The sequence below is a fragment of the Salvelinus namaycush genome, chromosome 1 (assembly GCF_016432855.1).
Source record: "Salvelinus namaycush isolate Seneca chromosome 1, SaNama_1.0, whole genome shotgun sequence".
Taxonomy (NCBI): domain Eukaryota; kingdom Metazoa; phylum Chordata; class Actinopteri; order Salmoniformes; family Salmonidae; genus Salvelinus; species Salvelinus namaycush.
The window spans coordinates 19,696,987-19,769,075 of NC_052307.1; the positions used below are offsets into that span (position 1 = coordinate 19,696,987).

General features: G+C 43.8%; 1 protein-coding gene across 1 annotated transcript; it reads right to left on the bottom strand.

Annotated features, from left to right (window-relative positions):
• Positions 1 to 2,883: 2,883 nt before the first annotated feature.
• On the bottom strand, positions 2,884 to 33,313 carry LOC120058282 (nuclear receptor subfamily 6 group A member 1-like). The gene is made up of 9 exons (XM_039006871.1): positions 32,997 to 33,313; positions 11,546 to 11,776; positions 11,077 to 11,132; positions 8,567 to 8,736; positions 7,866 to 8,099; positions 7,354 to 7,608; positions 5,891 to 6,012; positions 5,590 to 5,742; positions 2,884 to 5,456 (listed from the first exon to the last, which is right to left on the bottom strand). Exons 1-9 carry the CDS (start codon positions 33,046 to 33,048, stop codon positions 5,317 to 5,319), a joined length of 1,413 nt encoding a protein of 470 aa, XP_038862799.1. The 5' UTR covers positions 33,049 to 33,313; the 3' UTR covers positions 2,884 to 5,316.
• Between the last annotated feature and the right edge of the window lie 38,776 nt (positions 33,314 to 72,089).

Below are 72,089 nucleotides of genomic sequence, written 5' to 3' on the forward strand. Positions count from 1 at the left end.
AAACTAACTCCCACCCACTAAGGCCTAGAAGACAGTTTGTCCTGAGGTAGCACGGAATAGCATATGAGGCAACATTTACATGCACAATAAGTAACAGTGAGAGGTAACTGGATAAAATAAGAGACACAAAATAACAGAACATTGGTGCAATAACCACATTTCCATTCAAATGTTTTATGTGAGTAAAGTCATACGGTATAAAAACAAATCCTGACAGCTGTGATGGAAACAGGACGTTTCGCTACAATGTTATAAATGCCGACAGATGATTTGTTAGTTCGACATGGTGGGATCTTTTCATGTCAGTAAAATTCATTATGCAAGAAATGGTGGTGGAAACGCATTTATGCACAAATATTGATATAATAAGCATCATATCGAAGTAAACTTGGAGTCACACAATGATATGGTGTATGGTCCTCCCGCTACGACTCGGGAAATCATGCAGTTTATTAGGCTACAGATTAAATAATGTATGATGGAATGTTAAAGGTGATGAGCTTTACGCTCCTTTCCAATAAATATTGAGGGTCTGACATGATGATCGATGCTTGACTGCCGTTTGACAAATAGAAATATTCTCGCTCTTATCCATAATAATATCATAATCCGCACAGCCTAACTGCTATGTGCGAGCTGTTGGCTAGAGCACAGGTGCCAAAACCAGAATAGTCACATGTGCCATTTAGCACAACAGTTTTTGTGACAAAACTATCCGTAGAGCTGAAAATGCGATAGAAACACTTTGAAATGTAGATTTTTATTTGGTAAATGAAAATTGAAGCAAAGAAGTACATTTTCTGTGCACTACCGCAAGTCTGTTTGGTGGAAACACCACTGGTGGGAAATGCGCATATTTTCTTTATGCGGATTTTAGAATATCTGCAAGAAAATCTGTCACCAATTGGATGGAAACCTAGCTATTGAAAACAATGAATATGATTTTTTTTAAAGCATTACCTGTGTGAAAGTAAGATACGTGATGACACAAAAAGAGGTAGTTTCAGTATAGAAATTGCAAATGACATATCCATTATCGGTGAAAACACATTCTAGAAAATAATAGAATACTAATGAGAATGTAATACATGTATTTCAAAACATGAAAGTGGCGAACAGTCGTGGAGGTGGCTGTAAGGTAGGTAACAATGTGACGTTAGATTTTAAAAGCGACTGCTAGGAATGATCTGCCACTAAGGGTCTATATTTACGTATGATGGCCATAGTGACACTGTATGGGGACAGCAGCACTGGGCTAGGGTCTCACACACATGTCCCCTAAGAAGTTCTGATCCCTGAGTTTAGGCGTGCCATGTGTACTAAGCCCCCCAGACCAGTGGCTGGCTGCTCCCCACCATGACTGGAACATTTAAATGTTCTCGGGCTTTGTTTACTGATGGTAAACTCAAAGAAAAGTAGAAAGCCACAATGTGTGACTCCCTTCTAATATCTGAGGTGAAACCTTATCACTTCTGTTCCAAAGGATACTGGGGAATACAATAAAGGCTTTGCATATGGAAAGATCATGCATAAATATGCATATACAGTGCATTCAGAAAGTATTCAGACACCTTGACTATTTTCGCATTTTGTTATATTACGGCCTTATTCTAAAATGGATTAAATAAAAAAAATCTCATCATTCTACACACAATACCCCATAATAACAAAGCAAAAAAAATGTACATAAGAATTCAGACCCTTTGCTATGAGACCTGAAATTGAGCTCAGATGCATCCTGTTTCCATTGGTCATCCTTGGTCATCCCTTGGTCATCCTTGAGATGTTTCTACAACTTGATTGGTGTCCACCTGTAGTAAATTCAATTGATTCCAAATTCAATTGATTTGGAAAGGTACACATATAATGTCCCACAGCTGACAGTGCATGTCAGAGCAAAATCCAAACCATGAGGTCGAAGGAATTGTCCGTAGAGCTCCAAGACAGGATTGTGTTGAGGCACAGATCTGGGGAAGGGTACCAAAACATTTCTGCAGCATTGAAGGTCCTCAGGAACACAGTGGCCTCCATCATTATTAAATGGAACAAGTTTGGAACCACCAAAACTCTTCCTAGAGCTGTCCGCAAACTGAGCAATCGGGGGATAAATGTCTTGGTCATGGAGGTGCCCAAGAACCCGATGGTCACTCTGACAGAGCTCCAGAGTTCCTCTATGGAAATGGGATAAACTTCCAGAAGGACATCCATCTCTGCAGCACTCCACCAATCAGGCCTTTATGGTAGAGTAGCCAGACGGAAGTCACTCCTCAGTAAAAGGCACATGACAGCCCACTTGGAGTTTGCCAAAAGGTACCTAAAGGACTCTAAGACCATTAGAAACAAGATTTTCTGGTCTGATGAAACTAAGATTGAACTCTTTGGTCTGAATGCCAAGCCTCACGTCTGGAGAAAACCGGTCACCATCCCTACGGGGAAGCATGGTAGTGGCAGCATCATGCTGTGGGGATGTTTTTCAGCGGCAGTGACTGGGAGATTAGTCAGGATCGAGGGAAAGATGAACGGATCAAAGTACAGAGAGATCCTTGATGAAAACCTGCTAAAGAGTGGTCAGGACCTCAGACTGGGGCGAAGGTTCACCTTCCAACAGGACAACAAACCTAAGGACACAGCCAAGACAACGCAGGAGTGGCTTCAGGACAAGTCTCTGAATGTCCGGACTTGAACCCGATCTGACATCTCAAATACAGACTCGAGGCTGTAATCACTGCCGAAGGCGCTTCAACAAAGTACTGAGTAAAGGACTGAGTAAAGGGTCTGAATAATTACTTAAATGTGATATCTGTTTTTTCTTTTTAATAAATTTGCTTTGTCATTATGGGGTATTGTGTGTAGATTGATGAGTAAAAAAAACATTCGAATCCATTTTAGAATAAGGCTGTAAAGTAACAACATTTTGAAAAAGTCAAGATGTCTGAATACTTTCCGAATGCACTGTATATTTACCGGTTTCACAGGTGCCTGCCATTGGTTAATTCACTCTCTGCATATATCATTCTATTCATCAAATCAGTTTTTTTGGTAATAGTAAAAGTTATCAATTCGTAAACACTTTAGAATTGTAAAATCAATACCATAAACATTATTTCCTTTGGAACTGCGACGTCAAGGTGATAGAATCACATCCAACATCCATCAGAAAGAATTAAAAATAAAACAAATGATAGGGGTCTTTTTCACTCCAAAAAACTAAATACATGAAATGTATCACAACAAAACATGGAAAGGTGGCTAATTGAAACTACTGAAACAAAGAACACTGCATTGGTGAAAGTATTCAAAGCGTGGTTCAGGACATTAGATGGTACAGTGTAGTACAGTGTTAAGGCTACGAAGATATAGACAGACTAGTCTAGACCCAGTGATGGAGGCAGCAATCGTAAGCCCACCTGTTGATTGAGGTTAGCTTGGTTATACTCAGAGTGGAAAAGGGACCTCTCTGACCTTACTGATGTTAAGTCCTGTCTCCGACCATCTTCAGACAAATAAGCTAAACACTGAACTGGGAGCAACAGTTAAAGTCTTAAAACATGCCCTTAAACAACAGCCACTTTCATAAAACAGAAAAAACAGAAAAATAAAACACTTTCTAAAAGGACCTACAATGTCCAGAATTCTACAATTAAGAATCCTACAAGTACATCAGCATAGTGATCACTGAGTAACTCATGAATGCAATACATAACACTCACTTTACCCTGTTTAAATACCGGTCCACAAGGACCTGAGAGAGAGGAGAATACGGGGTGGGCACTTTGCCATTGTAATGGTCAAAGAATGTCTCCTGCCTCACCACAGCATGCATAAAAGAGAGTCATTGCAAGGACTGCATTGCTTCAAAGTTTTAAACAATGGTTGTTATGAAACGGCTAACGGCTGGTTGAAATGATCATCTCATACTTCATAAATAAAGAACCTATTTCTTTATATAGCTTTTTTAAACAATGTGTGCAAGCCAGAAGTAACCTCTAGTCTGTCAACCCAGACCAGATTAATAGACCCTAATGCACCTAATGTCTCTTCCATCTCTCCTCTGTTGCAGCCAAAATGTAGTCACCTGAGCATTCTAAACCCAACACTGTCTACAAATGTAGTAGTACAAATGAACAAGCCAGCATTTCCTTGTAGCCTAACTGTGCGGATCGGACCACCAACCCAGTGAGCATGTGCAGAGGCTCAGGTTTGGGCAAGGAAGTACCAGTGGAGGGCTGAAAGCCAAGATGGGTTGTATGTCTGGAGGAATAGATGTGTGCAACATGGACTAGGAGAGAAGAGAGTGGAACCCTTGTTTGTGGTGTCTCAGCCTAGGGGTTAGGATAAGAACAAGCTACACGGTCTGTCTGAGGGTCTCCCCTCTGGCTCTTACACAGATTGATTCATTTCTTATCCTGGTCCTTCATTGATAAGAAATCATTACACTGAGCTATCGACTAATCACCAATCTATGGGTGCTGCTTAAAAAACTTTGCATATCACTTTGGTCAAAACAAAATCTCATTCAAGCTAATAACAAATTTCCCCTACCCCTGCAACTAAATTTGCTCTGCAGTCTATGATTGTAGAAAATACCCGTATGCTTGTTTTCTATGAAGATCCCACAATCCAACAAAATTTCATCTCACTGAAAGACAAGGAATGTTACATTGACCAGGCCATCCCTGCAGGATGTCTGTTTGTGGATTGTATGAAAGAGTGTACAAAAATACTACAAGAAGTGAGAAAATACACCAGTACTAGTGGGGAATTCAGGACATTCATTTGTTGTTTGCGGGGTTGAATGCTTTTCTATCTTTGGTTCAATTGAATATGCAGCAATGCCTTTGGTCAACGTCATGATAAAGGCCGACTTATCATCTATGATTCAGGAGTTTATAGCATTTACAGGGATTTGATTTAGACTGGGCAACCTCTTCATTTCAAAACAGCGAGAAAAAGGTACCTGAAAATAGCAACATCATCTTCCTGAGGTAGTCTCAAAACACTTGTCAACTCATTTATACCCGTCCCCATTCCGAATAAAATAAATCTTAAAAATCTAGTTCTAACAATGGCAACACCGACACGTTGAGCAATCGGATACATATTTGTAAACTCCAAAGACCAATGCATCTATGTGCATTTAGTTTGTACAGAAGCATGTGCACAGCGTAAATCAGCATACATTCAGCTCTGTCGTGTAATAAATATATAGAGAACAAAAATTGCTTGTCACATTCACAGGAAGAGGGACCAGTCCCTTGCCCCACCCCCCAGGCAAGATTCATGTCAAGGAGCGGTCCTGGGGCCGGGGTGCGGGGCTCAGTTCCCGGGGGAGGTACCAATAGTAGTCGTACAGGGAGAACTTCCTGTCCTGTTGCTGATGAAGCTGGATTTGCAGGAGTGCAAAACTGCTTTAAACAAGAGGGGGAGCTGTTTCAGAGGAACGTTCACCAGCTTCCCTGGAAAGAAACACGTTTTTTACAGGGTGTGAGTACAGAACAATTATCCTATCGCCTACCTTGCTATGGACCTTTATATTAGCATGTCATAAAATACAAGGCCCTCCATGCCAATCCCCATGCCCCAACTTACCTGCCATGAAACGGATCTCTGGCAGACACATCATGATCTCAGGGAAGCGTTTGGGCTGGTGAGGGTACTTGTACTCAGTGTAGTCCTGACACACGTACCAGTAGCGCTTGTTCAGTTGCTCCAACTGGGAGACGTTAGTCAGACCGCGGATATCTGTACAAACAAGAACACATTGAGGACAGCTTTATGTACAGTGTGTGTGAGGTTTTCATCCTTTATATTTCATCAAGCAGCAGAGCACTTTTTGAAGTCCTGTTGGAACAGTGCTGTGTCTGGCTGGCAGTGCATGTGTGTGTGTTACCTTGGTTCAAGAAGTTGATGGCTTTCATGCAGGCGTACTCCTCGTTGCTGACCTTCAACTGGTGGAACTTGCGGAACAGATAGATCAGCCTCTCCATCAACTCCATGCTATCCTCACTGAACCTTGGGGGGGGACGCATACAAAAACATGGTGAGATTGTGAAATGTGACACACACACAAACAAAACATACACAAAAAACACAAAATCAACAAGACTTCCAGCTCTCATACACACTCGCACACGCTGCAGAAGTGGATGACTTCAAGGAAGAAAAAGTCAAAAGAGAGTAGAATCATGATAATGTGAGAGTTGATTCATAATAAGAAGATGAGGGGAAATTAAAGGGGGAGAAGTGGATTATGTCTGATCCCCTACAAGTGATTAGGGACATTCATCTCACTAACTAAACATTTCCTTTAGCTTTAAGCAGGGGTGCAACTTTGGTTCTAGAAGCGGGGGGACATAATGTTGTTGTTTTTTCTCCAGTCAGATAAACACTCCAAACAGCCTACCTGACCGCTCAGAGACGTCCGCATGGTCCTAAAGCCAACTGTTGCCTCGTTTTGTATCACATTCCAATGATAAAACAGGGGGGGACAAAAATGTGTGGGGGGGGGGGCATGTCCCCCCATCCCCAGTGAAAATTGTGGCCGTAGCTTTAAGGAGCAGATACTAAAACATGTCAAAATGAAAAACTGATCTCATCAATCTCCATGCCTGTCTCTACACTACAGCTCCCCTTAGATCTGGGTCTCTTTAACTAATATCTTTAGCACATGTGCCTACACAGCGTTTAGCACTTCCATAGTTAGTCAGACACCTTCTCCTTGAATGGGAAAACTGCAGAAAAATGGGCTATTGCAACACAACCCAGCCGTAAATTCAATAGAAAATTAGGAGCAAGTGTGCCATAAGGTCAGATAACTCTGGTCTGATTTACACACGACTAAGCCCCCACAGTATTATGGCCAATCTAGGACGGACCTGTATTTCATAATGGCCCAGACTGTGCTAGCCACAGTCCTGAGGAGTTGTCTGCTTCACGGGCCAGTTCATTTGGCACACGTCCAATGCCAATATACCCATGTGTAATGGTAGAGACATCATAGCCTTTAAAGATAGTGAACTGACAGTGTGGAATGATGGTCACTATAGGAGTTTGTTGTTGCAGAAGGAAACACAACTCAACTTTTGACATGATCCCCTCTCTTCAGAGCCCTGTTCAACTACCACACCTCCAAAAATATTACAATAAAATAAGCCTAGGTGAGCGAACAATATTGCATTGTAACCTCTGATGCATGAACACCAACACCAAATAAGAGTAGGGGCTCTCAGATAAATGGTCTCTTTCCATACATTGATAGCAAAATAAACCTATGAACGCATGGCCGGCGGGTATGGTCACCCCCAGTATCATTGTTTAATACTGACAGTGATCCTACTGCCTGGCAGTACTTGCCCCTGCAGCTCCTCATCAGAGGGAGTGTACTTGGCGGTGACGTCGGCCAGGTCTCCAAAGATCTGTGCACTGTAGATGGTGAGGCAGGACAGCAGGATCAGCTCCTGCCAGGTGGAGCTGAGTAAACAGGTGTAGTCCTCGATAGACAGCTCACAGAAGAACGGCAGCTTCTTGATCCACGAGATCTGACGAAACAGCAGCTCGTCGGCCAGACGACACAGCAGCGCAAACAACTCCACCTGAGTCACCTTGTACCTGACACCCATAACAGGGAGACAGAGAGACGCGGATGTGAATATCAACAGGATTCATAACAGCATGCTGTTCATATTATTGTATTGGGCCAGGAGCTTTGGCTGACCTGGTCACATGGTCAGAAAATTCATATTGTAAAATGGAACACACATTTCCAGAACACATTTCCGAATAGATGTCTGCTAAAATTGTTATGTGAAATACATGCCACACTTCCATTGCTCAGCAGAAATGTCAGGTTAAGCAGGCCTACTCACCCGTCCTCTATCAGCATGGGGGTGGCCAGTGGAGTCAGGTCCTCTGCAGCCACAAGCTGCATCACCAGGGGGTGTGACTGGGGGTAGAGGCTGCGGGGCTGGGGGGCCAGCAGGCCTGACTGGGCAGCGTAGCTAAAGAGGTGAGGTAGCAGCTGGTAGGGGGTGTTCATGGGGGCGTTGATGTACTGGTCCCTGACAGCAGCCGTGTAGCCACCACCCATCTCTAAAGAACGACTGGACAGAGAAAACACAATGGTCAGATACTCATTCAAATAAATACTGTACTTACACTAAATGCCATGAATTATGTTTTGGTATCTCATAAGTGTGCCTCTGTTGTTGAGATTTTATGAGTAACTGTTTCTATGCTCATCTAACATAATCAGAGTACATGGTTGATTTAGATAAATTGATGGTTACACAGAGAGATGTAAATACCAGTATGTTTGGCCTTGCTGCTTGCAGATAGACACTATGCATGTCTCCAAGAACAGCAGATAATGGGCTGATATCTACAGATATCGCTGCTAAATCTCGAAAGATTGCATTCAGGCATTCTTTCGGTAGCAAACTTGGCAAAAACGAGGCAAAAACGAGGCAATGAGGTGTTACAATGTCAGGGGCAGTTAATTATCTCATACATGGACTAACTGCTGACAATGTTTACGATGCTCCCTCATGTAGACGAGTTGCTAACTCACTTGGATGATAGAGTGGAAGCAGGTGATGGCTGGTTGCCCTCGGAGGCGCCGTTGCTAGGAGAACTGTGGTCACTACTGTCACCGTTGTTGCTCCAGGTGTGCTCCGGCAGACTGGCTTCCTCCTTGAACTCCTGTCCCGACATGATCCGCTCAATCTCTTCATCTGTGATCTGAGAGAGAGAGAATGAGAGTGAGAGAGAGGCAGAACAGAGAGAGCAAGAGAAGGAGAGAGAAAGAGCAGAGAGAGAGGGGTAGATTGAGAGTGAGAGTAAGTGACATCTGAATTGATTAACATAACACTGTTATCCAGGGTATAATTATCCTAGGAAAACGTTTTCCACAGAGGCACAAAGAAACACAGACACACACACACACACACACACACACACACACATACACACACACACACACACACACACACCACAAACACACACATGTTTGTTTGACTATTCTTGTGGGGGCCAAACAATTGATTGATTTGATTCCCATTCAATATCCTATTTTCCCTAACCCCTAACCCTTAACCTAACCCTAACCTTAACCCTAACCCCAAACCCTAACCCTAATTGTAACCCTAACCCCTAAGCCTGAAATAGCATTTCCCCTTGTGGGGAGTGGCAAAATGTCCCCACTTCGAATGTTCCTCCGAATATTCCTTGATTTACTATCCTTGTGAGGACTTCTCGTAGCATAGTAAAACCAAAAACACACACACACAAGGATAAAGTACCAACAATAGAGGACCATGGCTGTCCTTACCACTTCATAAACACTATACAGAGAACATAATCTACAAAGCCATTTGCAGAGCATTAGCATATCAAGACTTAGAGCCTCTTCACACTTACTACACATTCTTTAAAAATACCATCGGCTACTCCTATTACTCAAATGTAAACTTGTGTACTTGCTACGTCTCAACCGCTACCTCTGGAGGTAGCTCACAACACTCGCCCAACAGTTGCCCTCCTTAAAGCAGGGCAGTGTAAACAGAATTGTCTCGTTGAGCCAACACTCCTACAGCATAAATGGTAATAGTAGAGCAATGTTTTTGAAACAGCTGAAATGTATAGACATTTTCCTAATGTTTCAAACTTGTTTCATTGAGTTTTTACCTGAAATTGCAGTAACATCCTGCTACATTCTGAAATTGTCGCAGTAGCTTCCGTCTGCACTGAGCCATGTAAAACTATGGAAGCCCATCCCCACCACCAAAAACATGTCAAATGTAGATCATACAAATAGGATCTGTTTTGTGTTTTTCATTTGTAACATTGTGTGGTGATTTCAGAGGTGGAACCACAGGTCCCAGAGTAGGGGGAACATGTTTTCCCGGGGCCCAGAGTTTTTCCTGATCTGGTAGTAGGCTAACCTAACCAACTCCGGACCATAGTTGTAGCGTATTAAAAAGGTATGTCATCACTATTGTGTGGATTGATTAATTCCAGTCAATAATTTTGAATTATAAAGGCCTAAGTAGCCTTGCCACCCGAAGTCTGAAAATAAACAAATTTGATCACATTCACATTTTCTCAGAACACAAATAAATGGGCTTATTTTAGGCTATAAATACATAGCTTAAGCTATAAAAACAGGATAAAAAATTAAACCTGGTTTGTTGTAATGTTGTAAGATAGGCCTACTGTACTTTTATATTCGTATGAGAGGGTTAATTGTTCATTTCTGATAGGCTAACGTGACTTGATGAAGACACAGCAACTCTGTGCTTATGTCTTGAAGCTAAAATGTAATGAGTGTAGCCTAGCAACGAGAAAATGAACCCTTTAATTGTCTGCATATTGTTGCCTTATTCAAGACTGTCATATGGTTTGGTTGCATTATTCAATAGTGTAACATGTTAAAGAAGAAAAGTATATGTCACTGTTGAATAGTTTGTGCTTACTGGATAGTGGCTACTGTGACTCTTACGGTGAATTTGAGCTGCGGAACAAAAATGTTGCGTTACCAGAAATGTAACGAACTGTAAGGCAAGGATGAAATGTGAATTGAAATGTAGTATTTTCTTTTAAAACCCCGCTCCTCATACTTTCCTTCATATCTCCTTCAAGGCATTTCCCCTGATATGAGATTTGATGATCAATCCACACCAATACGCATTCTTTCACACACTCACTACTTTACATGCATGCATTTCAAAGCAATATCATTTAGTCTTAAAGGCAATTACTCTATCTATCTTGGCTATGCCTAAATTACTATTGAAAAGCATGGCTAATTCTCCATCTAATATTAATGGCATAGATGGAACATTGTAAATAATGACTGGTGCTGCAAGCAATAAGGGATGCTGATTTGCCCAATTACCACATTCAAAGCCAGCTAATGAAATTATAAGTGAATATGAACATTAAAAAAATCACTGTCAACAATGGGTTCTAAGATAATTCAACTGAAATGGAACGGATTCAAATTCTGAAAAATTCTGAAATATCAAAGGCACTGTTGGAATCTAATAGTTAGCTGTAGTAGAGTGCACAGTGAATATTTACCTGGACAGGCCCAATACTTTTGTTTCTCCCTCCTGGCATCCCATCTTCCCTGATTGCTGGAAAACACAAAGAACAGCCATAAGCACCCCAACAAGATATATGGGGAAGAGGAGCAGGGCATACACAACACAAAGTACAATTAAAATAGTATGTTTGGGTTTCATAACACAAAGTCCAATTCCTAGGGGGTTGTGATGGCATGTTTGTACTATGGCTCTACCTGGTGGTGGCTGCTATGATTGTGCCACAGGACAAAATCAAGAAATTGTACAGTGAAACGAGAACATTCACTTACCCAGTCAATCCAGCAGAGGGCACTAGCTACATAACTACAGAGCTGGGGGGTCTGATTGAGAGCTGAAAGTTCTTGGAGCTCTTCTAATTTAATCTGTGGTTCTAGAACAATCTATGGTTCTAGTACAGTAAATTCTAATGTGTGGCTCTCATCTGCTCTTTGGTCTCCCCTTACCTTTACGGTTCATTCCCATCTGTAGACACTTGAGCAGACGGCAGTATTGGCAGCGGTTGCGTTGCTTGCGCGACATTTCGCAGTTTTTGTCTCGGCTGCATCGGTACACACGCTTGTTGCAGATGCTGCGCTTGAAGAAGCCCTTGCAGCCCTCACAGGAGATGATGCCATAGTGCAGTCCTGTGGCGCGGTCTCCACAGATAAGGCAAACACGTGGGTCAGCTGCATCATCTGACAAAAGAGACAGAATGACTGGTTAGAGCAGAAGACAGAACAGATATCTGACACATTCACTACATGACCAAAAGTATGTGGACACCTGCTCGTCGAACATCTCATTCCAAAATCATGGGCATTAACATGGAGTTGGTCCCCCCTTTGCTGCTATAACAGCCTCCACTCTTCTAGGAAGGCTTTCCACTTGATGTTGGAACATTGCTGCAGGGACTTGCTTCCATTCAGCCACAAGAGCATTAGTGAGGTCGGGCGTCTGCTAAATGACTAGAATGTAAATGTAAGATGTGTAATACAGCTCTTACCATCATACTGTAACTTAGGGTCGCCAACCCTAAGTGTAACCAGTTGAATGTGAGGAAGGTTGAGCACAGAGAGTGCAGACATCTTGAATGTTTTATTTAGTATGTCTGAGAAGAGAAAGGACCAGGCTAAAGTGACACATGCTGGCCTGCCTGGTGATTAGTTTACAGGCTCCCCTTTCTCTGAGATGGACACAGTGACAGCATCACGTAAACTCTTCAGAGTGTCTATAGTCTAACACCACTCAGTGAAACCTGACTAGATTAATTCCAATTTCAATAAATATAAATTACATTGAAATGCAAGCCCACATAAGGTCTACATATCATTGAACATGCTGGAATTTGAAAATGGAATTTATTTGTGTTTAAATATATCAGACCAACTGTTTATTGATTCTCCAACTGGTAGTTTCATATCACAGCTGTCTTAGAAGACAAACACAGTGCATACCATTAACAGAGCCTTCATGTTTCAGCCTTCAACTTGTTTCCTCGAAGGATACATGGAGCAGATTCTTTTGCTGAGCGTTTCAAAATGGGAAATGTTGTAAAGACAGGGCCAAGTGAGGGCAGTAATTTGGAACACATGTTGGGGGATATTTGGGGGCTTGGGTAGAGGCTAGAGGGAGGGGCTGCCTTCGAGGAAGTAGTGGAACAGGATGTCCCAAATGAAGCACATTCAAAAATAATAGGTTAAATTACACAGTGTTAGCAACTTAACAACATGTGGTGGCCATGAGAGACCCAGATGTGAAAACAGAATAAAGACAATATACCTACAATACATGACCAAAAGTATGTGGACACCTGCTCGTCAAACATCTCATTCCAAAACCATGGGCACTAATATGGAGTTGGTCCCCCCTTTGCTGCTATAACAGCCTCCACTCTTCTAGGAAGGCTTTCCACTAGATGTTGGAACATTGCTGCAGGGACTCGCTTCCATTCAGTCACATGAGCATTAGTGAGGTCAGACACTGATGTTGGGCGATTAGGCCTGGCTTGCAGTCGGCGTTCCAATTCATCCCAAAGGTGTTCAATGGGGATGAGGTCAGGGCACTGTGCTGGCCAACCAAGTTCTTCCACACCGATCTCGACAAACCATTTCTGTATGGACCTCGCTTTGTGCACGGAGGTGTTGTCATGCTGAAACAAGAAAGGGCCTTCGCCAAACTGTTGCCACAAAGTTGGAAGCACAGAATCGTCAGTCAGCAACGGGTGTGGCTGAAATAGCCGAATCCACTCATTTAAAGGGGTGTCCACATACTTCTGTATATATAGTGTAGCTTACTACAGTAGCCCCTAGTGCCAAATACCAATACCATTCATGCTAAATAGCTTTAGCTTCACATTCATCCCTATATAGTGACAATAGGTGTGTATGTGCATACATGCATGCATTCTTGCTTGTAGGTGTCTGTGTGTGCATATGTTCCAGTGGGTGTGTGTGTTGGAGTTTGGATCGTAGAGAGATATACTTAAATCTAGAATCCTTAGTTGCTAGATCTATTTTTGGACCTATATATCCATTGATTCTTTAATAATATAACTTAGAAATGCCTAATGAGCTTAGTTTAACTGCTGTACCCCATCAGAACCCAGAATATTAGCTTGTTTTACTCCAATGTTAGTAAACAATGTAAATATAAACAAACACGTTATAGGCTCAAAACATATTTAAAACTATAACTTTGATATCATGTATGGCCAGTCCTTGCATCCATAGCCCTGTCTATGAATTTGAATGGTTACATTTCCCCAGGCCCATCCCTCAGCTTTGTATCAAAACAGAGGCGTCCCCACTCCTGTTTCACTAAATAGCTAAGGGATGGGGATGGAGAAATATAACCACTCTCAAATTCATAGACCGAGCTGATGATATCAAAATTATAGTTTTGAGACTATATACAGTGTTTGATTACATTTACGTTGTTTACATCTTATATTTTGGGTTCTTATGGGGAACGACAGTTGAACTAAGCTCATGAGGCATTTAGAAGTTATATTCTTCAAGAATCAATGGGTACATATTATTAATTTGTGTTACCACCAACAACTGTCCAAAAATGGATGTCGCAACTAAGGATTCTAGCTTGAAATGTATGACTTACAATCCTCTGGGAACTCCTGACATTCTTAGTTACTTTGCTAATCACCATAGAAACTGCACAATCTCCAGACCAGCACACTTCGAGGACACCAAAAAAGCTGTTTAAAATCTTAACTGGAAAAATCCCCATCTACCTCTAGGCTAGATGACAAAATTCACCATGCTGGCAGAGAATAAATGAACCTAAATTCCCTACTCTCTGCTGTCCACAGTGTTAGTGCTACCCTAGCCCAATAATGGACTAAAGGAGACTAATGTTACTCTGTATAGTCCAAGGAATTTACACGTTCTGGTTAAAGGCGAATTGGCTCTGGCAGCCAAAACAACCCAATTCTCCATCTCAACGTGACTCGATTCTCAGTTGCGGTAGGGTTCTAGAAAAATAAAACCTCTTAACTTTCATATCACATCAAAATAATTTCACAAATGCAAAATATACACTTACTGTACACTGTTTTAACAGTTGCAGCCGACAGTATTTTTCAGTGACAACACGTTTGTGGTGTCAGTCTTCCGTTTACACACATATCTAATAAGCACAGGTAGTTAACTCTGTTTTCCGTAAACAAGCACTGAAACATGGAAATATGGCTGTGTGGGAACTCTAACCATATAAAGGTGTGTAGTAATTTAACGTTTTGTTTTTAGAAAATTATTTCTCACTGATTTGAAAGATATGTTCCTTATGTTTCCAAAACCGTATCACAAGCGATGCATGTTAACGTTTAGAGCAAGCATTGGGGCTCTTAACAAAACTCCCCCGGCCAGAAGATACTATTGTCAATAGGCGCTGAAGGTAGTTAGCGTCTATGAATGGGCTAGTGCTACCCTATCCACTATCCACCAACACCCATCCACCAACACACAACACACCCCCGTACCATCCCCCCTCATAAAAGCTCTGAACAGATGGGTTGATACCATGGTTACAGTGAATAGCCCAGCGGAGCAAAGGCTGCCTCCAGTTGGAATGTGTCCATGTTCTGATCTGTAGCATGGCTGGCTGAGCTCACAAGATAACACACAACAACTCCACCCTTACTGGCTTAGCTTCCTAACTATGATATCAGTTACCAAGACAGCCCATCCCAATTTCTGTTGGTCAATTATCAAATACATGGGGGTTTATCGGCAGACTCAACAGCCTTGGTTTCTCAAATGACTGCCTCGCCTGGTTCACCAACTACTTCTCAGATAGAGTGTGTCAAACCTGGCAGTCTCTATGGGGGTGCCACAGGGTTCAATTCTCGGGCCGATTCTATTCTCTGTATATGTCAATGACGTCGCTCTTGCTGCTGGTGATTCTCTGATCCACCTCTACGCAGACGACACCATTCTGTATACTTCTGGCCCTTCTTTGGACACTGTGTTCACAAACCTCCAGACAAGCTTCAATGCCATACAAAACTCCTTCCGTGGCTTCCAACTGCTCTTAAATGCTAGTAAAACTAAATGCATGCTTTTCAACCGATCGCTGCCCGCACCCGCCCGCCCGACTAGCATCACTACTCCGGACTAGAGGTCGACCGATCATGATTTTGCAATTCCGATACCGATACCGATTATTGGAGGACCAAAAAAAAAGCCGATAGCGATTAATCGGCCGATTTAAAAAAAAATGTATTTGTAATAATGACAATTACAACAATACTGAATTAACACTTATTTTAACTTAATATAATACATCAATAAACATCAATTTAGCCTCAAATAAATAATGAAACATGTTCAATTTGGTTTAAATAATGCAAAAACAAAGTGTTGGAGAAGAAAGTAAAAGTGCAATATGTGCCATGTAAAAAAGCTAACGTTTAAGTTCCTTGCTCAGAACATGAGAACATATGAAAGCTGGTGGTTCCTTTTAATATGAGACTTCAATATTCCAAGGTAAGAGGTTTTAGGTTGTAGTTAATATAGTATTCATAGGACTATTTCTCTCTATACCATTTGTATTCCATATACCTTTGACTATTGGATGTTCTTATAGGCACTTTAGTATTGCCAGTGTAACAGTATAGCTTCCGTCCCTCTCCTCGCTCCTACCTGGGCTCGAACGAGGAACACAACGACAACAGCCACCCTCGAAGCAGCGTTACCCATGCAGAGCAAGGGGAACAACTACTCCAAGTCTCAGAGCGAGTGACGTTTGAAACGCTATTAACGCGCACCCCGCTAACTAGCTAGCCATTACACATCGGTTACACCAGCCTAATCTCGGGAGTTGATTGGCTTGAAGTCATAAACAGCGCAATGCTTGAAGCACAGTGAAGAGCGGCAGGCAAAACGCACAAAAGTGCTGTTTGAATGAATGCTTACGAGCCTGCTGCTGCCTACCATCGCTCAGTCAGACTGCTCTATCAAATCATAGACTTAATTATAACATAATAACACACAGAAATACGAGCCTTTGGTCATTAATATGGTCGAATCCGGAAACTATTATTTCAAAAACAAAACGTTTATTATTATCGCATATACCCTGACTGCGTGGTGCAATGAACGCAAGAGAAGTGACACAATTTCACCTGGTTAATATTGCCTGCTAACCTGGATTTCTTTTAGCTAAATATGCAGGTTTAAAAATATATACTTCTGTGTATTGATTTTAAGAAAGGCATTGATGTTTATGGTTAGGTACACGTTTGAGCAACGACAGTCCTTTTTCCGCGAATGCGCACTGCATCGATTATATGCAACGCAGGACACGCTAGATAAACTAGTAATATCATCAACCATGTGTAGTTAACTAGTGATTATGATTGATTGATTGTTTTTTATAAGATAAGTTTAATGCTAGCTAGCAACTTACCTTGGCTTCTTACTGCATTCGCGTAACAGGCAGGCTCCTCGTGGAGTGCAATGAGAGGCAGGTGGTTAGAGCGTTGGACTAGTTAACTGTAAGGTTGCAAGATTGAATCCCCGAGCTGACAAGGTAAAAATCTGTCGTTCTGCCCCTGAACAAGGCAGTTAACCCACCGTTCCTAGGCCGTCATTGAAAATAAGAATGTGTTCTTACTGACTTGCCTAGATAAATTAAGGTGTAAAAAAATTTAAAAAGCCAAATCGGTGTCCAAAAATACAGATTTCCGATTGTTATGGAAACTTGAAATCGGCCCTAATTAATCGGCCATTCCGATTAATCGGTCGACCTCTACTCTGGATGGTTCTGACTTAGAATATGTCGACAACTACAAATACCTAGGTGTCTGGTTAGACTGTAAACTCTCCTTCCAGACTCACATTAAGCATCTCCAATCGGCTTCCTATTTCGCAACAAAGCCTCATTCACTCATGCTGCTAAACATACCCTTGTAAAACTGACTATCCTACCGATCCTCGACTTCGGCGATGTCATTTACAAAATAGCCTCCAACACTCTACTCAGCAAATTAGATAGTCTATCACAGTGCCATTCATTTTGTCACCAAAGCCCTATATACTACTCAGCACTGCGACCTGCATGCTCTTGTTGGCTGGCCCTCGCTTCATATTCGTCGGCAAACCCACTGGCTCCAGGTCATCTATATGTCTATGCTAGGTAAAGCCCCGCCTTATCTCAGCTCACTGGTCACCATAGCAACACCCACCCGTAGCACACGCTCCAGCAGGTATATTTCACTGGTCATTCCCAAAGCCAACTCCTCTTTGGCCGCCTTTCCTTCCAGTTCTCTGCTGCTAATGACTGGAACAAATTGCAAAAATCACTGAAGCTGGAGACTCATATCTCCCTGACTAACTTTAAGCAGCAGCTGTCAGAGCAGCTTACCGATCACTGCACCTGTACGCAGCCTATCTGTAAATAGCCCACCCAAGTACCTCATCCCCATATTGTTATTTATTTTTGCTCCTTTGCACCCCAATATCTCTACTTGAACATCATCATCTGCACATCTATCACTCCAGTGTTAATGCTAAATTGGAATTATTTCGCCACTATGGCCTATTTATTGCCTTACCTCCCTAATCTTACTACATTTGCACAAACTGTATATATATTTTCCTTTTTTCTATTGTGTTATTGACTGTACGTTTGTTTATCCCATGTGTAACTCTGTGTTGTTGTTTTTGTCGCACTGCTTTGCTTTATCTTGGCCAGGTCGCAGTTGTAAATGAGAACTGGTTCTCAACTGTCCTACCTGGTTAAATAATGGTGAAATAAATAAAAATAAATAAAAGTTTGTTATCCCCTTTCACATCATCCATTACTAAATAGGGAGTGTGCTTCAAACAGAATTCCCAAAATAAAGGAACATGAACTGGTTTCCTCCTGAAAAACAGATGACAACTACTGGAAAAATATTAACAGTAAACCTATAAATGTGAAAGTTTAGAGATCAACATGGGAGACTGCATTATGACATTTCATAAAGATACAGAGAGAAACAACCACAACTCTGGCCTTCAACGCCATTCTCAGCTATTACACCATGACTAGCATAGAGTCCATAGTCAGTGAGCATACAGTACTAAGAGAAGACTCTAATGCTTTCACTGGTATCTACCAACACTGTAATGAGTGCTGGGTGGTTGGTTGTTGGTCCCATAACCCAGTCCTGAAGGAGCCTGGTGAGACCTCAGCTATAGTGGGCCTGATTAATGCTACCTCCTTCTGAACCCATAGATTAACCCTAGCTGCTCTGAGCTAAGTCTCTCACTGACGGCCTTTGGTCAACCTGCACATCACATAGCCTTGAACGTTCCCCTCATACAGGCTTGTCCAGTTATGGGAAGCCTTTGTGAAAGGTGGTCAAGACCCTGTCCCTGGACTAACTCATCATATACAGTACCAATCAAAAGTTTGGACACACCTACTCATTCATGTATTTTTAAATGGTTTTAAACAATTTTCTACATTGTACAATAATAGTGAAGACATCAACACTATGAAATAACACATATGGAATCATGTAGTAACCAAAAAAGTGTTAAACAAATCAAAATATATTTTAGATTTTTCAAAGTAGCAACCCTTTGCCTTGATGACTGCTCTGCACACTCTTGGCTTTCTCTCAAACAGCTTCACCTGGAATGCTTTTCCAACAGTCTTGAAGGAGTTCCCACTTATGCTGAGCACTTGTTGGCTGCTTTTCCTTCATTCTGCGGTCCAACTCATCCCAAACCATCTCAATTGGGTTGAGGTCGGGTGATTGTGGAGGCCAGGTCATCTGATGCAGCACTCCATCACTCTCCTTCTTGGTCAAATAGCCCTTACACAGCCTGGAGGTGTGTTGGGTCATTGTCCTGTTGAAAAACAAATTATAGTCCCACTAAGCGCAAACCAGATGGGTTGGCGTATCACTGCAGAATGCTGTGGTAGCCATGCTGGTTAAGTGTACCTTGAATTCCAAATAAATTACCGACAGTGTGACTACCTCAATAATCTGGTTGAGAGAATGCAAAGAGTGTGCAATGCTGTCATCAAGGCAACGGGTGGCTACTTTGAAGAATATCAAATATTAAATATTTCGATGGTCAGCCATCAGAAGCTAGATGAAGGGATCTGCCATTCAACTGTATTAGGGTAACATTTTGGAGTGATAGTGGAATCAACCAGTCACATTTTGACTTAATGGGTGGGACAACTAATGCTAGCCAGAGCAAGATGAGCTAAAATCTAACGAAGGAACATTAAATAAACCCACTCAAAGGTTTTCAGTTAGTTGGACGTCAGAATTACACTGATAAACTATGGCGAATTGTAGTCTCCTCATCCTTCTGCAGCTTGCCTGCCCATGCATGCTTGCCCCAACCAAGCACCAAAGTTAACTGGCTAAAGTTGGCTAGTTTGCTAGCTAGCTACTTCCACACATAAATGAGAGAACACCTCACTCTGACCATTTTACTTGCCGTAGCATATTCTCTAGAGCGTTCTTGACTAACTATAAGCGTTCTTAACTAACTTATTTTCCCCTACGTTTACTGACACCGGTCATATTCAGCAGGTGTTGCGCGTTCAGAAATTCATCACTGGTTCTGCACTCTGGTACACTCAGACGAGAGTGCTCAGAAATCGGAGTAGAGTAGTGAATTTGCAAACGCATGAGATATGCTAACTGGATAACAGTCGTTGAAGTTCTTGCTAGCTAACCAAATGACACCTGCATCTCTAGCCACCGAAAAACGATATGAGGAGAAAAAGTCAGTCACTCCCCCACTCCTCCAATGGCATGACATGACATCCTCCTAGCAGCTAGCTAGCTATCAAGCTAATGTTAGGCTCTGTGTTTTTAGCTTGCTACATAAATAGATTTGCTAGCCTATTAGCCATATTATGACTGACTTGTGATCCTTTCCCTTGCTAGTTTGATTGTATTGACATTCCCAGTGATAGTCACATTCATCTGTTTTTGTCTATAATATTGAGCCATTAAAACTGAAACAGTGCATCCCGAATTGGGGCAGCAAACCATGCCAGCTGTGATTTGCAACCTGATAGAAATATTTTTTAGATTACCAAGAAATGTATTGGTGAATTATATTAATCATGCATTGAACTGGATCCATCTATTCTGCCTACAATGCCTTAGTGTAAGTCATGGAACGCTGAGTCAAATAGAACCTATTTTTAAAACGTCTTATTAAGTTGGTTTTGTAGCATAAACTGGGAAATGTATATTTTTTACTGATATTATGATTGTCTGTTTGTTTCAAATCTGCAAAGTAGTTCAAATGCTGTGAGTTCCACTTTAAACTTTAGGTCAAACTTTGTGTGCTTAACGTGAAATGGTTTTTGCAATGGGAAGTAATAGTTGTACATTTCGATTGGGAAATGCTTAATGGTTGAGTTTTGTATTCTTATGATTAGGACCTACTGGCTTATTATGTCAGAGTTTATGGACTGTTTATGCTTTAACATCATGCTGTGTGTGACTGCAGTCTTCCATCGGCCCTATACACTGGTGTAGTGGTGCCTGGAGAAGTGTGTATACTCTAATTTTGCCAAAAAGTTCCCAAACGGCAACAGTGCAAAAAATCATGTTTTCCTATGATATTCTGCTGAAATTAGGCCATGTGTGAGGCACGCATGTGAATATATTCCCTTGCTTTGCGATTGTGTAGGCTACTTTCTGCATGATTTCTCTATTATATTACATAATTGATCAAAAAAAATGGAAATATCACATTTACATAAGTATTCAGACCCTTTACTCAGTACTTTGTTGAAGCACCTTTGGCAGTGATTACAGCCTCGAGTCTTCTTGGGTATGACCCTACAAGCTTGGCACACCTGTTTATGAGGAGTTTCTCCCATTCTTCTCTGCAGATCCTCTCAAACTCTGTCAGGTTGGATGGGAAGCATTGCTGCACAACTATTTTCAGGTCTCTCCAGAGATGTTCTATAGGGTTCAAGTCTGGGCTCTGGCTGGGCCACTCATGGACATTCACAGACTTGTCCCGAAGCCACTCCTGAGTTGTCTTGGCTGTGTGCTTAGGGTTGTTGTCCTGTTGGAAGGTGAACCTTTGCCACAGTCTGAGGTCCTGAGCACTCTGGAGTAGGTTTTCATCAAGCATCTCTCTGGACATTGCTCCGTTCATCTCTACCTCGATCCTGACTAGTCTCCAAGTCCCTGACGCTGAAAAACATCCCCACAGCATTATGCTGCCACCACCATACTTCACCGTAAGGATGGTACCAGGTTTCCTCCAGACATGACGCTTGGCTTTCAGGCCAAAGAGTTCAATCTTGGTTACATTAGACCAGAGAATCTTTTTTCTCATGGTCTAATAGTCCTTTAGGTGCCTTTTGGTAAACTCCAAGCGGGCTGTCATGTGTCTTTTACTGAAGAGTGGCTTCCGTCTGGCCACTCTACCATAAAGGCCTGATTGGTGGAGTGCTGCAGAGATGGTTGTCCCTCTGGAAGGTTCTCCCATTTCCACAGAGGAACTCTGGAGCTCTGCCAGAGTGACCATCAAGTTCTTGGTCACCTCCCTGACTAAGGCCCTTCTCCCCCGATTGCTCAGTTTGCCTCTAGGAAGAGTCTTGATGGTTCCAAACTTCTTCCATTTAAGAAAGATGGAGGCCACTGTGTTCTTGGGGACCTTCAATGCTGCATAATTTTTTTGGCACCCTTCCCTAGATCTGTGCCTCAACACAATCCTGTCTCGGAGCTCTAGGGACAATTCCCTCGATCTCATGGCTTGGTTTTTGCTCCGACATGCACTGCTTCTTCTTCTATTATATTATGGAGTTCCACAAACCAACATTAAAGGTGCATGCCGCCACCTACTGTGCTGGCGTGTGTGGTCAATCATGGTTTACAACATTTCCATATCCTCCTACCTAAATCAGTTCTTCTGGAAAAAAAGAGCTCTACTAACTTCTAATAGACCCTCCCCCACTCCCAAAATCGCTTCCAAACTCCCCCAACCCCGTCCAACCTCAATGACCCTACACTTCAATTTTTCCCTCTCTTCAACATACTTACAACAATATAACAACACAACAACACATGCTCCACCGTGTCATCGACCATACACTCCAGACACAAACCATTCCCATGCTTGCCAACCAGATGTAATAACAAGTTCAATGTATAATGTCCTAAGCGCAATCAAGCAAGCACCACCTATTTCTTCCTAATCTGACCTTCGAATCTTGGTCCACCGACCTTTCTTTGGAGGGCATATAAATGCTGGCCCTCAGGCTTAGCGTCCCATCTCTTCTGCCACACATCTATCAAAATGGCTCTCATTTTACATTTGGCCTCACCTCTACCCAGTGGAACATTAATATCAATTCTATCTTGTTTCAAAGCTTTTTTGGCTAACTGGTCTACAATTAAATTTCTGACATGCACTGTCAACTGTGGGACCTTATATAGACAGGTGTGTGCCTTTCCAAATCATGTCCAATCAATTGAATTTACCACAGGTGGATTCCAATCAAGTTGTAGAAACATCTCAAGGATGGTCAATGGATACAGGATGCACCTGAGCTCAATTTCGAGTCTCATAGCAAAGGGTCTGAATATTTATGTAAATAAGGTATTGCAAAAATGGCTAAAAACCTGTTTTCGCTTTGTCACAAACGTTTACAGATTCACAATCGAGAGCATCCTGTCGGGCTGTATCACCGCCTGGTACGGCAACTGCTCCACCCACAACCGTAAGGCTCTCCAGAGGGTAGTGAGGTCTGCACAACGCATCACCGGGGGCAAACTACCTGCCCTCCAGGACACCTACACCACCCGATGTCACAGGAAGGCCATAAAGATCATCAAGGACAACAACCACCCGAGCCACTGCCTGTTCACCCCGCTATCATCCAGAAGGCGAGGTCAGTACAGGTGCATCAAAACAGGGACCGAGAGACTGAAAAACAGCTTCTATCTCAAGGCCATCAGACTGTTAAACAGCCACCACTAACATTGAGTGGCTGCTGCCATACATGTAAAAACATTTATCACTAGCCACTTTAAACAATGTCACTTAATATAATGTTTACATACCCTACATTACGCATCTCATATGTATATACTGTACTCTATACCACCTACTGCATCTTGCCATCTTTATGTAATACATGTATCACTAGCCACTTTATACAATGCCACTTAATATAATGTTTACATACCCGACATTACTCATCTCATATGTATATACAGTACTCGATACCATCTACTGCATCTTGCCTATGCTGTTCTGTACCATCACTCATTCATATATCTTTATGTACATATTCTTCATCCCTTTACACTTGTGTGTATAAGGTAGCTGTTGTGAAATTGTTAGGTTAGATTACTCGTTGGTTATTACTGCATTGTCGGAACTAGAAGCATAAGCATTTCGCTACAGTCACATTAACATCTGCTAACCATGTGTATGTGACAAATAAAATTTGATTTGATTTGTATTGTGTGTAGATTGATTTAAAAAAAATAGAATAAGGATGTAACGTAACAAAAAAGGGAAGGGGTCTGAATACTTCCTGACTGAATGGAGGCGGATAATTATTCGTTTTTTACTCCACTGGTCTCGGGAAGAAATTACGAGTCCTCACCTTCTGAGACCGAGTCAAGACCGAGTACAAATGTATCTGACACCGAGACAAGACTCAGACACTCAATATGTTGTCTGAGACCGTGACAGGTCTCGAGTACTACAACACTGACTGCAACGTAATCAAAATCCTGCTATACAGATGTAGGATCTTAATTTGAGCCAGTTTGCTACAGCAGGAAAATAATCCTACACCAACAGGACATTTTTATTATTATAATAATTAACTGGTATTTTTGTAGGGGTTTGATACATTTTCCGTAAGGGTAAATCAAGTCTAAAATGTCAGTGGTAAATACTTTGTAATTAATTTAAGCATCAGCTGTCAGAGCAGCTTACCGATCATTGCACCTGTACATAGCCCATCTGTAAATAGCCCACCCAACTACCTCATTCCCAGATTGTTTTTTTCTTTTTCTTCTCCTTTGCACCTCAGTATCTCTACTTGCACATTCATCTTCTGCACATCTATCACTCCAGTGTTTAATTGCTAAATTGTAATTATTTCGCCACTATGGCCTTACATCCCTAAACTTACTACATTTGCACACACTGTATATAGACTTTTCTATTGTGTTATTGACTGTACGTTTGTTTATCTCATGTGTAACTGTGTTGTTGTTTTTGTCGCAATGCTTTGCTCTATCTTGGCCAGGTCGCAGTTGTAGATGAGAACTTGTTCTCAACTGGCCTACCTGGTTAAATAAAGGTGAAATAAAATTATATATAGTTTTTTAAATTACAAACTTCAGATGCCTTTTTATACTTCAAATAAACTACACGTTTTAAATGGCCTGCATTGCATCAAATTAAGATCCTACATATGTAAGAGGTGCTATCTGTCCAGTTTTGCTCTAAGCCTACTATAAGAAGTAGAGTGGGCTTTCAGAGTCCAGAGTAAGGTTCATGTACTAGAGCTAATTAGCCAGAGCAGGAGGAATGTATAGGAGGATAAAGCCTCTCCCAGATCTACTGAATGGTGAATTGAAGACCTCTAAATCCCAGTGGGATTACCATTTAAATGGTATGTGGTTTAAATTCTGTCTCTTTAGGAAGCTCCTCAGAGGTTGTCATACTGTACACACACACACAATAGGGTCACTCGGTTCCCGCCAGCAGATTATAATTTAATCATTAGTTAATAACGTGAACACACCGCCACCCTGAAAACAGTGAGGAGCTTTGACTCAACACAAGCGTTGTTGAAGTGTGCAATATATTTTTCAGTGACACGACTCCAATTTTTGGTCTTTTATATGGAACACTCATGTAATGACTGTCTATCACACTGCCATACAGATAACAATGTAGTACAGAAAGACTCAGTTGAATAAAAAAACAAGGCCTGTCAGAAGTAAGTCCAGAAACATATCTATTTACATTTTAGTCATTCAGCAGACACTCTTATTCAGAACAATTGGGATTAAGTGCCTTGCTCAAGGGCACATCAACAGCTGTTTTACCTAGTCACCTTGGGGTTTCAAACCTGTGACCATTCGGTTACTGGCCCAACGCTCTTAAGCTCTTAACCACTAGGCTACCTGCAGCCATATATGAGGAGCATCAATTTGCTTTCACACACTACTACATATTGCAGCATGTAAGCACTTTATGTCCAGAAAATGTTGATGTACTATATAATGATTCCATATGAAGTGACTTTAGCCTGATTAAAATGGGCTCTTGGAGCACAATGAGGACAGAAGCCTGTGGCCCAAGGAAGGGTGGAGGTATCAGAGAAGGTTCAGCTTGAGATCTAAATCAAGAGCCATTCAGTCGTTAAGCCCCTGTGCTGTGTGCTAAATAGAACAACACCTCCACTAAGCCTGCCAGAAAAGAAGACAGGATCCACATACTTCCCCCCTTTGTTTCAACTGAGAGCTCTCTATATTCTGTTTCTCAAATTGGCTGCCACCAAAAGGTACTCTTTTTTGGGGCATACTGTATACAGATCTTCCTCTGCATTGTCTTGCTTATAAGTTATAGATCACCAACACCATGTTCTGTTTAGCTATTTTACTTCAACACAAGCTGTGAGAGCACGTAAAATATTTCATTGCCTTAAAGCAAGTCTAAGATCACATAGTTTTACACTATGGATCCTCTCCTCCTCAATAAGCCATTTGTCTGTCTTGCTTTAGCACAGGAATGCATCAAAACCATATATTTCATTGAGCATCCCATGTGAAATTCCTGACTTCCTTCAATGAAAAAAACACAATGACCGTTAGTTTCCTTAATTCACGCCAGCAGAGGCTTATTTGCCAAATATGTCACCCTCTCTTTCAAGTGCATGGCCACCATATAAACAACCTGCTTCACACCTTCACACACTTGATCTCAATGTGTCACGTCAAACTCTGGCTCCGCCTCACATCCCCCTTGTATAGCAGCCAGTGGTCCAGTCTGTCAAACTGGTTCCATCCTGGTTCTGGTCACCCTCCCTTCCCTCGGCTCCTCCTGGATCATGTGACCAGGGTGATAAATCCACAGTAACGGGACAAGTCGAAGAGTTGTAAAGTCAGGCCTTTGCTTCATCTTGAACTCCACCCTCTCTCTGCAGCCTGGTTCCTGGGACCCCCTCCCTCACCCAGGCCTCCCACTGGGCCCATTAAAGCCTGCATTGTTTCCCAGGGGTCAGGCTGGGTTTCATTTCAAACTTTAACGCAAACCAGGAAATGCACCTCAAGCATTTTAAACCAGAGTCAATGGACAAGAGACATTCCCAAACACCACTCCTGTTTCACACTGATCCAATAATGATATTGGCCTACTTACAACTACATTAGTGAACTAGATGCACAAGGTAACGTTTCGAGTTAACCCTTTCAGTAATCTTATTTCAGCAATTATAACAATACTCCTTATCAAAATTGAAATTCAAAAAATGTAACCACCCACTTTTGGTCAATTTGTTAATGAACTGAGCATCTCTTTTGATTTAGCTCCATGGTTTCTCTCCCCATGTTCTATTACCTGTGCCATGCTGAGAAAAGAGACATATAGTGGCAACATCTTCCCTTTGTCAGATTCTCAGTCGGACAAAAGTCAATGGAGAAGCTTTTGAGTGGGTGACACTGGGACAAGGCCTGCTGAAGGGTATTTCACTCAGCATTTTGGTCTTGTGTTTCCATTACAATCATGCCCAGCTGAAAGGGAGCAGGGGTTGAATGGAGCTCCTGTACTTTTCCACTGTTACCTCCCTCCCTCCCTCTTTACATCTCTCTCTACCATACTCACGCCTTTAAATCAAATCAAATTGTATTAGTCACATGTGCCGAATACAACCTTACAGTGAAATGCTTACTTACGAGCCCCTAACCAAGAGTGCCGTTTCAAAACAAATATGGATAAGAATGAGAGATAAAAGTAACAAGTAATTAAAGAGCAGCAGTAAAAAATAACAATATATACAGGGGGGTGCCGGTACAGAGTGAATGTGCGGGGGCACCAGTTAGTTGAGGTAGTATGTACATGTAGGTAGAGTTATTAAAGTGACTATGCATATATGACCGGGGGGGGGGGGGGGGGGGGGGGGGGGGCAATGCAAATAGTCTGGGTAGAAATCTGACTAGATGTTCAGGAGTCTTATGGCTTGGGGGTAGAAGCTGTTTAGAAGCCTCTTGGACCTAGACTTGGTGCTCCGGTACCGCTTGCCGTGCGGTAGCAGAGAGAACAGTCTATGACTAGGGTGGCTGGAGTCTTTGACAATTTTTAGGGCCTTCCTCTGACACCACCTAGTATAGAGGAAAGGGTGCATACTTTCTCCTAACTAAGTACAGTACATGCCGACTCATTCTCTCTCCCGCTCTTTCTCTCTATCTCTATGAGACAGTAAGAAGATATAATCAATTTGCACCTTTCCAACAGTCAGCCACCATGCTGTTTGGTCTCTCCTGTCTCCATAGTATTATGTTAATTTATGCAGTTGCAGATTTGGCTCATAGTCATGACAATGGTGGCATGTTGACATCGCATACTATACTGGATAACATTTAACCCCCCCTCACACAGTACTGTCTCTGGGAAGCAGGCTGAGATCATACCAGGGATTACAGCCTGGGTCATTAGCATTGGGTAATTACATTCTAGCCAGATACCATGTTAATTCTATGCTAATTAATACTATATTAGTCACTAGTTTGTAAGATATTTCAGAGATAACATTATTAAACATTATTAAAGTGAATCCAGCTCATTCCCAAAATATTGATTAAGTAAACAAATAAGCCAAAAATGTTGAGTTTCTGTAACAGCATAAATGGTAATGTTGTCTTGCATTCTCTTTTGCCCTAAACAGCAACAAGTCTTGAGACAATAGATCCTGAGGCCTGCTGTTTTTTCTATGTTTTCTCCTGGCAACTTAGACATACTGCCGTAACACAAACACATTCATTTGAGTTCCTTGATGAATACATCTAAAGGTACATTTAATAATAAAATCAATAACATGTTTTATTGTCACATACACCAGATAGGTGCAGTGAAATGTATGGTTTTACAGGGTCAGCCATAGTAGTAAGGCTCCCATTGAGCAAATTAGGGTTAAGTGTCTTGCTAAAGGGCACAAGGACAGATTTTTTCACCTTGTCAGCTCAGGTATTCGTAGTAGCAACCTTTCGGTTACTGGCCCAATGCTCTAACTGCTAGGCTGCACTTTTTAACAGGTCTTTGATCTCAATATTGGAATGTAATCAATATTCATTGACGTGTTTGGTTATTTTTCTGTTATAGCTCCTTGGGTTCTTAGAAGTGGCTACAGTTACAGATCCCTAAAATCCACCAAGAAAAAGCCACTCATCTAATTTCAAAATTCAACATAACCTGTGACACAAATCTAATTGATTATCTTCACAGACTGGGGCACACTATGACTGAGCAATTATATAATTGCTATAGCATTCAATAAAAGTCTAAATGTTAAGTTTCAACCAAAAGGTAGCAAACGTAGGACATTTTGCATTTTTAAATATCATTGCTTTGTTGTCAAACATGAGCGTGCTGGCAAAAGTCCAGTGCAGCAGTTTGATATTGTGCTTGTTAATGTGGAGCCTTAACAGTCAGCACAACCTAATATGAACCAAATGGTGGTATTTAACAACACAGGTGCTTGTAACATTGGGCCATTTAAACCCCCCCTTTAATAAAAGTCTGTTTTCCCCAGCACTCCTAAGTATTACTGGGGGCTTCACAGAGGCTAACAGGCTCAGCAGGCTAACAGCCTCAGCAGGCTAATGGGCTCAGCAGCCTAACGGGCTCAGCAGACTAACGGGCTCAGCAGGCTAACAGGCTCAGCAGGCTAACAGACTCAGCAGGCTAACAAGCTCAGCAGGCTAACAAGCTCAGCAGGCTAACAGACTCAGCAGGCTAACAGACTCAGCAGGCTAACAGGCTCAGCAGGTTAAGAGGCTAACAGACTCAGCAGGCTAACAAGCTCAGCAGGCTAACAGACTCAGCAGGCTAACAGCCTCAGCAGGCTAACATGCTCAGAAGGTTAAGAGGCTAACAGACTCAGCAGGCTAACAGGCTCAGCAGGTTAACAGACTCAGCAGTCTAACAGGCTAACAGCCTCAGCAGTCTAACAGGCTAACAGGCTCAGCAGGCTAACGGGCTAACTCCCACCTATCTTTTCCATTACCAGACCCTTCCTGTCTCGGGAAATACAAACTATAATGCAATCAAGCACTTGCTATTATTTCCATGTGAGTGTGTGTGTGTGCCTGTGTCCAGAGGGAGGAGGGGGGGTGGCTTGACTATCTAAATATACTTGATCTAACTAAAAACAGCACCTAGAATAAATAGATTTGATCTAACTAAAAACAGCACCTAGAATAATATCCATACTATGCATAGGAACAAATGATTCATCAGAAAGGGATTAAGAACAATCAATATAGTGATCAGGTCAAGCTATGGCCCTTTTTCATAGGGAGTATCAGATGGTGTTTTGTGTGTGTTAGATTTAAAGTGTGTATGCATCGGGGGTGGGTACTGGCAGTTAAAATAACACTCCCCTTGGAAACAAAGATCTGAGATATGGAGGACCTGATTTGGTTTGGCTGGATCAGAACTCACATAAAGGTTTAAATGAAATGAGGGGAAAGACCCTAGAACGCCATAATAAGCAGGCGTTGGCATTGGCTATATTTAGCCTGTACAGATGCCACAGTTCCTGACCTCCCCCACTGTTATTGATCTTCACACACACAGCCTCTATCCCACTACCCTCGCATCCACAGGAACACACATAAGCACACGCCCCCTTCCCCCCACCCAGAATTTGTGAGAAAGGGGACTTCCTGCTTGGATGAGCCATGGCAGGAGTGAATTGGTGTGTTGAGAGACAGAGAGAGGCATCAGCGGGCTCCTTTACATGATGAAAGACTGAGTGGATTTAACCCTCCTTCAGCTGAAGAAGAAACACAACTTCCAGAGCTGACAGGATAGGATTAGCATGTGGAAAGGGAGCGGACACAGTAGCCCCTCCCTTCCCTGAAAAGACAACACATAAGAGACAATAGGAAACATGAGAGAAATGTTCCCAGAGAATTCGTAAACGGAACAACTCAGCTGATGGCTATGTTATGTTATGGTTAAACCACTAGACAAATGATCACAATGACTATCACATGCCAAGATAACCATTATCATACACATAGGGCTCAGCAAAGAGCTCTTGATCTGGTTCTCTAGATAGCAGGGCTGGCTCCAGGCATAAGCGACATAAACAGTCGCTTACACAAGGTGCAAGTTCGAAATTTGGTTGTGCATTAGCAGTTTTTCTCTTGTTATGACAGTCACTCAATTAGCCATGTCAGCTAACAATTTTTAGATTGGTAAGTTAGTCTAGCCAGTTATCTAAAATTGTAGTAATCATGGCCGAATACCGACCGGGCACGTGCCCAGGGGCCCTGACCGCCAGGGGGCCCCCAATGATTTTGTTAGTCACTCTCAGTCAGATATCAAGGCGTAAATCATAGCAAAATTGGTAGAATTGCAGGTAATGTGCTTTAAAACTGCCAAAACATTATCTCCCCCATGGCAAAATGGGTAGAATTGCATGAAATTTGTTATAATATTTTACATTTTCTCTCTGCCCCATTGCAAAATAAGTAGAACTGCAGAAAACATGCCTTAAAACTGCAAACATTTCTCTCTGCCCCATTGCAAAATGAGTAGATTTGCATGAAAATGGTTATAAAATTGCACAATTTGCTCTCCGCCCCATGGTAAAATCTGTACAACTGCAGAAAACTTGCATTAAAACTGCCAAATATTCTCTACGCCCATGGCAAAATTTGTAAACTTACAAACTTAATTTTTCTTCGCTCAGTGCCCTCAAAAGGCTAGATAGAACACTGCCTGGTGGTAACCATGGTAGCACTGAGTGATGGGTCATACAGGTGTAGTATCTTAATCGCTTTTTTGTTGCTGGGAATTGGAAACGCAGATGAGCTTCGTGTTTTACATAAATTCAATGAAAACCCACACTAACACATGGTTATATTAACAGTTTTGCACTTTCCATGTAGCCTACTTTTGGCCAACTAATAGCCTAACCAACAATAATGCAAAAATGATGTACAAAATGTTCAAATCCTGTTGCTGCACTATTTTGCTGTGACAATATATGTCAAATTAAGATCCCACATCTGTATACTACTCATGTTTCAAGAAGTTTGGGGTTTCAAAGGAAACTAATAGCGGACCACAATCAATGTATGGAGGCATTTACCATTGAAAGAAGAACAACTGATTCCACATTGAAAATAAACTCCCCACTGTGTCCCCAAAAAACACTACATTGATTTGTAACTCACCTGGGAAAGAGAAATGTGACAATCCCATTGACTGAGAACATTGCAAAGGGTTGAGTCATCTACAAAGTCCAAGGACATGATAGTTATTGGGACTGACTGAATGGATTGGTTTGGGTCTGTAAATGAATAACTACAATTTCCTTCACCATTAACTTACACTTCAAAAAATTGAAAAGGGATTTGTATCAAAATGAAACACTGATGACTCTTGCATGGCACATATAATCTCAAATATTAATTGAAAGGTAGTACACTCTGATATGAATTCAAATGAGGTGAAATAAAGTGAAACTGTGTTAGGTTTGGAAAGGTAGTCAAAAATTGGCTAACCCAGGGGTTTAACACTGCCCAGTAGAGTAATCCTAATCTCTCCTCCATCACATAAACAATGCTGACTGGGGACAAAACCTTTTCCAGATGGGCCACAGACACAGACCACAGATCAATACATATGTAACCCCACTCAGCAGTACACAACAGCACTCAACTACACATACCAATACCCACTCTACTACACATACCAATACCCACTCTACTACATTCAAATTAACACACATTGAAATATGGCGAAATACTGTGAAAAGATGTGAACAGTCCTCAAATATGTATTCACTAATTCATGAAAATGAATTGATTATTCAACAAAATACACAAACATATTTGGAATAACAAATATAAGCACACAATCCCCTACAACTATCAAGTAATTTATTGTATTACATATATGTATATCTTGGAAAGTACAGCTGCAACAAAAGTGACAAACTGGTCACAATATCATTACATAATGGGTTTGTAACCAGCCTTTTCTTTCCGAAGAAGAAAATACGAAACTAAGAAAATGATGTGACAAAACCATTGATTAGCCCTTCATCTACATGCTAGTCTGTTCTCTCATTTATACATGCTGATGTAAGGTTGCTTAAAGTATGGGCCATAAAGGCAATAGACCCAACCCCTTTCACTCTCCCATTCTCTCTTACCTTCCCATGTATCCATTTCATGCTTCTCCCAGTTTGCAGGGACGCCATTCATGCACAGATTCCGCTAAAGAAAAGCCACAGGGCATGGGAGCCTCATGACTCTTGTCCTTCTCTCTCTCTGTCTCTCTGTCTCTGTCTCTGTCTCTCTGACAAACAACCTCTTCCGTCTACAGACTGTCCTCTTTCTGAGCATAGACTCCTAAGCCAACACCACTGGTCACTTTACTGCCTGGTCACATGACCACATAGTTCAAGCCCTGGGGTCACAGCTTGGCTTGAGGTCCAATGATGGTTAGGGGTTATCTGAGTGGAACTGATGGTCCTATTTTCTCTGCTGTTGAACAATGCCAAATGCCAAATTAGCCTCCCCTCCCTCTGCCTCTGGCACTTTCCACAGAGGACCAAAGTGCACGTCCAAGCATAAACACAGGTTCAAGCTGACAACACACAGTGACATTAACTAATCAAGTCATTTTGTCAATAGAAGGCAAATAGAGTTAACCAAGGTGTCAGTGCTAGGTAGCAAACCAGGAACAGTGCACTGGGAAAAAACAAAGCCTCTAGATAATGCTTAACAAGTGTAAGATATTAATGATAATTATGTGTTCCTGCAGGTGATCACAATAATGATCCACCATTTATTGTCACAAAATGAACCCACAAAGCAACATTACAACATACAGCCAATCAAACAGTTCACCAATTAATTGCTTGGTATAGTGAACTGCCATAACTAGTTCTAAGTGACATTTTTTTGTCTTTGTCTTTGTTTTTTTGCTTTACCATCCAATGGATTTTCCTCCTTCATCCCTCCAGTGTCCTCTCCAGGAAGCCATGTTATGAAGTGTCCAGTTCTGAACCAGTGGACCACGTACTCTACTGTTACCCTGTTACCCAAATGATTCTCTACCCTGTACCATCCTCTCCTGTGGACCTCACACTACCGGTCACCCTTGTCCTGTCCAGTCAGGTCTCAGCCCACCCTCCTGAGCTCCACCCTGCTAATAATGCAGCCACTTGTTCACTCTCCCACAGCCCCACAGGCTCACAACCCACAGCCCTCCCCCAATGTCGATGCTAATGAACTACCTCAGTAAGTCACATATAAGAGGCTTAACACATTCAAATGCCATGGAGGATAGGGAGAAACTGATAGAGAGAGAGGCAGAATACAAGAACAGAGAAAATCAGATTTTATCAAGTGTAGGTGGGGTGGATAGTGACCATTCTTCATAGTGGTAGTAGTACTAGTATCAGTAATAGTAGTAGTAAAATAGCAGATTGATGATCCATCAACCAACCTGCTCTAGTAGTGTAGTAGCCAGAGACAAGTCTCGCCGTCTCCCAGATTACAGTAATGTCGAGGTATTTGAGGTAATATATACATGTAGCTAGAGTTATTAAAGTGACTATGCATATATAATAATAGAGAGTAGCACCAGCATAGAAGAAGGTGGGGGGTTGTGGGGGCAATCCAAATAGTCCGGGTTTCCATTTGATTAGCTGTTCAGGAGTCTTATGGCTTGGGGGTAGAAGCTGTTTAGAAGCCTCTAGGACCTAGACTTGGTGCTCCGGTACCGCTTGCTGTGCCGTAGCAGAGAGAACAGTCTATGACTAGGGTGGTTGGAGTCTTTGACAATTTTTAGGGCCTTCCTCTGACACCGCCTGGTATAGAGGTCCTGGATGGCAGGAAGCTTGGCCCTGGATGGCAGGAAGCTTGGCCCATGTACTGGGCCGCACACACTACCCTCTGTAGTGCCTTGCGGTCGGAGGCTGAGCAGTTGCCATACAAGGCAGTGATGCAACCTGTCAGGATGCTCTCGATGGTGCAGCTGTAAAATCTTTTGAGGATCTGAGGACCCACGCCAAATCTTTTCGGTCTCCTGAGGGGGAATAGGTTTTGTCGTGCCCTCTTCACGACTGTTTTGGTGTGCTTGGACCATGTTAGTTTGTTGGTGATGTGGACACCAAGGAACTTGAAGGTCTCAATCTGCTCCACTACAGCCCCGTCGATGAGAATGGGGGCGTGCTCGGTCCTCCTCTTCCTGTAATCCACGATCAACTCCTTTGTCTTGATCACATTGAGGGAGAGGTTGTTGTCCTTGCACCACATGGTCAGGTCTCTGACCTCCTCCCTATAGGCTGTCTCATTGTTGTCGGTGATCAGGCCTACCATTGTTGTGTCATCAACAAACTTAATGATGGTGTTAGAGTCGTGCCGGGCCATGCAGTCATGAGTGAACAGGGAATATATGAGGGGACTGAGCACGCACCCCTGAGGGGCCCCCATGTTGAGGATCAGCGTGGCGGATTTGTTGTTACCTACCCTTGCCACCTGGGGGCGGCCAATCAGGAAGTTCAGGATCCAGTTGCAGAGGGAGGTATTTAGTCCCAGCGTCCTCAGCTTCATAATGAGCTTTGAGGGCACTATGTGTTGAATGCTGAGCTGTAGTCAATGAATAGCATTCTCACATAGGTGTTCCTTTTGTCCAGGTGTGAAAGGGCAGTGTGGAGTGCAATAGAGATTGCATCATCTGTGAATCTGTTGGTGCGGTATGCAAATTGGAGTGGGTCTAGGGTTTCTGGGATAATGGTGTTGATGTGAGCCATGACCAGCCTTTCAAAGCGTTTCATGGTTACAGACGTGAGTGCTACGTGTCGGTAGTCATTTAGGCAGGTTACCTTAGTGTTCTTGGGCACAGGGACATGGTGGTCTGCTTGAAACATGTTGGTATTACAGACTGGATGGATTGTGGGTTTACTAATGCGTTAGTTGTATTGTGTGGACTATAACATTAATATGGTGACAATGGTGTAGGCTGTGTAGCGGTTAGCAGTTATGGTAAGAAGGTTTGGCTTGGAGAGGTTTTTGCGCCTGGTCATAGACAGCTGTTGTGAATCGACAAGTGAAGGGAAAAGATGAGAGGATGAGAGTGCATAGATGCGAGAAAGAATTATACAGCAAGCAAAGTGATGATGCTGTATGTGGCTGCTATGAAATTCAACTGTCTATGTGGGTGATCAGGGTTGTATTCATTCCGATGATTCTGTTGAAAAAGTTTCATAAACAGAAGCAAATGGAACGAAACGGGAGGAACCTACCGGAATTTGTTTACTGGCAAAATGGAAGGTTTTGCAAATGTTTGGACTAATGATTACACCCCAGATCAGCTAGATGCAGGCAAGAGTGTGCAAGGCGGTATTGAATGTGTCACTGTCTGTCACCTTGATTACTCCAATTTGTCTCTCGACCTGTGCACCTACGTTATAAACTTTCATTTGTAGGCTAGGTTGTAGCAACCTCATAATGAGTATATGTCACGTTCTGACCTTAGTTCCTTTTTTATGTCTTTATTTTAGTTTGGTCAGGGCGTGAGTTGGGGTGGGCATTCTATGTTGTTATTCTATGTTTTGTTCTGTGTGTTAAATTTCTATGTGTTTGGCCTAGTATGGTTCTCAATCAGAGGCAGGTGTCGATCGTTGTCTCTGATTGAGAATCATACTTAGGTAGCCTGTTTTCCCACTATGGGTTGTGGGTAGTTAATTTCTGTGTCTGTGTTTCACCATACAGAACTGTTTCGGTTGTTCGTGTTTTTGTTCTGTGTTCATTTGATTTATTAAAAATCTATTATGGACACTTACCACGCTGCACATTGGTCCGATATTTCCTACTCCTCCTCAGACGAAGAGGAGTACCGTTACAGTATAGGGCAAATTCAAGAATCATGTAGTAGCCTAAACCTATCGATGTTACATTGAGCTGGGTGAATAATATGAATGACAATCATTCAATATGCTGTAATAGAAATGCTCATAAAAATCCCTCTCCCTAATATTGAACAGCACCGACCACCACTGGTTTATATGCATTAATCACAACACAACTAATATTCAGTAAAATGGTGGTTGTTTGTGTTATTGCACTATTATTTCATATGATAGAAAAACAGACAGTGCACCATTCTACACTTTAATAAGATAAGCATGGGACAGACAGATGCCATATGTTTTTGGCAAGTCTGTACGTCTGAAGGAAATGTCATGTTTTGAAGGGCATAACCTCAGTTTGTCGACGCTAATAGGAAACCAAGCCTGACGATGAGGATTGGGGAGCTCGGCCATGGGAACTGGCCGTATGTCACCCTTGACCTCGGCACCTTCATCCCCCCCCATGCACATGGCGAAGATAAACAGCAAAATCAGCCATTTTGCCTTTAACCTTGAAGTCACAGCAGACGATGGTGCCTAAAATGACATTGGTTAGTTATCAGGGTGATGTGGAGAGGCATCATGTTCTACAACAAGCCCTGAGGCCCAGGTCAGGTCAGGTAGAGGCTACCCCTAAATGTCTCATGGATGTCCCAGGCCTTGTGTAGTTGGTCATGTAAATCCCAAACAATCCCGCTCTATCTGGTTAAACACTGAAGGAGGTTATAAACAGTGAGATCTACAAACTCCACAAACTTGTTGGATGCATTTACTGTTTGTTTTGGTTGTGTTTCAGATTATTTTGTGCCCAATAGAACTGAATGGTAAATAATGTATTGTGTCATTTAGGAGTCCCTTTTATTGTAAATAAGAATATACTATGTTTCTAAACAATTCTACATTAATGTGGATGTTACCATGGTTATGGATAATCCTGAATGAATTGTGAGTAATGATGAGTGAGAAAGTTACAGACGCACCAATATCATAGCCCCAAGACATGCAAACCTCTCACCATTACAATAACAGGGAAGGTTAGCATGTCTTGGGGGTATGATGTTGGTGCGTCTGTAACTTTCTCACTCATCATTATTCACGATTCATTCAGGATTACGGATTATCCATAATCATGGTAGTATCCACATTAATGTAGAAGTGTTTAGAAGCAGTCTATTCTTGGTCCTTTGTAGCTCATTTGGTAGAGCATGGCGCTTATATCACCAGGGTAGTGGGTTCAATTCCCAGGACCACCCATATGTAAAATGTATGCATGCATGACTGAAAATTATTTGGATAAAAGCATCTGCTAAATTATATTATTATGAAAATAAATAACCATATTTCTCCAAAAATATTACACGTTTCGGCGAATAGAAATTGGCAAAAGTCAAATCAAGGAGAGAAATTATTTGAAAATGAAACTTGATCTAAGAAGATGAATACAAATAACCATAAGAAATATAGGAGATACATGTAGACATTTGGGGGTGATACCACCAAACAAAGACCAGGACACAACAATAGTGATCATGTAAAGTTGTTTACAGAAATGTTCATATAAACCAAAGAGCTTATTGTTCGTTTTTTTTGCATTTCCCTAAACGTTAAAAAGGGATGTATTTTGTTTATTGCTTCCCCCCCCCCCCTTGCCTTCCTAAGCAGTGTCATACAGCAGAATTAAGACATTAATTGTGATGGTCAGTAAGGGTAGGGGTGTGACTCCCAAAGATTAGATTTACAATGAACCACAATATGTTCCCAAGATGCTTTAGCTTTTTGGGACACTGATGACATAGATCAATGAGCCTGATTTCGCCCTGCACTTCCTGAGGGTATTTCAAACTGAACTGAACTGGCCAGTGTCAACACTAACAAACATTAAAAACACTGATACCTAAAACAGAGCATCTTTAGAATCCATTCATCATCCATTTAACAAGACTTACACTAATATCTTTAATATATTCTGTTTCATCCCAAGCAAAATATCAAATCAATCATAGAACACATGGCCTTCTACAGAACAGAACTTTGTGAATTTAAAAACTACTGCCAACAAAACTCTCTCTGTTTCGACCAGTAAAGTCATAGACAACCATTTGGTGTCATACAAGTAATGGATGAAGATACACTACCCCTAACGTCCTAGCCAGCTGGGCCCTTACAGAACATACAGTAGAAGAAGGCTTGTCTCGTAGACACACACACACACACACACACACACACACACACACACACACACACACACACACACACACACACACACACACACACACACACACACACACACACACACACACACACACACACACACACACACACATTCCACAGTGTCCAGCTGGCAGTAATTCAAGGGTGGTGAAATGCACACATTATTTATCAGTGTAATTCCAGCTAACGCAAGTTAAGTGGTAACACACTGGCTTTAGGAACACTGCAATACTAAACAGTATTGAGTGAGAGACATTCATATCCTGTTACAGTAACTAACACAGGAAAATCCATATGCCTATAGCTATATGGAGATAGTTCTGTAAAAACATAAATGGTTAGTGCGAGTGCCTATTAAATAACCTGGGAAACAAAATCAGTATTTGGGTGGCAACCCTAAACACAGTAAAAACAACAACAACATGATGTCATATTACGTAAGCAGAGGAGAAGAAGGAAGGGCCATTTAGCGCTGCAGGGGACCCAACACATGATGTCATATTACGTAAGCAGAGGAGAAGAAGGAAGGGCCATTTAGCGCTGCAGGGGACCCAACACATGATGTCATATTACGTAAGCAGAGGAGAAGAGGGAAGGGCCATTTAGCGCTGCAGGGGACCCAACACATGATGTCATATTACGTAAGCAGAGGAGAAGAGGGAAGGGCCATTTAGCGCTGCAGGGGACCCAACACATGATGTTATATTACACAAGCAGAGGAGAAGAAGGAAGGACCATTTAGCGCTGCAGGGGACCCAACACATGATGTTATATTACACAAGCAGAGGAGAAGAAGGAAGGGCCATTTAGCGCTGCAGGGGACCCAACACATGATGTTATATTACACAAGCAGAGGAGAAGAAGGAAGGGCCATTTAGCGCTGCAGGGGACCCAACACATGATGCTATATTACACAAGCAGAGGAGAAGAAGGAAGGGCCATTTAGCGCTGCAGGGGACCCAACACATGATGTTATATTACACAAGCAGAGGAGAAGAAGGAAGGGCCATTTAGCGCTGCAGGGGACCCAACACATGATGTTATATTACACAAGCAGAGGAGAAGAAGGAAGGGCCATTTAGCACTGCAGGGGACCCAACACATGATGTTATATTACACAAGCAGAGGAGAAGCGGGAAGGGCCATTTAGCGCTGCAGGGGACCCAACACATGATGTTATATTACACAAGCAGAGGAGAAGAAGGAAGGACCATTTAGCGCTGCAGGGCACCCAACACATGATGTTATATTACACAAGCAGAGGAGAAGAAGGAAGGGCCATTTAGCGCTGCAGGGGACCCAACACATGATGTCATATTACACAAGCAGAGAAGAAGAGGGAAGGGCCATTTAGCGTTGCAGGGAACCCAACACATGATGTCATATTACGTAAGCAGAGGAAGAGAGGGAGGGCCATTTAGCGCTGCAGGGAACCCAACACATGATGTAATTTACATAAGCAGAGGAGAAGAAGGAAGGGCCATTTAGCGCTGCGGGGAACCCAACACATGATGTCATATTACGTACGCAGAGGAGAAGAAGGAAGGGCCATTTAGCGCTGCGGGGAAACCACCGCATGATGTCATATTACGTAAGCAGAGGAAGAGAGGCAGGGCCATTTAGCGCTGCAGGAAACCCAACACACGATGTCCTATTATGTAAGCAGAGGAGAAGAGGGAAGGGCCATTTAGCGCTGCAGGGAACCCAACACATGATGTCATATTACGTAAGCAGAGGAAGAGAGGGTAGGGCCCTTTAGCACTGCGGGGAAACCAACACAGGGGTTGGTCCTTACAGCTTCAACATGACCAGACTTCAGAGGATTCACCAGCAGAGGGAGACAACAGAAACTAGTGAGCCATCTCAGGTCCACTCACTCACTCAGTGGACCAAGAGACAGATAACTCCAACGTGAACCAACTCGCTCTTATACAAACACCACCATTATACAATCTCTTCCACCTATGATCACCTACAGCAGACATGTATACCGTGCTAGAGAGACAGAACCTATGATCACCTACAGCAGACAGGTATACCGTGCTAGAGAGACAGAACCTATGATCACCTACAGCAGACATGTATACCGTGCTAGAGAGACAGAACCTATGATCACCTACAGCAGACATGTATACATTGCTAGAGAGACAGAACCTATGATCACCTACAGCAGACATGTATACATTGCTAGAGAGACAGAACCTATGATCACCTACAGCAGACATGTATACCGTGCTAGAGAGACAGAACCTATGATCACCTACAGCAGACATGTATACATTGCTAGAGAGACAGAACCTATGATCACCTACAGCAGACAGGTATACCGTGCTAGAGAGAGAGATGATGACAGGGAATGAGCCCAGCTCACAGACACAGTGTTTGAGGGTTTTAGTCTGGCTTTTACCATAAGCCTTGGATCAAACAACACACACTGCTTATTTCAGAGAGGAGCATTGCTGTCTCTATTATAGGGAATCACTATAATAGTATCACTAGTATAAAATAATATCACCTCACTAAATGTGTGGTTTTGGAGGTTTATGATTGGTAAAACTATATGGAAAGCTATTGTCTTCCCCATGATGTGATAAACAATTTTCCGATGGTTCAATTTCTATATGTTAAACCAGGCTGGACTAGTATTGATCCTTACCTACACCACATTCAGTAGGGTTAGGCCTACAACACAGTGTTCTATAAATAAAGCAAGGCCCCCCACTCAAACCACTAAAAGACAGAGATAGTCACTGTTGTCGCTGAGAATCTTTCTGCGCCGCACATCAAGTGTCTGGGCTGTCTGGAGTTCAGGAGCAGAGGGGTTTGTGTGTTTTTAAGGATGAGACATCAAGACGTTGTTTTCTTCTCTCAACCAACATGATAATGACAGGTTTCACAGACAGAAGGGTGCAGATCTCTGTCTGCTACTCCTCCTCCAAAAGGAGTCTGCTGTGGACTGTGGTCCTGGAGCCTGCCAAATTACAGTGTGATCCTCCCTCGCTTCCCTGTCTCTCTCCTCTCCTTCTATCTGTTTTGCTCGCTTTCCTGTCCCTCTTCTCTCTCTGTCTATCCTTCACTCACCTTCCATCATGTCTCTTTTCTCTCACTCGGTCTCTCCCTCACTTGCCATGTCTATTTTCTCTGTCTCTATAATCTTCATTAGCATTAGGAAGCTGTTTGTCCCTCTATTCTCAGTCTGCCTATCCCTCACCCATAGTTCTTTCCACTTTTTCTCCATCTTCAGTTTTCAGCCCTACGAGTATTCCCAGCATTCTATGAATGACCATGTTCACCTCAGTTAGAAAGCTCCTAGACTGAACCCACCTGGGGACTTATCATAGGAATCCTCTTAGAGGCTCAATTCCAGAATGACCAGCTAGTATTCAATTTGGCCTTAGCTAAATCACACATACTAGCCACACTGGATTTGCTTGACTGTGTGATAAAATGTCAGAGTTGAAGTGTCTCAGAGCATTTCAAACGTGCCTGTTAAGACAGCATGCATTCAGGTTACATTCCAGTCTACTTTTCATGTGTCTTCATGATAACATCTATAGAGCCCATATGACATTCTTTGTGGTGGTGAACAGTGGTGGTTCCTACAGTATCTAGTTCATTCCTGCTCCCTCCCCCTCTCTAGCTTATGCTCTCTCTTCCCCCATCTTGCTCATCCTTGCTTTCTCCATATCTAGCTCATTCCCTCTTTCCTTGTCTCCCTCATCCAACACTTCCCCAATGTACTTTCCTCCCTTCCCCTTCTCCATCCATCCATACCTCCTCTACCTCTTCTCACACCCCCTCTCCTCTCTCTCGTTCTCCTCTCGCTCTCCTCCTTTTCCATCCAGCCCTCCTCTTCTTGCTCCAGAACTGTCAGATGGCATTAATTCCTTTCACGCTCATCGCCTGTAAGAATAACAGCCGTGAACCTCGCCGAACAGCACCATTCTCCTGCTCCAGTTAGCTTTACACTCAGACCAGCCTGCCTGCCTTGAAAATACCAACATGATTCATGTTGTGGCCCTTACTTACACAACATACCCCACTAAAGGGCAAAGTTAAGCTGACGCGAATCTTAGTGGAAGAGGTCATGTTCTTGATGTAAAAAATAAATAACCAAATGTATATTGTATAATCAGGCCCTGCACCTTCATTATTAGCTTATGTCGCCAACTGTAGCATGGACCTTCAACTAAAGTAAAGCAAATATTGTAAGAAAAAAGGAGCCATACAGATGTAAAATCTTAATTTGACAGTTGTTTTGAAAAACAATTCTGCAGCAGGAGGATTAGATAATTATATTTTTTTTTTTAAATACTTCAAACTATCTAACAATAAATAAATTTTGATAGGCTACAGTAGGCTATAGTTAAGATATACTTACTCTATAAGATATACTTATAGACCAAATCACGAGGCTCATTCGAATTTCCTGCGGCGCAGGAAAATTCTCAGCGACAACAGTGATCAAATTAACATCATATACCTGTATATTTACTATTATGACAGAGATATTAAGCAAAATGTTGAAGTAGCTCTTGAAAGCTCCAAGCATAGCATTGTATTTATGTTCGTCCTATGAAGCCAACAGAGTGAACATATTAAAGGCTATAAAAGATACACTATACAGTGCCTTCGGAAAGTATTCAGACCCCTTGACCTTTTCCCAATCTTTTTACGTTACAGCCTTACTCTAAAATGGATTTAAAAAATACAACAAACTCAGCAATCTACACACAACAGCCCATAATGACAAAGCAAAAACAGGTTATTAGAAATTATTCCAAATGTATTACATATAAAAAACAGAAATACCCTATTTACATAAGTATTCAGACCATTTGCTATGAGAATCGAAGTTGAGCTCAGGTGCATCCTGTTTCTATTGATCATCCTTGATATGTTTCTACAACTTGATTGGAGTCTACCTGTGGTAAATTCAATTGATTGGACATGATTTGGAAAGACATTCACCTGTTTACAGTATATAATGTCCCACAGTTGACAGTGCATGTCAGAGCAAAAACCAGGCAATGAGTTAGGAGGAATTGTCCGCAGAGCTACGAGACAGGATTGTGTTGAGGCACAGATCTGGGGAAGGGTACCAAAAAATGACTGCTACACAGCCCCCAGCAGTGCCCTGGACACCATATGTGAATTGATCGCCCCCCATCTATCTTCAGAGTTCGTTCTGTTAGGTGACCTAAACTGGGACATGCTTAACACCCTGGCCGTCTGTTACGAATCCCGCCGAGGATGGTGCCTCTTCCCGTTCGGGCGGCGCTCGGCGGTCGTCGTCTCCGGCCTACTAGCTGCCACCGATCCCCTTTTCTGTTTTCATTTAGGTTTGTCTAATTGGTTACACCTGTTTTGTGTTTAGGGTTAGGGTGTTATTTAAACCCAGTTGGCCCACCGACTTTTGTGCGGGCTTGTTATTCTGTTTGTTGTGGTGGTGATTTTGTATAGTGGATTCTGTCCTATTTATGTTGGACAGTATTTTTGACGCGCCCTTTGTTGTGTGGCGTAGCCGTCTCTTAGATTATTTCTGGTTGAAATAATAAATTCCACTTGCTCAGAACTACCCTGCTCTCTGCACCTGACTCCTTCATTTCACCATCGGAATTGTGACAGAAGCCCGCACCTACCATGGAGTCAGCAGAGGCAGCAACCACCCCTCTTCCATCGATGGAGGAGCGTGTCCTCCATCACACCGCCGTTCTCCATAGGATTGGGTCGGCGATGGACATGATGATGGAGAGGATGGAGCGATGGGAGAGGAGTGGTTTCCCGACGTCTACCCCAGCTCCTTCACGGACGTCGCAACCTACTCCTTCCACGTCAGCGTCTGGTTCAGGCGCGTTGCGTCTCGCGCTCCCGAGGGAGTACGACGGAGCGGTGGCTGGGTGCCAGGGGTTTTTGCTCCAGTTGGAGCTCTACTTGGCTACTGTTCATCCGACTCCCTCGGGAGAGGAGAGTGTTAGCCTCCTCATCTCCTGTCTGACGGGTAGAGCCCTGGAATGGGCTAACGCGGTCTGGAACGGCCCAGACTCGGTTCGAGACCACTACCCAGAGTTCACCCGCCGCTTTCGGGCCGTATTTGACCACCCTCAGGAGGGCCGAGCGGTGGGTGAGCGACTGTTCCACCTCAGACAGGAGACGAGGAGTGCGCAAGACTTCGCATTGGAGTTCCGGACCTTGGCTGCTGGTGCGGGGTGGAATGACAGGGCCCTGATGGACCATTACCGATGTAGCCTTCGGGAGGACGTCCGTCGGGAGCTAGCTTGTCGGGACACTACACTCTCCCTCGATGAGCTTATTGACATGTCAATACGACTGGACAACCTGCTAGCTGCCCGCGGGCGTTCAGAGGGGGTCCTGTCAGTTCCACCTCCCAGCCCTCCCGCTCCAACTCCGATGGAGTTGGGAGGGGCTGCATCTAGGGGGGCCGGAGGAGGTGGCTTCTCTTGCACCTATTGTGGCCGAAGAGGACACACTTCGGACCGGTGCTGGAGGAGTGCCTCTGGGAGTAGAGATGGCAGGCGGAATACTTCTCGGCCACCCCAGGTGAGTAGGCACAAGACTCACCCAGAGCTTCCTGTCGGTCACATGTTTTTGGTTATTTTTTCCCTGCGTTTTTCCCCTCTCTCCAGCATAAGGCGCTAGTCGACTCAGGCGCAGCTGGGAGTTTTATGGATCGCGGACTCGCCCGTAAGTTGGGTATTCCGTTGGTGCAGATAGACCCACCTTTCCCTGTGCACTCCTTAGATAGCCGACCGTTAGGGTCAGGGCTGATCAGGGAGGCCACGATTCCGCTGGACATGGTAACGCAATGATCCCCCTGATCATAGTGAGCAGATTAGTTTCTACCTTATTGATTCACCTGGGTTTCCAGTGGTGTTGGGGGTTCCCTGGCTAGCCATTCACAATCCCCTCATTTCCTGGAGACAGGGAGCTCTTCAGGGGTGGTCAGAGGAGTGTTCAGGTAGGTGTGTGGGAGTTTCCATCGGTGCCACGTCGGTGGAGAGTCCAGACCAGGTTTCCACTGTGCGCATTCCCCCAGAATATGCCGATTTGGCTATCGCTTTTAGTAATAAAAAAGCGACCAAATTACCACCTCATCGACGGTGGGATTGCGTGATAAACCTCCAGGAGAACGCTGCACTTCCCAGGAGTCACGTGTACCCATTGTCACAGGAGGAGACGTTGGCTATGGAGACATATGTCACGGAAGCTCTGAGACAAGGGTTCATTCGGCCCTCCATGTCACCCGTCTCCTCGAGTTTCTTTTTTGTGGGAAAAAAGGAGGGAGGACTGCGTCCGTGCATTGATTATCGAGGTCTCAATTCAATCACAGTGGGATTTAGTTATCCGCTACCTCTCATCGCTACGGCGGTGGAATCATTCCACGGAGCGCGTTTTTTCACAAAACTGGACCTCAGGAGCGCGTATAATCTGGTGCGTATTCGGGGAGGAGACAAGTGGAAAACAGCGTTTAGTACCACATCAGGCCACTATGAGTACCTCGTCATTTCTGGTTGAAATAATAAATTCCACTTGCTCAGAACTACCCTGCTCTCTGCACCTGACTCCTTCATTTCACCATCGGAATTGTGACACCGTCCTACAATCTAAGATAGATGCCCTCAATCTCACACAAATTATCAAGGAACCTACCAGGTACAACCCTAAATCCGTAACCATGGGCACCCTCTTAGATATCATCCTGACCAATTTGCCCTCTAAATACACCTCTGCTGTCTTCAACCAGGATCTCAGCGATCACTGCCTCATTGCCTGCGTGCGTAATGGGTCTGCGGTCAAACGACCACCCTCATCACTGTCAAACGCTCCCTAAAACACTTCAGCGAGCAGACCTTTCTAATCGACCTGGCCCGGGTATCCTGGAAGGATATTGACCTCATTCCATCAGTAGAGGATGCCTGGCTGCTCTTCAAAAGTGTTTTCCTCACCATCTTAAATAAGCATGCCCCATTCAAAAAATGTAGAACTAAGAACAGATATAGCCCTTGGTTCACCCCAGACTTGACTGCCCTTGACCAGCACAAAAAAATCCTGTGGCGTTCTGCATTAGCATCGAATAGCCCCTGCGATACGCAACTTTTTAGGGAAGTCAGGAACCAATATACTCAGTCAGTTAGGAAAGCTTGGCTAGCTTTTTCAAACAGAAATTTGCTTCCTGTAGCACTATCACTACCGCCAATCTCAGCTCACTGGTTACCATAGCAACACTCACCCATAGCACGCGCTCCAGCAGGTATATTGCACTGGTCATCCCCAAAGCCAACACTTCCTTTGGCTGCCTTTCCTTCCAGTTCTCTGCTGCCAATGACTGGAACGAATTGCAAAAGTCTCTGAAGCTGGAGTCTTATATCTCCCTCTCTAACTTTAAGCATCAGCTGTCAGAGCAGCTTACCGATCACTGTACCTGTACACAGCCAATCTGTAAATAGCACACACAACTACCTCATCCCCATATTATAACTTACCATCTTGCGCTTTAAATACCAGTTAATTATTATAATAATAAAAATGTCCTGTTGGTGTAGGATTATTTTCCTGCTGTAGCAAACTGGCTCAAATTAAGATCCTACATCTGTATAGCAGGATTCTGATTACGTTGCAGTCAGTGTTGTAGTACTCGAGACCTGTCACGGTCTCGGACAACATATTGAGTGTCTGAGTCTTGTCTCGGTGTCAGATACATTTGTACTCAGTCTTGACTCGGTCTCAGAAGGTGAGGACTCGTAAAAAAAGCTGCACGAGAGCATGACAGCTTTTGGTATCACATAGCCTATGTACATTATTGAAGGAATCCTGCATGCCTGCGACTCGTGTGATGACAGTTTTGTACCATAGGGAGGATCCAAACCAATGGCAGTGTAATTACACGTTTGACAAGCAATTCCAAACAAATAAGCAAAACTCTGAGTGGAGAATAGTTTCTCATCACTCAGTCCTTCCTTCCCAAACCTGGCGTAGAGGGCTTAGACTAATCACAGCAGATTAGTTGGAGCTCTGATGGATGCTGAGCTGGCCTGTTAATCATCCCTGTGATGATAACCATAAATCATCTAAAAATTATTCTAATATTATTAGCAATATATTTTTACAATCACAGTTAGATGGAATGATCACAGTAGGTCAATATCTTCCAGAATAACAGTTTTGCCTCGTTGACATCTCTTCGCCTCTGTTCCATCAATGTCACAGTAATTCCGCAGTGTTAATACAGTATATATAAGCTCTGCATACTAAGTGAGCGAGGGGTAGGCGGTTACATGAGCGATGTAGCGTTGCTGTGATCTCCAGAGAGCCCTGTGATTTAGCTGTAAAATGACAGAGCTGCTGCCTCTCGTTGGGCTACAGTTGTGGAGCTAATGACATGCTGTGCCAGGCTAGCGTGACTATAAGCCCAGCCGGGGCAGACGGGAAGTGACAAGAACATAATTCTGTCATTACATCCTGGCTGGCTGGGTGAGACCTCTAATCAGGTGGGCAGGGATTCAGGCTTCATTCAAGCCAGGCTGGTCTGACTGGTTTCAGTCCCTCCAAACCCCTCTCGTCGGTGGTGGCACACACGATAGTGCATCCCTGACTGGGCCTGGAGGCGGACGCTGAGTGGCTGACGTGGATGATGTCCCAGTCACATTGCTGTGTTCAGCACCTGGAAGGGAGGAATGTAAAAAGCCTCCATGCCTGGTTGGTGGTAGGCTATCCAAGAGTCTGTATCACTGTGATAATCACACAGCCTCATCTTTACAATCACATACCTACCTGTTTAAGTGAACTGACTGTTACACAATGACCCGAGAGACAACAACATCTGGACTGAGCTGAGCTTACCTGCTGTTTGCTCTGAATCACTGAGACAAACTGTGCTGGGGTTTACTTTACCAGATGGGAGCTTTATGTGATGAGGTGCTGAAGATGAATCCTGGCAGTTTCTAACATGGTATTATCATTCTCATATACTTCAAGTGTGTTCAGTGACTGAACATAGTTAGAATGGAGGTTCAGGATGATTAATTGTTCAAACGTCAAGTGCAAATAGATTCAATTAAAAAGTGTTTGTGGTACTTACCAAGATTACTGCCATTCATTTCATCTGTAAAACAGACAGAGAAACACAACATATTAATATACAGTAACTAGTACCAATGTAAAGGATCACTAGGCCTATTTCATAGTTTCATTAAAATCAATAGTCTTTCTTACCAAGACCCATATACATTTTCATTCATATTCAGTCAAACTCTGCATCTCCTGACCCCCCCAATCCCAGCTGATTGGCCATGTTGTGTCTAGCTGTCACATATGGTGTGCTGTACACCCTCTTGGCCAGACAGGCTGGGGCCTGTATGCACGCATTCACAACACATAGGTATGCTATGTCCTGGAGCAGTCAGGAATCGAAAGCACAAATGAGTAATACGTGTTCTCACTCTTTACACTTTACGACGAAGACGTATTGAAAACCTAGGCTCTACACAGTCTACGCAACGGATCCGACGGAGGTTCATTTGCGTAGCTCTCTACGTAGTTTTACGTACTTTCGTGCGGCTGAATTTTTGGAACGCGACGCAAACAGAGCTCCGTAGCTCCGTTGGCGTAGACTGTGAAATCACTGTGGAGAGCTCTTTACACAGTCCTGCTGCCCTGCCCTTCCTCCTCCATCAGCAGTCCAGAGAAATGCTACTGACATCTTCACATTGACCACTGAAGACAGGTCAGTCTTCCAAGGCAAAAATGGTGACATCACCCACCGGAACACAGCACAATAAAATAGGCCACAGCTGTTTAGTTCTTTAGGCTACAAATTAGACTCAATATGTCACAGAGCATCAAATCAGACAGATAGGCCTATGAAAATGAGCGCTGACTGATCTCCATCGGACTGCACTGGCCTCCTCTCTCCTCTTCTTTATGCTTGTTTGGTTTGTTCTGTTTTTGTCGGAGGGACAAAGATTTTTTGCTAATTTGCATGAAAAATAAGGGATAATGGAAGGATTTCTACAGCTGCACCATTGAGAGCATTTTGACTGGCTGCATCACCTCTTGGTACGACAACAGCTTGGCATCCGAAAGTAAGGCGCTACAGAGGGAAGTGCGCACAGCCCAGTACATCACTGGGGCAAGCTCCCTGTCATCCAGGACCTCTATACCAGACGGTGTCAGAGGAAGGCCCTAAAAATTGTAAAAGATTCTAGCCACCAGTCATAAACTTTTCTCTCTGCTACCGCAGGGCAAGCGGTACCGGAGCACCAAGTCTGAGGCCAAAAGGCTCCTGAACAGCTTCTACCCGCAAGCCATAATACTGCTGAACAGTTAATCAAATGGCTACACAGACTATTTACAATGACCCCCTTTTTTTGCACTGATTCTCCTGCACTGGCTCTATGCACACTAACTGGCTCTATGCACACTCACTGGCTCACACATGAGAGAGAGAGAGAGAGAGAAGGAGAGAGAAGGAGAGAGAGAGAGCAATGGGAGAGAAAGATGGGCAAGAGAGAGAGAGAGAGAGAGAGAGAGAGAGAGAGAGAGAGAGAGAGAGAGAGCAACGGGAGAGAAAGAGGGGCATGAAGTAGTGAGGGGGACTCTGTGGATGGTGAATACACTAAATACACTGAATACACACTAAAAAGATCTGTCACATAAAAATTGTACCTAACCACTTCCATTATCCCTTATCAAGCATCAATGAATTATTCCAAGGGCCTCTTGTGAGCATTTCCATTGCAAGTTTAACAGCTCCTCTTCCATACAAAGAGGCACAGGCAGAATAGGCAGACTCCCATAATGCTAACATTCTGTGTCAATTAGTTTTTATTTTTATTTAACTAGGCAAGTCAGTTAAGAACAAATTCTTATTTACAATGACAGCCTAGGAACAGTGGGTTAACTGCCTTGTTCAGGGGAAGAAAGACAGATGTTTACCTTGTCAGCTCAGGGATTCAATGTAGCAACTTTTCAGTTACTGGCACAACACTCTAACCACTAGGCTACCTGCCGCCCCAAGTATAGAGGAATATAGAGGAACACCTTATGACTCAAGGTTTTCAGATTTTAAATATTTCATTTTTTATACCTTGAAGAAGTCTATTCATTCCGTACAAGATGCATATATTCTGATATCAGAACACTACTTCTTCCATTTTACCCTCTCATTTGAAACAAATAATAGTTCGAAAATGTGTGAAAAGAGAAGAGGAGCGGGAGAAAGAATGCCAGAGATGGGAGTACACTCTTAGAAAAAAGGGTTCCAAAAGGGTTCTTCAGCTGTACCCATAGGAGAACCCTTTTTGGTTCCAGGTAGAATACTTTTTGGTTCCAGGTAGAACCCTCTGTGGAACCCAAAAGGGTTCTACCTGGAACCAAAAGGGTTCTACCTGCAACCAAAAAGGGTTATTCAAAGGGTTCTCTTATGGGGACAGCTGAAGAACGATTTTAGGTTCTAGATAGCACCTTTTTTTCTAAGACTGTAGGGGATAGGAAGAGAAGGGGAGGGATTGGATGAAAAGAAGAGAGTGGGGGTGAGTATGGAAGAGAGAATGGAGAGAAAGATGCCCTTGATGCCCTTCCAGACTCCTTCTGCCTACCCAAGGACGTCAGAGGACAAAAATCAGTTAACCACCTAACTGAGGAACTCAATTTAACCTTGCGCAATACCCTAGATGCAGTTGCACCCCTAAAAACTAAAAACATTTGTCATAAGAAACTAGCTCCCTGGTATACAGAAAATACCCGAGCTCTGAAGCAAGCTTCCAGAAAATTGGAACGGAAATGGCGCCACACCAAACTGGAAGTCTTCCGACTAGCTTGGAAAGACAGTACCGTGCAGTATCGAAGAGCCCTCACTGCTGCTCGATCATCCTATTTTTCCAACTTAATTGAGGAAAATAAGAATAATCCAAAATTTATTTTTGATACTGTCGCAAAGCTAACTAAAAAGCAGCATTCCCCAAGTGAGGATGGCTTTCACTTCAGCAGTAATATATTCATTAACTTCTTTGAGGAAAAGATCATGATCATTAGAAAGCAAATTACGGACTCCTCTTTAAATCTGCGTATTCCTCCAAAGCTCAGCTGTCCTGAGTCTGCACAACTCTGCCAGGACCTAGGATCAAGAGAGACACTTAAGTGTTTTAGTACTATATCTCTTGACACAATGATGAAAATAATCATGGCCCCTAAACCTTCAAGCTGCATACTAACCCTATTCCAACTAAACTACTTAAAGAGCTGCTTCATGTGCTTGGCCCTCCTATGTTGAACATAATAAACGGCTCTCTATCCACCGGATGTATACCGAACTCACTAAAAGTGGCAGTAATAAAGCCTCACTTGAAAAAGCCAAACCTTGACCCAGAAAATATAAAAAACTATCGGCCTATATCGAATCTTCCATTCCTCTCAAAAAACTTTGAAAAAGCTGTTGCACAGCAACTCACTGCCTTCCTGAAGACAAACAATGTATACGAAATTCTTCAGTCTGGTTTTAGACCCCATCATAGCACTGAGACTGCACTTGTGAAGGTGGTAAATGACCTTTTAATGGCATCAGACCGAGGCTCTGCATCCGTCCTCGTGCTACTAGACCTTAGTGCTGCCTTTGATACCATCGATCACCACATTCTTTTGGAGAGATTGGAAACCCAAATTGGTCTACACGGACAAGTTCTGGCCTGGTTTAGATCTTATCTGTCGGAAAGATATCAGTTTGTCTCTGTGAATGGTTTGTCCTCTGACAAATCAACTGTACATTTCGGTGTTCCTCAAGGTTCCGTTTTAGGACCACTATTGTTTTCACTATATATTTTACCTCTTGGGGATGTCATTCGAAAACATAATGTTAACTTTCACTGCTATGCGGATGACACACAGCTGTACATTTCAATGAAACATGGTGAAGCCCCAAAATTGCCCTCGTTAGAAGCCTGTGTTTCAGACATAAGGAAGTGGATGGCTGAAAACTTTCTACTTTTAAACTCGGACAAAACAGAGATGCTTGTTCTAGGTCCCAAGAAACAAAGAGATCTTCTGTTAAATCTGACAATTAATCTTGATGGTTGTAAAGTCGTCTCAAATAAAACTGTGAAGGACCTCGGCGTTACTCTGGACCCTGATCTCTCTTTTGACGAACATATCAAGACTGTTTCAACGACAGCTTTTTTCCATCTACGTAACATTGCAAAAATCTGAAATTTTCTGTCCAAAAATGATGCCGAAAAATTCATCCATGCTTTTGTTACTTCTAGGTTAGACTACTGCAATGCTCTACTTTCCGGCTACCCGGATAAAGCACTAAATAAACTTCAGTTAGTGCTAAATACGGCTGCTAGAATCCTGACTAGAACCAAAAAATTTGATCATATTACTCCAGTGCTAGCCTCCCTACACTGGCTTCCTGTTAAGGCAAGGGCTGATTTCAAGGTTTTACTGTTAACCTACAAAGTGTTACATGGGCTTTCTCCTACCTATCTTTCCGAGTTGGTCCTGCCGTACATACCTACACGTACGCTACGGTCACAAGACGCAGGCCTCCTAATTGTCCCTAGAATTTCTAAGCAAACGGCTTTCTCCTATAGATCTCCATTTTTATGGAATGGTCTGCCTACCCATGTGAGAGACGCAGACTCGGTCTCAACCTTTAAGTCTTTATTGAAGACTCATCACTTCAGTAGGTCCTATGATTGAGTGTAGTCTGGCCCAGGAGTGTGAAGGTGAACGGAAAGGCTCTGGAGCAACGAACCGCCCTTGCGGTCTCTGCCTGGCCGGTTCCCCTCTCTCCACTGGGATTCTCTGCCTCTAACCCTATTACAGGGGCTGAGTCACTGGCTTACTGGTGCTCTTTCATGCCGTCCCTAGGAGGGGTGCGTCACTTGAGTGGGTTGAGTCACTGACGTGATCTTCCTGTCCGGGTTGGCGCCCCCCCTTGGGTTGTGCCGTGGCGGAGATCTTTGTGGGCTATACTCTGCCTTGCCTCAGGATGGTAAGTTGGTGGTTGAAGATATCCCTCTAGTGGTGTGGGGGCTGTGCCTTGGCAAAGTGGGTGGGGTTATATCCTTCCTGTTTGGCCCTGTCCGGGGGTATCATCGGATACAGTGTCTCCTGACCCCTCCTGTCTCAGCCTCCAGTATTTATGCTACATTAGTTTATGTGTCGGGGGGCTAGGGTCAGTTTGTTATATCTGGAGTACTTCTGTCTTATCCGGTGTCCTGTGTGAATTTAAGTATGCTCTCTCTAATTCTCTCTTTTCTCTCTTTCTTTGTCTCTCTCGGAGGACCTGAGCCCTAGGATTATGCCTCAGGACGACCTGACAAGATGACTCCTTGCTGTCTCCAGTCCACCTGGCCGTGCTGCTGCTCCAGTTTCAACTGTTCTGCCTGCGGCTATGGAACCCTGACCTGTTCACCGGACGTGCTACCTGTCCCAGACCTGCTGTTTTCAACTCTCTAGAGACCGCAGGAGCGGTAGAGATACTCTTAATGATCGGCTATGAAAAGCCAACTGACATTTACTCCTGAGGTGCTGCACCCTCGACAACTACTGTGATTATTATTATTTGACCATGCTGGTCATTTATGAACATTTGAACATCTTGGCCATGTTCTGTTATAATCTCCACCCGGCACAGCCAGAAGAGGACTGGCCACCCCTCATAGCCTGGTTCCTCTCTAGGTTTCTTCCTAGGTTTTGGCCTATCTAGGGAGTTTTCCCTAGCCACCGTGCTTCTACACCTGCATTGCTTGCTGTTTGGGGTTTTAGGCTGGGTTTCTGTACAGCACTTTGAGATATCAGCTGATGTACGAAGGGCTATATAAATACATTTGATTTGAAAGGGGAGTGTCCCCCCTAAATACCTCCTTCTCAGACCTCCATTATGAGACTACAGGCTAAAAATATACTCCTCATGTTGAGCCACCTGGCTTTCCCAAACCAGCTCAATAATTCACAAGCTGCATGAGTGGAGGGTCTCTGTAACACAATACAGTTCAATAACCCTGGGAACAAACAAAGACTTTACACAATGACCAACCATCTAATTACTGAACTTACTGAACTAACAGTGAAGGGAATGCGTATTTCATTTGTTGGGTTGGCTTCCCTTTCTTGGGCCTCTGAATTTGCACTATGGCAGATTTAGCTCAACCACATAAAGCAAACTCAGCCAGAATATCTCATCCCATTCTGATGTCAACACCTCACGACACAACTCCTCTCCCCCATGTGACCTACTTGTTGTGTGTATGTACTGACATGTACACTACCGTTCAAAAGTTTGGGGCCACTTAGAAATGTCCTTGTTTTTGAAAGAAAAGCACATTTTTTGTCCATTAAAATAACACCAAATTGATCAGAAATACATTGTAGACATTGTTGTTGTAAATGACTATTGTTGCTGGAAACAGCAGATTTTTTTGTAAATTATTATTATTATATATATTATATTTTTTGACCCAATTTCGTGGTATCCAATTGGTAGTAGTTATAGTCTTGTCTCATCGCTGCAACTCCTGTACGGACCCGGGAGAGGCGAAGAGTCGATCAGGGGGTTGCGCCTCTGAAGCCATGAAAATCCCAAAACAACAGGAACATGGGGAGATACAATAAGTAGAAACTGGATGGACTCACTGATTACCCGACACTCGCAGGTTAATGGGAACCGTACTGTGAGTGACCCTGCCAATGGAGTATCCATCCAGTGCCCTGGCATCCATGGGAAAAGAGAGTTGTGTGGAGATACACAGCTCAGATACTAGAGTAGCGTCCATGAAGCTCTCGTCAGCCCAAGAGTCAATGATCACCCGGAGAGATTTAGACCAGTCACCCCACAGCAGGATAACATGGAAAGGGGTATGAGTAATATGAGTAGAAACCCTCCCAGTATGGCCCTCCAGCGTCCTCGTACCTACTGATGAGCCTGGTCTATTACTGGACAGGTGAATATGTAATGCCCTGTAGCACCACAATACAGGCAACTATAGGAGCTCAGCCTACATAATCATTCCTTAGGCCACAATCTAGCCCTGCCCGGTTGCATAGGCTCTGGAGGCAACGAGTCGCCCGTCCCCGATGATTCCTGAGGGGGCTCGGGTGACTTCGGATCCTCTCGGGAATGCAGGCATCGGGAACTTCCGGGGTTCTTTGGAGGCGAGAAAGCAGCCGTGGACGAGCAAGTGTGGCCGAGAACAGAACTCCTCTCCCTCCTACATTCCCGTAGGCACCCATTGATCCTTATGGTTAAGGCTATGAGGGAGTCAAGGTCCAAGGGTAACTCCCGAGCTGCAAGCTCGTCTTTAATCTCCTCTGATAATCCATGAAGGAAGGTGTCGAACAGGTACTCCAGGTTCCAGGCATTCTCAGCGGCCAACGTGTGAAAGTCAACCGCGTAGTCTGCCACACTACAGGAATCTTGACGTAGTAAATTTAGCTTTCGGGACCCCTCTGTCCCGGAGAATCAAACACTTTCCTCACCTCCAACACGAAATCCTCCAGACGAAGGCAAATGGCAGATTGTTGCTCCCAAACGGCCGTAGCCCAGGTGAGCACCCTTCCAGACATCAGCGTTATAAGATACGCTATCTTCGAACGATCTGAAGGAAACGAAGAGGGCTGCAGCTCAAAAATGAGGGAGCGGGCCTCCCGGGTGGCGCAGTGGTCTAAGGCACTGCATCGCAGTGCTAGCTGTGTCACCAGAGACTCTGGGTTCGAGCCCAGGCTCTGTCGCAGCCGGCCGCGACCGGGAGGTTCATGGCGATGCACAATTGGCCTAGCGTCGTCCGGGTTAGGGAGGGTTTGGCCGGTAGGGATATCCTTGTCTCATCGCGCACTAGCGACTGCTATGGCGGGCCGGGCGCAGTGCGCGCTGACCAGGTCGCTAGGTGTACGGTGTTTCCTCCGACACATTGGTGCGGCTGGCTTCCGGGTTGGATGCGCGCTGTGTTAAGAAGCAGTGCAGCTTGGTTGGGTTGTGTTTCGGAGGACGCATGGCTCTCGACCTTTGTCTTTCCCGAGCCCGTGCGGAAGTTGTAGCGATGAGACAAGACAGTAACTACTAACAATTGGATACCACGAAAAAGGGGAGGGGGTAAAAAAATGAGGGAGCACTAGGAGTGAAACACCCGGCAGGTTCCAGGATCCCCAGCATAGAGCTCCGGAGGTGGTAAGCGGGGTTCTCGGGAAGCCGGTGTAGGCTGGACAAGATCACCACTGGTAGGCTGATTACTGAGCGCACTGGAGGTTTCCGTTCTGACATGCTGCCTGATAGATAGTCCACGGAATTGCTCTAGTAATGATTTGAAACCCTGGTCATGGTGTTCTGCCAAAGTATGGAGTTCTTCCATAAGGTTCTAAAGTAGCTCCTTGTGTCTTCCAATGGTGGCTCCTTGCAGGCAGACAGCGTTGCGGAGCTGATCCGAGTCTGCTGGGTCAGTCATGGTCAGTTCGTACTATAACGACGCTGGATGAAACCCAGTTGCAGACACAGGAGGCAGATGGTTTGAGTCTCTGATATTTATTAATAGACAAGGGGCAGGCAAGAGGCAGGTCGAGGACAGGCAGAAGTTCGTAAACAGGGTCAGTCAGATAGGTACAGGATGGCAGGCAGGCAAGAGGTGAGGGCAGGCAGAATGGTATGGCAGGCGTGCTCAGGGTCAGGGCAGGCAGCAATGGTCAGAACCGGGAGGACTAGAAAACAAGAACTACAAAAACAGGAGTATGGAAAAAAAACTCTGGTACGCTTGACGAGACAAGACGAACTGGCAACAGACAAACAGAAAATATTGGTATAAATACACAGGGGATAATGGGGACAAATGGGATAAACCTGGTGGGGGGTGGAGACAAGCACAAGGCATGTGAAACAGATCAGGGTGTGACAGTTTATGTTAATTAACAGTCAATTATTGTGAGACCAGCAGTTATTTGCTTGACAAAATTGAATCACCATAGCCCTAGGCCAGAGTAAGGCAGGTACAGGGCCAGAGTATTTTGATTTTTGATTTTAAGACAGATTCATTTATTTGATTTTAAGGCAGGTATGGGGCCAGAGTAAGACAGTTGTACATTTTAGATTTTAAGGCAGGTATGGGGCCAGAGTAAGACAGATGTACATTTTTGATTTTAAGGCAGGTATGGTGCCAGAGTAAGGCAGCTATTGGTACCAGAGTAAGGCAGGGGCTGGGTGAGGGAGTGAGTGAGTACATGTTCTTGGGCAGGCCGAGCGTGTTCAGACACCTCTGTGAGGTCTGCAGTGTTTGGTCTGGCGCTGCTCTGTTGCACATCCACAACACCCTGCAACAGGATCTGAGGGCTAAATGCCAGGCCTGGCCTGTCACTCCTCGGCTAGCTTCTCAGGGACATCCTGTCACGGTGCTCCCCTCGGGCCCCTGGGGACGTCAAGTCACCCTGACCCCTCTCGAAGGGTCCGGGAGGGTGGGGGGAGGTCCTCTCTATGTGCCCCTGTTCACCCCACTTTGAGTGAAGCCACCAGGCCAGGACTCATGGAGCAACCCTATCCTGACACCCAACCCCAGCCACTCATAAGAAGCCAAGAGCACAAAGTGAAGTTCAAAGAGGACACACCAACACAGCAGATCAAATGGTTGCACCACCACGACATCCAGCCCCACAATTTGAGCACGGCCTCGTTTTTAACCTCATCAGTCCCAAGGACCCCATCAAAAATCTTAGTTTTTTCACTACTTTCATTCATCTGCATGTTAGCCGCACAATGAAATGTTTTACCATTTTATTTCCAGGACATCCAGAGCTAAACTAAAACACAAAGCAATTTGACATAAACAGAGGCATTCATGAGTTTTATTGACAAATGTCAAAAAAAGAATAAGGTCCGCCAAGCAAAATGCTGTAAGTACAGAAATTGTTTGCTCAGTGGAAAATGAATATCCAACTAGTCAGTGACAACTGAGTGGAGTTTGTGACAGCAACTATGTGAGCTTATTACAGTATTATAGACACTATGTCCAGGGATTTCCTATGATCTTCTATGTAGAAGATCCCCTTACCTTCTAACGACTGTTGTGTGGCTTGTCAGTGTCATATAACAAAACAGACTACATGTGCGTGTACGTGAGTCTCAGCATTTCATTGTGGGGTCATAATAGTTAGTAGCTTTGGACATTACAGACGTTTTTGTGAGAATAAACGTTTTTGGGATCCGCCCTTGTCACAAACACTGATCTGACTCAGACCCTGTTAATCAACAGGCTAATAGTTGGTATCAGCGGATGCAGAATAAATAGACAAACCAGAGTCTGTAGCTCAAACACACAATGTTTAAGAGGGCACTAAATTATACCGACGTGATTGTGGGACTCAACACTCTGAAGGTCCGTCACTGCCCTAACATCAACATCCCCCGAGACAAGTCTTCTCCTTCAATTCTCATTCCAAGAGAGGGCTAGTGACTATTACTAAATTGACTGAAACAGTTACCAAACAAGTGAGAGATAAGACAAAGTGGTTAGATATTGGGAAAATAGTGGAACTATTCAATCAAACACTGAAAACACCAACAATTATTTCACCACTGTGGCGAAATAGTAAATTGCTGATTACTGTGTGAGAGAGAAGAGTGTAAAAGGGATTTATGAAAAAGTACAGATTATGGACTGTGACTTTTCTATGTTATATTTGGACATGCATTCCTATAACTCTGTGCTCATTGTTATGTTGGTCTCTTCAGATTTACAATGACACACAAATGAATGACACTTTCTGGAAATGAGGGAAAGTTTTCATCTAAAAGAGGTGGAGAGTTTCATATTATTTCTCACATGAAGGTTTTTAATGCCACTGCAGTGATAAGAGATGCCCCTTATCAGTGCCCCCTCAAACACTTGACGGAATTTGAATGGAAAATGTACTTCAAAGGCCAGAAGCATCTAATCTCCCCACTCTCTCGCGACTCTGCACATTCCCTAGGATAATAAGATTCTGCCTTTCTGACATTCTTAGGGATCTCAACCAAGGATGAGAATTTCATCTCTCTCTCTCTCTCTCTCTCTCTCTCTCTCTCTCTCTCTCTCTCTCTCTCTCTCTCTCTCTCTCTCTCTCTCTCTCTCTCTCTCTCTCTCTCTCTCTCTCTCTCTCTCTCTCTCTCTCTCTCTCTCTCTCTCTCTCTCTCTCTCTCTCTCTCTCTCTCTCTCTCTCTCTCTCTCTCTCTCTCTCTCTCTCTCTCTCTCTCTCTCTCATTAGGTTGTTGTACTGCATTGTGAGAGAATCTCTGCAACAGCCCTACTGCATATCTGTGGAACCCATCCCACTCTTATGTAAAAGCCCTATTTGTCCATTACTGACATCCCAGTGACCTAGTTTCCCCGTGGCCCAGAAAGAGCAGGCATGACTCTCTCAGATCTGCTGTGGTCACAAAACCCTGCTGGGACCATCCATTCAGATGGCCAATGAATACACAGAGGACCAGTCCACTATCTGAATCAACAGAGATGTACTGCACCTTTCCCTGAAACACACAACTCAATGTGACGCAACACTAACCCATATCCTCATATCCACACCCACTCACAAAGGCTTTGATGCATTAAAGAGAACAGAGCATCCCCATAAAACATGAGCCTGTGTGTGTGTGTGTGTGTGTGTGTGTGTGTGTGTGTGTGTGTGTGTGTGTGTGTGTGTGTGTGTGTGTGTGTGTGTGTGTGTGTGTGTGTGTGTGTGTGTGTGTGTGTGTGCGCGCGTGCGTGTGTGTGTGCATGTGTGTGTGCGCTAGCGTGTGTGCTTGTGTGCATGTGTGTGCGCTAGCGTGTGTGCGTGTGTGCATGTGTGTGTGCGCTAGCGTGTGTGCGTGCGTGCGTGTGTGCATGTGTGTCTGCGCTAGCGTGTGTGCGTGCGTGCGTGTGTGCGCGCTAGCGTGTGTGCGCGCGTGCGTGCGTGTGTGCATGTGTGTGTGTGCGCTAGCGTGTGTGCGTGCGTGCATACTATAGGTTCCATGTGAGCTGTAGGATGGCGTGGGGCAGAAAGCAGCTAGGGCCAAGCAGCACAGAGAGCCTCTCCAGGTTAAGGTCTGTGTTTAGTCTGACAAAGGGCAGGTTGAGGACAGGCCTGTCATCAGAGGCAGAGCTGCAGGACGTGCTCCCCCTCCCCCCATCCTCCCCATTGGCCCCCACACCTCAGCTCTGTACCAGAGGTTATCTGAACATGTGGAGGTCATACACTATCTCATCAAAGGAACATAACAACAGATGAACAGCGTAGGAAGCAAACAACAGAGGTGTAGTCATATCAATGTAGAGGACATGTTGATGTGGATAACATAAAGAACACTGATGCTCATAAAGAACACTGACGCTCACCACTGTGCTGAACTAGCTTTCATTGCCATTGGGATGTAGTGCTGTCTCAGAAGTCACTGATGTCAGGCATCAGGCAGGTGCCTTACAGACAAACACACACACTCGCGCCCACAAACACACACACACACACACACACACACACACACACACACACACACACACACACACACACACACACACACACACACACACACACACACACACACACACACACACAGTCATTGGTTCCCAAACTCTCCTCTGATCTGACTAACAGTGAAAAATTAGAAGCCATTTTCTTCCATTACCATACCCATGAATCCTTTAGCTTAGCTACCTACACAGTATACATATTCCACTTCAAATGACATGAAATATTGTACAATCCCTACTGTAAGGTATTCTATCCAATCTTCTCTCATGCGCACATTCTCATTTAGACATCTCTACTTTAATATCACTTTCATCTAATTTGGCATGGATTCGTGCAGACAGTATTTTCTCAACCCAAAACAAAAAGCTTGTGTCCCAGTGTGGCGCAGTGCATGGAGCAGAGTGATGTTATCGAGGTCACTCTGATCTAATCAGGTGTGAATGAAAGCTCTTGGCAGCGCCCCCAGGCCCAGCCTGTCGTCATCACTGGGAAGGAAGAAGGGGAGAGAGAGGGGAGCTGGGGAAAGAGAGGAGAGATGGGGAAAGAGAGGAGAGAGGGGGAAAGAGAGGAGAGAGGGGGAAAGAGAGGAGAGAGGGGGAAAGAGGAGAGAGGAGAGAGGGGGAGAGAGGAGAGAGAAGAGCGAGGGGGAAAGAGAGGAGAGAGAGAGGAGAGTGGTAGAGAGAGAGGAGAGAGAGAGGAGAGAGGGGGTGGAGTGTGGGGCTGCATCACAGGGAGATATATAGATGTCAGGCTCTGTGGGACACTAGGGGTTTAGCCAGCCTCTACTCTGTGTGACTGGGTGGTGGATGGCAGGGAGAGAAATCGCCATCCGTAGCAAAACTAGACAAAAGCAGAGGAGACTCAAATTAATCATTTTCCAACTATTATGAGATCAGAATTTGACATTTGTATGTACCATCAATGATGCAAAAGATATTGTATAATTTAAAAAAATTCAAACAGTTGGGTAAGACATTATGGCTGATATTCATCGTTGTATACGTCTAAGTGTGTCATAACAAAAAATAAGACTATATTTCAATGATAAAACTGCATACTGGTGAGAAGATTCCTTCGTTTCACAAATACTAAACATTACACCTTCTCTGTATAGGCTGCACTGGCTGGCAGAGGAGCAGAACTCTCAGGAGCTTTTTTCACAGCCAGTCTGTCACCCAAACACAGGCCCCGCCCACACCAGCAGCCATTCAATAGAGAGGGGCTCTACTTTCAATGGTCTGAACACTGACCAATCACTGAGCCCTAGCCTCTGGCTCTCAAAGGCTCAGCCAATAACTGATCTTCCTCTTCCACACATGACTAAATTCACTCCTGTCCATCAACTGGTTCATATATATAGTTCATGCAAGAAAATGTGGAGCAGTTCAATAACTTGCGTAGTCAAGCTCCAGTGTCTATGTGTGTGTTCGTATGCGTCTGTGTGTGTGAGAGGGAGAGAAACAGAGTGAGAGAGAATGGAGGGAGAAAGAGGGAGGAGAGACAAAGAGTTAGAGTGTGTGTGGAAGAGAGAGAGAGAGAGAGAGAGAGAGAGAGAGAGAGAGAGAGAGAGAGAGAGAGAGAGAGAGAGAGAGAGAGAGAGAGAGAGAGAGAGAGAGAGAGAGAGATTGGGGGATTTGTAAGGCATTTATATTTGCTAACTACTGGCTGAATTTACATTGGAACAGGTAGAAGATCAGCTAGACAGCATTTGTTAGCGTGTGTGATTGTGTGAATGTGTTTTAGTATATGTGTTTGTGTGTGTGGGACAGAGACAGAGAGAGAGAGAGAGAGAGAGAGCGAGAGAGAGAGAGAGAGAGAGAGAGAGAGAGAGAGAGAGAGAGGGAGGGAGGGAGGACGTGAGGGAGGGAGGAGAACCCGTTCCCCTTAGTTCCACACGAATCTCGTTCCTAGCAATAGCCTGGGGACGAGGTTAGTTCCACACTAACGCTTCAATGTGTGCACTTGAGGGAAGTTATGGAAGCTTTTTTTCCTTTCTTTTCCCACCTAAACACTCTTCAACATTCTGCAATAATATTGACGAGACAAGAAGAGAACTGAATAACTTTCCACTATTATTTAGGTGAGTATCCTTTATGTCTCTAACCCTTCCTCTCCCCCCAGTGTCTATTCATTTACAATCTGTGTTTTGTAACAGTTCACCTCTGGCCAACTGTGCCAGTCTCTCTCCTCTGCATGATTTCGGCATGGCTCTGAATATAGAACACATTCTATACAAATTATTTCTGAATTAATGTTTTCCTGTATTTGTTCACTGATGGTTTAGTTGAGTGTACTATAACTGCAATGAATGACCCTATTTTCCACCTACCTATTAGTAAAATGACTGTTTATAAAGAAGATGATAGTATAAATGTTATATTGTCTTTATTTGTGGAGTTATTATGACGTGTGTGTAGGCATGTGAGAGTATACGTACTAGGTACAGTTTGTCTTAAAGAGAGCATGTGTGATCTGAACAGAGAGTCTGTGTGTCAGACACTTTTTAAAAGGATGAATGTGTGAAAGAGAGAAACAGAGGGATTGTGTACAGTAGACAAAGTATGTGTGAGTGTGTGTGTTTTTTATTTTATTTTTAACCTTTATTTAACTTTTATTTAACAATGACGGCCTACACCGTGTGTGTGTGTGTGTGTGTGTGTGTGTGTGTGTGTGTGTGTGTGTGTGTGTGTGTGTGTGTGTGTGTGTGTGTGTGTGTGTGTGTGAATGAGTGCATGTTTCCCTGTGTGTGTTTCATAACGCTGGTTCCTGGGAATGTTGACTGCGCCCAGTAGCAGGAGTAGTTGTGTTTGACTGTGAGGAACTGAGCCAGACAGTGGACAAAAGCGTCCAGCCACATCCAGACAGAGACAGCCAGGGCAGGTCAGCCATTAGAGCAGTGGCTGGGGACAGGATAGGTCAACCAGCTGCTGCTCAATGTGCTGGAGGAGGGGACACTTGGCCCGGGGTTAGAGTGGGACCGGACGTCGCGGGAACAGCGGCTTCTTAAAGAGCAAACCACTTCTCTCTCTCTCTCTCTCCGGTCCCCAATCTCTGACTCAAAACATGCAGCGTAGTAAAAAATGCAGCATATTGTAAGAATATGTATAAACAGCAGTGAAAGAGGAAGAGAGAGTGTATTTATGAGAAAGAATTGTGTATTTTCTTCCGGCGGTGTGTGTGGGGGGGGGTCGTAGGGGTTGGAATGTATTGAGTGACAGGAAATACAGCCGGTCGCTAGCTATCTTTTTTGTCGTGTCTGCTTTTGTCCAAAGCCCTTAATCCACTACAAAAGCTGTCTGAGAGAGGGACTAATAACACCAAAAACATTTCCCAAATCACATGAACAAACCGGCACAGTGACTCAGAGAAAAACATACCTTACAGAGGCTTACGACAACAACAACAAAATACCACAACAAGTATTAAAAAAACATCTACAATAATATCTGGACACTGCACTGATGACACTAGAAAAGCAGCTTTAAAAACAGCTTTAAAAACAAATGTTATAGCTGCACAGCTGTGGACTAAAGACAGGCAGCTTTTGACTCCATAGGCATTGTTAAAAACAGCTATGAATTTGGAGAATATCAACAGAAAAACAGCATTTGATGTGCATGTGTGTACCACATCCCCAGGATATAGACTCTCTGATTCAGACAGACGTGCTGAAAGGCCCAGTACAAGTAGTCCTTAGAGATGCCTTGACATGTAGAGTCTTGTTACTCTGAGTCACATGTCACTTGTTGATCTTTGAGTATTGGAGACTGAGATATGAGTGCATGCTTGGGGTGTCTGGGTGTAGTATGGACTACCCTGTACAGGAACTAGACTTTGCTCTGAGGCTGGAGCTTAAGCCCGTAGCTCCAGATCCCTCTCGGGCCCCTTTACCTGGATTTGAATAGAAACCAGACAATGATTCCCCCCTCTCTGTCACCACTCCCGCTCTGGACAATGAGGATTTGTTAGCGCTCAGCCGCGAATCATGCTGAAACAAAGCACATAGCCACGCAGCCCAACATAGCACAGAGTAGAGCAGAGCGGGGCGGGCAGGCAGGGCGCCAGCAGGGGGGCCAGGGGGTTTGCGGGGGTGGGATTAGCAGACGAGGGCTCAGGCTAGGGGGATGGGGGATGAAATGGACAGGAAATTACTGGCTTTGATGAAGCAGTGGCAGATTCTCGCTGCCTAAAACGGGACACAGAGGCTCCTCCAGGGCCTTTCCACAGCTGTAAAAACCTGTCTGAGCAGAAAATGTCACCACACCTCTGTCACCTCGCTCTGGTCATGATGGGGCTGTTAAGACCCTACACAGGGGCTGTACAAATACTCACAAAAGTCTCCTATTTAGTATCTCTCTCTCTCTCTCTCTCTCTCTCTCTCTCTTTCTCACTCTCTCACTCTCTCACTCACAATCTCCGTCCCTGATCACACTGTTGGAATCAGGTTAGTCTAGATGACCCATTTTCACTTGACATCAGCACCCTGCATAGATATCTTACTGTAGGAAAAACGCAGACTTCACTGTTCAAATGTAGAAATTGTGCATGAACATTTTAAAACCCATAAGACCGTGGAGAATGTTCCCGACCAGTGTGCTTCTTACATCAAAGTAAAAGGGGCCCAGATGATGAGATAACTCTGAAGTGTGAAATCTGAATTTGGCATGCTTACAGTGAATAGTAATTTGTCATGTTAAGTGTAACCGAAATTGACTTTTCAGTTTCCTGAAAGGAACTTTGTGTGGATAAGAAGGGTTTCTTGTCATCGCTCTGTGCTAGAGCAGAGATCACGAAGGAAAAGGGAGGATGCTCAACTTCCTATTCTTCTCCTACAGGGTTCCAGTCTGTCTACCTACTCTAAAATCCATGTTTTAATTATTATTAGGCTGTTTTACAAGGGATGGATGTGGTCTGGATTATTTCCTTTGAAGATGAATCATTCTGTTTTTGCACTGAGAATTTCTCATCATTGCATTATCAGGAAACCTAAATCAGTTAAATAATGTAAATGTTGTATATCACAAACTGAGGCTCCATCCTGCAGCCTCCTTCCTCCTCCTATGCTGAAGCAGGGAGCAGAGAGCGTAATGTGTGCTTGTGTGCTCAGTGAATATCGAGATGGAAGTCCCATCTGGCTGTGTTAGAGCTGACCAGACATGGGCAGCAGATACAGGCCGCAGGCTGGTCATCTGCCTCTCAGACCCACATTGCTCTGATGTGCACGTCTCTTCCCATTACAATCAGACGCCACATTACATCAGCTGAGAGGCCAGAGAGCTGCTATCTGCATACAATACATACCCTCTCCACAGGCTCTTCTCCAAATAACCTAGCACTGTCACACCACCACCATCACCATCACCATCCTCCTGGCATCCATCGCCTGATTCAAGGTAATACTATTCCACTATCACCCTATGTAACACTCACTGAGGTCAAATCCCTATATCAAACCATAACTCTTCTATTTCTGGTGTACTGATAAGCTATAACATGTATTTCCGAGCCTTCTATCAGTTTGCAGGCCGTCAGTCCGGGCCGGGATATCATTGGCTATGGAGGGAAAAGCAGGCTCAGCAACAGACAAGGGCTGTGGGGAAAGCTCTATAATCAGCGTGGATTAGCAGATGATAAATCATGTGTTCACAGAAGTATACTGTCAGTGCTCTGAGGGAGAGAGAGACAGAGAAAGAAAGGGGTGGGAGGAACAGAGGCAGGGAGATAGAGAGAGGAAGAGAGAGTGAGAGTGAGAGAAAGAGAGAGAGAGATAGAGGGGGAGAGAGGGAGAGGGGGGGGAGAATGTGGGGGAGCGTGAGAGAAAGGGGGGGGGATGAAAGGTTGAAAGGGAGAGGCTGGAGAGAAGGATAGAAAAAGTGGAAGAGAAAGAAACATTACCAATGTTTTTACTGTAATTTAAAATAGAAAAATACAATAATGCTGGCTACCACGTCAGCGAGAAGGAGAGAGAGAAAGGGGAGAGAGAAAGGGGAGAGAGAAAGGGGAGAGAGAAAGAGGAGAGTAAAATTCAAAGCTATGCCAACACTCCAGTTAATACAATCTTCTGCCTGTCAGATTACCTACTTTAATCCAGAAAGGTTAAACGCCTCTTAGAAATCTGAAAGGAGACATGAATTCAGCTGAGATTTCCTCATGCAGCGAGAGAGGAGGAAAGTGCCTGGAAGAGAGGTTAAGACTCTATGCAACTAACTAACTCTCTGGATCGATGCTCTTAACTCTGCTCCCCTGACTGGTTACACCTCAACAGATAGCTACATGTACTATATGAGCCAAATCTAATGCCTGGCATGGAGCTTTATTAACAGCACAGGACATCAGAGCTGTAATGTGCTACTTTAATTCAATCAAATCAGCAATATTATGAGTGACATTGATTGAGCCTTGGCTTGCCAATTGGCATGCCAATACCTGACTATGCCCAAACTCAACTATGCATACATAGAATGGTAAAGACTAAGTTATCAGGGCAGAGTGGACTCTGTGATGTTATTAGTGTGCTGCTGGGACTGGAGCTCACGCTGTGACACAGAGACAGACTACTGAGGAATAGAAATGCTTAGTTCCTTACACTGATTGATGGGTACAGTTTTACACAGGATGATGTGGCAGTTTCTACTCAGGTGCCTGTCTGCTAGAGGAAGCTCAGACAATAAGACGCCAATGGGTCAAAGAAGAGGCCCACACATGAACTACTGACGTGCAGAGAAGACAAAAGGGTTCCTGGTAACATCCACATTCATCCTGCTCATCCCTGGGTGGCAGGTAGCCTAGCGGTGAAGAGTGTTGGGGCTGTAACTGAAAGGTCGCTAGTTCAAATCCCTGTGCCTGCCAGGAGGAAATATCTGCCTGGGCTTAGCAGTTAACCCAAAACAACAACTGCTCCTGGTGTGGATTATGTTGAATAAGACATCCCCCTGCACCTCTCTAATTCAAAAGGGTTGAGTTAAATGTGGAAGACACAGTTTGGTTGAATGCATTCAGTTGTGCAAATGACTAGGTAACGCCTTATGTGGAATAACCAAGTCCCTTCTACTGAGAACGAGAATAGACTTGGCGTGCCAATACCTGCCATAAGGCAACACAGCTCCAGGACAAAAGAAAAGTCTATCTATATTCAGGTCATTCCCATGCTGGCTTACTGCACTGGCTCCCAGTGATAACAGAAACATGAAATCAGCGATCCCACCCCTCCCTGCTATTTTAAATCTCACTGTGTGAGACATCCCTCCATTGAGCCACCAGCGGGGGGTGGAGAGGCAGGTGGGAGAAGACGAGAGTAGAGATGGAGGGGAAGGAGAGATGGCGGGCGGCTGCATGCTTTATTTATTGTGATTCAGATTGCAGTGAGTGCAAACAGTCAGCAGAGGAGAAACTAATCCTCCTGGCTTGGAGATGATGCCATGACTGCACTGCGTCTACGTGGCATCTTAAAGATGAATTATGCGCAGTAAACAAGTGTTGTGTAACCTTTTGTTTGAGTCAGCCTTGAGGGAAAAAGTAGTATGAAAATGTATGCACTCACTACTGTAAGTCATTTCTCAATAAGAGCGTCTGCTAAATGACTCAAATGTTAATCTAGGAAACATTTTTCTGTGTTCAGAGAAATATGTCTGCTATGCATTCTTTAACGACTTAACTAACACATCTTCAAATAAACTGTACTGTTGTACTATAGCTCTGATAACAATATATCATCGGACCACAGTTGTGGATTTTGGTCTGAGCTCTATGACAAAGCCTGTGTTTAGGGGGCCAGTGGACCTGACCAATGAAAATAGGCTCCTTGAGACAGACGTGACAGCAGACACCAGAGAAATGTCACGGCTAACTCCAGTAGACACTAGCAAAGGGCTGCATCCCTTTATGTTAGTAATCTTCAGAACTGCTCAGAGAAAGAGATTCAAATACATATTCATCAGCTTAACCACTCCTGATGAACACGAGCCAGTGCTGCATATTCTGAACTCTAGTCAGAGAGAGAGCGAGAGAGAGAGAGAGAGAGAGAGAGAGAGAGAGAGAGAGAGAGAGAGAGAGAGAGAGAGAGAGATAATGTTCGACCCCAACACATTGAGAACTGCTTTTACACAACAAAGCATTCCAGTCTGTGAGAAGGGAGAATGATAGCTAGCTGCAGTGGGTGTGTGAGGAGAGAGATATTGAACCCTAAAAGAAACAGCCCAATCTACGGACTAAGGGAAGTGATCTAGTGATCTACTCTTTGTAAAGAGTTATTTGTCTCCTTACACTACTAGCTAAGCTCTTCCCTTTGTGTGAAGGAAGAGGTTAACTGCGACAGCGTGGAGGGTTAGATAGAGCCGCCTGAGAGCGTTGAGGGTTAACTCTAAGTGCTTTTTGGCATTAAAGATAAAAAATGTCCCTGGCTGGCGCGCTGAGCGTTGGAAATGAAACACCCGGAGCATTGGCAGTGTCAGCGGTGGCACGTGGAGGCTTCTGAAGGCTTGGCATGGCGTACTGGGGCTTGGCGCTCTGCCTGGCAGAGATCTCCGAGTAGTAGTCCCTCAGCGCTGGGGGTGGTCCTTCCTTCCACCTGAGCCTCAGAGTATCACACCATATCATATAATACTACACCCAGTTGCTACAACTGTACAGCTAACTAACCACTAGCTACTCCACTACGAAACTGTAACAGACATCAACTATCACTACACCATAGCGGGACACTTAACATGATACTACCCCACTGCACCACTAAATCGAATTAAAAATACTCAATTTAGAAGAGGGATGTCAATTTCTGCAAGTTAATAACTTGTTAGATCTGACTTAAGAGCACATGTTCTGACTGGCATGGCAATTAAGGCATATTTGTTGGATTTGATTAGAGTTTTCTAACAAAATTCAGACCACTCCATAAAGTGATTAAATGTGTCTTTAAGAAGATATACAATTAAATGACAGTGTCCAAGGTCATTGTGTAATGCTGACAGACAGTCAGAGACATAGTGGAATGTGTACGTCAGAGCATGTCGCAGGCCGATAGAGACTCAGGAGAGGATTTTTGAACTGGCATGTTAAAAGTGTCAGATTAAAGGGATTTATCTATATCCCCAGAGTCAGATGAAATTGTGGATAATAAATTTTTATGCTAGTAGATACCCATAGGCTTCCAGTCATTGCGCTAACACTAGTTAGCATTGGCTCTAACTACCTCTAACTTCCTTCATACTGTACAGAGACATAAACATGGTATCCACAAGCTCAACTGACTCTAGGGAAGTAGATAAAATCCTGAATTATCCCTTTAAAAGTGGGTACAGTATGTGACAAAATGCTCTCACACATTCCCACCGTCAAATATATAAGTGTTTAAATGCAGTCTCCTTATGTCTACTGTAGATTGTATTAGATCAAATGTTAATAAGACACAGATTGCCTAGCCTTGTTTCTTAGTGTCAGATAGGTGGAATCCAGGATCCTGTTTATGGATTTGAGCACCATGACGTCAGCCAGTCAGACAGTACACAGTGTGCCATTCTCATTGTCTGACCTCTGGAATGTGCTGACAGTGCAGGGTTCACGTTGGTTCAGTGAGTGTTACAGTTAAATCCAGTTCACTCTGTGGCCCCCTGGTTCACTGTTATTAACTCACTCAAACAGTCCAGAACGCTCAGTTCCGATTTCCCAACTTGACACTTATGCAAAGTGCAGTGAAAAGTACAGATTGTTTCAGTGATAGCAGCCTAGGTTGTCTTAGACAGAAGTGGTGCATAATCCAACCTATTTATAAGTAAATATGTGTGCATTGTGGGATTGCCCATGTGTTCTGTGTGCAAACAGAACAGGTCAGTCAAACGAAAAGAGAGGAAAGAGATATTCCTAAACGACAAGCCCCTGTGTGTCTGGGGCAGACAGCCACAGTGTACAAGTGCATAGGAAAGTAGGGAACCACAGCCAACCCAAAGCCAGGATAATCTCTGACCAGGCTGAAAAACAATCACTGCTTACTTTGAAACTCAAGATCCACTCTACAAAATGAGGATGAGAGAAAAATGCTTTTCCAACCATTTTTGGTTAATCATCAAAATTGCTACAGAAAATAACTTGCATGGGATATATGAAATTAGATTGAATGTGAGAAACATGACAACAGAATACTGTAGTGATAGTGGTGTCTCAGTGAACTGTGTCAGAATGCTATATATTAATAGTCTATTAATTCAACCAACTGAGCACTTCATTCTTTCTGCACAGTATGGGTGATGGTGGGTCTCTTACAGCAGCCTGAAGGTGTAGAGACAACGCTACTGTATCAAACTCAGAGGTCTGGTGAACCAATCAATTATATCAGTCTTTCATGTTTGATAGAACGAACAGAGACAGAAAGCCTGTAATCCAGTGCTCTATAGCAAGACATGTTCTAAAGCCAAAAATATCTCTCTAATTAGTTGCATAATATTCCATAATTTTTTAACCAGGCTTTGTATTCGACCACCCATCCTGAATACCAGATGTGTGTGCCAAAGAGTAGAAGAAATAACAAAAGCAAGAGAAGTGTCTAAAATCCCTGCTGCATGTTACATAGTTAAGAGGAGCAGCCCAATTGGAGAGTCCGTTAATAAAACATGACTGCATGAGTCTCCAACCTCAAAGAGGCTAACACAGTAAGATGCTGCGTTTCCTGTGCAGTGCTGAGCAGTGGCTGGGATTAGG

Coding starts and splice junctions, on each gene's coding strand:
- LOC120058282 (XM_039006871.1), bottom strand. CDS start 33,048: ATGAATGGCGTCCCTGCAAACTGGGAGAAGCATGAAATGGATACATGG. Junction 11,777..32,996: donor TGAAATGGATACATGGGAAG/GTAAGAGAGAAT, acceptor CTCTTTTGTCAG/ATGATGCAGCTGACCCACGT. Junction 5,743..5,890: donor CATCAACTTCTTGAACCAAG/GTAACACACACA, acceptor TTGTTTGTACAG/ATATCCGCGGTCTGACTAAC.